Source organism: Mesocricetus auratus, unplaced genomic scaffold, assembly GCF_017639785.1.
Source record: "Mesocricetus auratus isolate SY011 unplaced genomic scaffold, BCM_Maur_2.0 Super-Scaffold_100007, whole genome shotgun sequence".
NCBI lineage: Eukaryota > Metazoa > Chordata > Mammalia > Rodentia > Cricetidae > Mesocricetus > Mesocricetus auratus.
The window spans coordinates 41,942,311-42,013,478 of NW_024429191.1; the positions used below are offsets into that span (position 1 = coordinate 41,942,311).

Here is a 71,168-nt window from a genome sequence, read left to right on the forward strand (position 1 = left end):
GGAACAGAGTTTTGTTCTAAGCCAGGCTGACTCGAACTTATGACTTTCTCACCTCAGGGTTACCACAAAGCCAGAGATTAAGCTGTGCACCACCAAACCTGATTGCTCTTAAGAAAAAAAAAAATCGCCGGGCAGTGGTGGCACACGCCTTTAATCCCAGCACTCAGGAGGCAGAGGCAGGCGGATGTCTGTGAGCTCGAGGCCAGGCTGGACCTACAGCCTCCAAAACAATACAGAGAAACCTTGTCTCATAAAACAAAAACAAAAAAAGAAAAAAAAGAAAAAAAAATCAAACTGTCCTCACCTCTACCATTCTCTCAAGTTTCTCAAAGATTCAGTGTCCTGAAGTGCAATTTGATTACCAAGCTCGTATAAAAAGAGCCATTTAGCTATCTCTTTACCTGGCTTGAGCTTTTGTTTTTCTTACAGCTTTTTGCCCATTAGTTTTCAGGTTTAAGACTCCTTTTGATATAACAGATCAAAGTTTGAGAATCTCACATATTTGCTTGCTTTCTGTCATTGCCTCAAGTGATGGACATATCGCTTTTCAGTTTCTTTGAAAACTAAAAATTAGCTATAACACACAAATAAAAACTAAGCAAAGGAAAAAAAAGAGAGTGAACAAAAGACTATTTTTTTGTATTTCTAACAAGTTGTGGACTTTCCCCAAGCTTGTGGAACTGTGTGACAACTGCTTGTAGTCTACTGTTCTCTGCCCCCCCCACTACGTTGCCTACCTACAAAACAAAGCAAAACGCAAGGCAGACCTCAGAAGGAACTCACTTTGATACAGTTAGATGCAATTTAGGCACTGCCTGATTTATTTATTTGTTTGTTTATTTATTTAGTTTTTTGAGACAGGGTTTCTCTGTGTAGCTTTCGAGGCTGTCCTGGAACTAGCTCTTGTAGACCAGGCTGGTCTGGAACTCACAGAGATCCACCTGCCTCTGCCTCCCGAGTGCTAGGATAAAAGGTATGCGCCACCACTGCCTGACTATGCCACCACTGACCGTCTGACTAGTCTTTTCCAGTAAGAATATGTTCTCAAGAAGTTAACATAAAGATAGGTAGTGGTAGAACTAGAGGCAGGCAAATCTCTGTGACTTTGAGACCAGTCTACTTTACGGAGCTAGTTCTAGGGTAGCCAGGAATACACAAAGAAACCACGGCGGGGGGGCGGTGAGGGAGGAGGAATGTAAAACTGTTATCATCCTTCCTTCAGACCCACCCTTCCATTCCTTCTTTTCCCCATCTCCCATTCAATCAAAAGTTTAAGTTTGATGGGAAGCTTTATTTTCCAATGGGATGACCTGGGCTTAGTGCTGGTCTTGCGGGTGATGCCACTGGTGTGGTGTAATTAAATGCTACCGTGGACACTCTAATCCTGTGTTGAAAATGTGGGCCTGGATGCTGGCAGATGAAGTAGTAGACAGGGATTGGCTTAGGGGCCCCTTGCGTAGAGAGATAGATGTTCATTCAGAGGCAGGGTCCTCATCTCTTTTGTCTGGCTTCCTGGGCGTTAGTTTATCCAGAAACTAGCGGGTGCATTAATGGACTCCCCACAAGAGGATAGATCTCTCAACAGTCAATCAGCTCCACAGTACATGTTATACTGAGCAGAACACTAGGGCTCTAAACAGCACCACCAGCAGCTTCTTGACCTCTGGTCACCCCTCAAGTACGAGTGGGAACTGTCAGTAAATTCAGTTGGTCTAACACTCAGGCTCAGGGTCCCTAACTATTTTCAAATACACCTTTGTTGAGGTTCTGATGAGGTCTTTACATGTCCTCCCAAACAATCAGATTGGTTTGAAAATTAATGCAAAGTAGAAAGGAGTTTGACTTGTGTGTGTGTGTGTGTGTGCGCGCGCGCGCTGTCTTAGTTTAGTGTTGTCTTGGTTAGCTTGCTATGAAGAGACACCATGACCATGGCAACTCTTATAAAGGAAAACGTTTAATTGGTATGGCCTACAGTTTCAGAGGTTTATTAGTCCATTATCATCATGGTGCAGGCAGACGTGGTGCTGGAGAAGGAGCTGAGAATTCTACATCTTTGATCCACAGGCAACAGAAAATGAACTGTCCCACTGGGCATGATTTGAAAATATATGAGACCTCAAAACCTGCCTCCACAGTGACACACTTCCTCCAGTAAGTCTACACCTACTCCAACAAGGCCACACCCCCTAATAGTGCCACTCCCTTTGGGGGCTATTTTTGAACACTGTTTCTCATTTCTTCTCTCGCCCAACCCTGGCATGACTGAGACATAGATATTGCTTTCTCTGTTACACGGATGGAAGATGAAATGTCTCCAAGGTCAGAGAGGTTAAGTAATTTGCCCCAGGTCATTCAGCAAGAAATCATGATGGAATTAAGCAATGGATGCTTATATCTAAACTGGAGTGACTCTAAATGCGTCTGGATGTAGGTCAATCTAACAGATTAGAATTCTAATGTCAAATGTTTAAAAACAAGGTGCTTTTAGCCGTGGCACTTGTGAGGCTAATCCACCAGCTCTCGGGTATTCAGACAGTGTGCTTTGGGCCTCCCTCTTCCTGTCTACCTCCTCTATTGTGAGTCAGAGCTCAGTGCCCTTTGCCTGCTCCCCAGTTCTCTCTACACAGAAGAGGGTGAGCTTTTAGAACTAACCTCATTTGTCACCGACCCGGCCCCAGTATGTGATCACCAATGCCAGCAACCGCAGGTGATGATTTCCACTGCCTTCCTCCATCTGTCCTAAGGGCACTGGAAATCATCTAGTGTTATATACCAGAGCAGTAATGAAAATAATAGCATCAATTGAGCCCAGAATTTTATCTAGACCTATGCATCAGCTGTAATACATCTACTTTGCTCCCTTCAGTTCTAAGTAGAGAAAGTGAAGTCAGCTCAGAGGAGCTGTGTACATGTACATGTGTTTGGCACTAATAGTCCAAGTCACTGCTTCTGGGGGTATCATGAGTCAGGGCTAAAGGAAAACTATCCCAGATAGCAGGTATTACATACATTTCATGCTTTTTTGTTTGTTTGTTTAAAAGCTACACACACACACACACACACACAGTATTTCTTTGCATGCATCTGAGTTTAGTATCTATACACATATACACAGACATTGTAGTGCTCTTGTTCAATGGGAAACTTGGTCCAGGGGTTTCAATTACCCTTTAACACCATTCTGAACCATTGGTGATATCACAAGACAGGAGGGCCTGTGATCTCAGCAGTTGGGAGGCAGAGGCAAAAGGAACACACACTTCAGGCTAGTTTGGCCTACAGAGCAAGACCCTATCTTCAAAATAATAACTTTTTAAAAAGAAGAAAGTATACTCCCATACAACGTAAATGTTCTGAAAAAGAGGCCAGCCACATTCACACACTTTTATCATATCTTATGAAAAAAATTTTCTGTTTCATGCTTGGCTGTTGTGCTGGCTAGTTTTATATCAATTTGATACAAGCTAAAGTCATCTGGAAAGAGGGACTCTCAACTCAGAAAATGCTCCCAATAGACTGGCCTGTACTGGGGTACTTTTTGATTGATGATTGATGGGGGAGGGGACAACTCACTGTGGGCGGTGCATTCCCTGGGCAGCTTGTCCTAGATTGTATAATAAGCAGGCTGAGCAAGTCATAAGAGCAAGCCAGTTAGCAGTGTCCCTCCATGTTAACCTGACTCCAGGTTCCTGCCCCCAACTTCCTTTAATGCTAAACTGCGGTGTGGAAGTGTAAGCAAAATAGGCTCTTGCTTTTCTTATGGTGTTTTAGCACAGCAATAGAAGCCCTAACTAAGACAATTATTGTTGCACTTTTCTTATTCAGCCGTATTAATTAAATTTTATCACTGGTGTGTGTGTGTGTAGGAAAACACATTATTCAGGGTCTGATGCTATCTTGTGGCTTTTGCTATCCGCCGGGGTCTCAGACTGTATCTCCTATGGATAAACGGAGACTCCTGCAATGATGACAATGACAATAGGGCGATAGTGTGTACTGAGGGCGGTGTTAATTGCTGTGCCGTCTTTTAAGTGCTGTGTGTATGGTATCTCACTCAATCCTCGTCACACCTCTGTGAAGTAGAAACCACCACTGTCTCCACTCTCAGATGTGGAAACAACCTAGAGGTGTCCACAGAGCAAGGAGCAGCTGGGCTGGGGCCCCGACTTCACAACCTTCATTACCAGACTTCACAACCTTCATTACCAAGACACGCTACCTCCCAACTACACGGGTGGCATGTGACTGAGGCTAAACATCAACTCCCGACATGTCCTTGGGATAAGTGAAACCTCTGGACCAGACAGTGCTTCCCTGAAGATTTCTGTCTAGCACTGAGAAGTAATTAAACAACATCTATGTTAAACATTTGTGCTTTTACTGTGGTCAAAACTTGCAGGATACTGGAGCAGCCCGTCTAAAGGCTACAAATATTACATCTAAGTTTATATTTATGAATATTTAAGAGTCCTTAATAACAACAACTGAAAGCTCCAGACATTTTTATTTTTAAAAGGAGCTGTGTATATTTTACATTAGGTTAAGGGCATACCTGCTCTAGAAATGAGATGACCAGCTCTTCCAGAATATACAGCAACTGTCTCTACTTCTCCAGTGACAGGCTTAGAAGATTTACGGTAAAGCCATGTTTCCAAGGAGGTCAGTACAAAAAGCCAGGCTTCTACAGGCAGTTTCTGGGTCAGACCAGTTTACCATCCATCGCAGTGGCTTCCGTTTTCTCCAGATGTTTATCACGAAGAGGCTCCCAAAAGGCTATTTTTTCTGCTTACCCTCTCCCTCTGGTGTTTGGTGGTGGTGCTAACGGGCAAGGTTAAAATGAACTGGTCATCTGAGAGTTATGGAAAACATGGAACCAAGACTTAAGCAGGCTCCCTTTTTTCGTTGTGAAAGTGGTCTTGATTGGGTTCCTGTGTGCCAGAAGTGTGAAACCTGTGTCTTAGCGTGGAAGATCTTTGCTACCAAAGAGTGGTTCCGGAGGGTCAGTGACATATCCCAGAGGAGGTTTCTAGTCAGCATCCTGGGGCAGTTAAATAGTCTATATTTGTTACACTACTTCCAGAATATCCTACAGACCACCCAGGGGAAGGATTTCATCTATAACAGGTCCAGGGTCAAACACAGCAGGAAGGAGGGGAAGGAGGAGAAGATGGTGAAGTCCTCCTTGAACCAGACGTTGGATGAAACAGTGGAGCATAAGATGAAAGAAATCCTGTACTGGTTCAGCAACAGCACCCATCGGACTAAGGCGAATTACACTCTCTTGCTGCTGCAGATGTGCGACACAAACTTACTGCTTACTGCTGCCGATGTGATCAGAGTCCTGTTTGTGAAAGAGTGGAACAGCATCGCAGGTGAGAGCAGAGGCCAGGATGCAGGCTTGGAAGGGGCACAGGTGCAGGCTGACAGTGACTGCCCACGGTGCAGGACACGGTCCTGGGAACCTTGTCCTGACACCCACTCGTTTACCAAGGAGACTGTGGAGTGCAACCTCCCTCTAGAAAACTATCAGCTGAAACACAGAAGGAAGGACAGATCTTTCAACCCTGGGGACTGAGCAGAGCTGTTTTGGGGCCGGGAATGGCTGGTCCCAGGCTCTGACCCCTGCAAGTTGGTGTCATTTCTTCTTGCACTAGGATTCTACTGGGTGTAGGAGGGATGCGATAGGGAAACCATGATTTGCTTCTTATCTGCGATGTGCAGAAAGCCAAGCCAAGTGACATAACTTGCAGCTTAAAAAAGTTTCTCCTTACCATGTTTCTTTTTTTTTTTTTCGAGGCAGGGTTTCTCTGTATTGTTTTAGAGGCTGTCCTGGAACTCGCTCTATAGACCAGGCTGGCCTGGAAATCACAGAGACCCTCCTGCCTCTGCCTCCCGAGTGCTGGGATTAAAGGCGTGCGCCACCAACACCCGGCTTACCATGTTTCTTGCTTAAGCATGATACCAAATCTTAGTAAGATGTTTTAGAGGTCGAACTGTGGCTAAAAGTCCAAAATTGCCCAGGGCACTAGTTCATAAGCAGTGGTTTGCATTTGAGTCTCCAACAGGGTTTGATAAAATACAGACTGTGGGCCTCTGCCAGAGCCTGGCCTAGCAGCTGTTCTGAGATGGTGTCCGGTGGGCCTGAGGGGCATGGTATCTGTATCTGGTTGATACAGGCATTGCTGGACCTTGCTGAGAACCTTCTTGGCCCTGAGTATTGACAGAAAAGCCTTGGAAGCCAAAGAAGCCAGAAGAAAGGAGGGAGTCTACCAATTAGGAAGGGTCCTAGAGTAGAGAGGTTTAGGGAGATTAGGGAATGGAGAAGAGGGGCGGGGAGCAGAGCAGGAGGTGTAGTCTCACAGAGGAATTTTGGAATTTGAGCTCTTGAAGGTGGGTAATTCCTGTCCCCAAAGGATATTTGGTGTTGTGATCCTATCTGTAGACTAATGGAACAACCTTGCCCCGCTTTAGAGACAAGGCCTGCTTTTCTTGGCTGGCCTAGAAACTCAAGAGTATTTCTCTCAGTCTCCCAAGAGCTGGGGTTAATTTACAGGAATGCACCACCATTCATGACTTACAAAGACATTTTACTAGGATACAATTAGATCCTTACATATGTCAACTGGCTGCTGCTCTCTCTCTCTCTGTCTCTGTCTCTCTGTCTCTCTCTGTCTCTCTGTCTCTGTCTCTGTCTCTCTGTCTCTCTCTGTCTCTCCTGCCCCCCAGTACATTGTTCTCTACTGTGCAATGTCCATGTATGTCGGTAGTTCTCTTTCTACGGCTCCATCCCATGCTGTAAGACTTGGCTATTGGAGTTGTTTAAGCCTAGTTATAAATGAAGGCAAAATTTTTTTTTGCCTAGGAGAGCATCTCTCTTAAAAGTTAGAAGTTCTGGGTCTGGAGAGATGTTTTGGCAGTTAAGGGAAGGCCCTGTTTTGCAGAGGTCGCACACTGGACAGTTCAAACCTCCTGGTTCAGGGGACGCCACAGCCTCCTCTGAACTCCAAGGCATCTGCACTTTAGTGTGCAGTATCAACAACAAGACTCATAGTTAAAATAATAAAAATAAGTACTTCTCAAAAGTTAAGCTTTCTATTACACAAAGAAACCCTGCTTTGAACAACTAAAACCAAAACCAAACAAAAGTTAAGATTCCTAATCTACTAGAAGGCAGTTATGCGTTGAAGGAAACCAGGGAGAGCTTCAGAGAACCATCTTTCCTGCAGCTCCTCCTATGGCTCCACCACTCTCTCTTCAAGAACAGAATGCTAACAAAATCTGCAGCCTCGTTTGCCGGCAGAGCCCTGGTGGAGGTTTCCCCAGATTTTTACATGGGAACTCAGGTCTTGAGTAAAACCACTAGGCCTCTGGTTTATTCTGTATGTATGCTTCTCTCTGTGTGTATGTGTGCGTGTGTGTGGGGGCGTCTATTCCATGACCTGAATATCCATAGCTGCTCACGTTTTTTTAAAAATATGAAATAATCTAATACTTGTACTGATCCTATGTAAGCCTCCCAGAATGGTTAAATTGTCTCTAGTTCATTTATAAAACTGACTACGGACCAAATGCTGTGGGTAGTTGCTATGTTGTACTGTTCAGAGACTAATGACAAAAGCTCTGTGCCTGTCTGCAACAGATATGGCTTTCTTACTTTTATCTTATTTTTTAATTTTCAGTTAGCAGTTGACTGAATCTGAGAGGCTCAGGAAACTGACTATATTTAAACCAAATGAGGAAAAACCAGGCCTTTTCTCTCTACTTCATTTCCCTCTATGCACCTACTTTAGAGCAAACTTGTTTTGGGTTCTGTTCATTCGTCAGGCCTCCGTCAAGACTCCAGTGATGTATTGTTTTACCCTGAGAAAAACTACAACCCTGTATCTGACACATCATATATCTACTGGACAGCTAAACTCAAACCCATGTCATTCCCGATGTCCAGAGTTTTTCGAAATAAAGTCGGGACTGAAAATGTGGAGAGAGAAGCAACTATTACAGGTGAGTCAGGTCTACCAAGAAATCCAGTATAGCATCAGGTGAGTTAGATGGCTCAGCCTACAGGTTTGCTTTTGTTGTTGTTGTTTTTAACTTTTGGTGTGTCTTTTGTAACTTGATGGCATCCTGTGTCAGAGAATATCTGCACTTACATAGTTTGACTTAAGATTTCTTTTTTTCTTTTCTAATGGTTATGGGGTAGTAAAAATTTTTGTTGTGGCTTTTTGGGTCAGTTTTATTATGTATTCTGGCTGGCCTTGAACCCATGATCCTCTCTATCACAATTATAGGCATATGGTGGTGTGACATTTTTTTTCTTATGATGACTTTTCTAGAATGTGACCTCATGTGACATCAAAGAGCTTCTGTATATGAGGTTGGGAAATCTCAGTGGAGTTGGAGGTACTGGCAAGGCCATAGAAGCTAGGGACATCAGTTGTTAAGACTAACCTTCACTTAGCATTATGTGTTGGGCTCTTGGATTTTTTTTCTTATTTAGTTCTCACAGCTGGTAAGGGTAGAAGGATAAGATGGGGTCAGTATTACCACTAATGCCCATGCTTTCACTTCCATGGGCGAAGATACTCTTGAGTACAGAGACCAGAAAGGAGCTTTCTAGAACGTACCTTGATCTTTCCCTCTATCCTAGGCCACAGTGTGCTCTCTGTCTCCTGAGCTCTGATATGGTACATAGTGGCCCTCTAGAGTTTAGCTCACCAGCAGCTGTGTTTGAAGCATTGACTTCAGTTTTGTGAGGGAAAATAATATAGTGGGGAATGGGGCTGCAGACCTGAAGACCTTCCAAGTTGGTCTTTGAAGTGAGGCACACAAACTCATGGGTCATTAGTTCTAGTTGGCCTGGAACTTGCTATGTAGATGACTCTGGGCTTGAACTGAGCTTTCAGGTGGTGGAGTTACAGGTGTTAGCACCACACCCAGCTAGGGAAATGTATTGTGAAATGTATTGCCAGCTGGTTCTGCCATTGTATGAACATCATGGAGTGTACTTTCATATATCTGCAAGGTATAGCCTAGTATATACCACGGCTAGGTCATACATGCTGTCCATCATTGTCTGAAACATTGTGTGATTCATGGCAGTCCATGAAATAAGCATGATAAATACAAAACACCTTTTAAATGAAAATTTCAAAATTTAAAGGTACACAGAACAGTATAATAGCTAGTCATATGGCCAATATCTAGTCATACTGACTAAAGATGATCAATGTTTTAGCAATCTTAGAAATCTTAGTGTTTTTGCGATGCTGGTAACTGAACCTCAGATCTCATCCTTGCTAGTAAGTGCTTTACCACTCAGCTACACCTCTAATCTGGCAATTTTAATTCATCATCTTGCCCTCTTTTTAAATTATTTCAATTTTTCTTCACTAGAGCAGTGTGTGTGTGTGTGTGTGTGTGTGTGTGTGTGTGTGTGTGTGTGGTGTGTAGATATTGGGTGGGTGTACATGAGAGTCAGAGGTTGACATCAGGTGTTCTTAATTGTTCTGCCTTTTGTTTTTTGAGGCAGGATCTCTCACTGAACTGGGAACTCACTAATAGCTAGACTGTGAGCCCCAGGGATCTTTCTGTCCTCCCTCTGGGACTACAGGTGTGGGCCACTGCACCTGGCTTTTAAGTTGGTGCTTGGGATCAAGACCTACATTTGTGCAGCAAGCACTTTCTGGACTGATCCCTCCCCAAGCCCTCATTGGAATATTTCATAGGAAATTCCAGATAAGGTGCCATTTCATTCTTCACTACTAGAAACATCTGGAGTTGAGAAGCACTTGGATGTTTAAGTCGGGGGGTTCTATTTCAATGGACAAAGAGATTGATGAGAAGATCTGGTGGCCCAGGGGTAGACACAAATTTATTTGGGGGCAAGCTTTGCAGTGAATTTGTTTGGGGACTAGAGTTACTACAGACTCAACTCAAGCATCTACCTTTCTCATGCTTTGCTCTAGAGGAAAAAGGGAAGAGTTCACTCCAGTGTATTTCTGAGTTGAATAGACAGCTTTCTGGAAAACCGAGCATATTCAAGCTGGAAGACGATCCGTGCAGCCTGCTGCTGAGCCTGGACGATGTCCAAGTCCTGTCTTCCGGGTCCAGCAAATATCGGGACTTTATCCGCTACCTGCCCCTCCACCTCTCCAAGTACATTCTAAGTATGCTGGGTGGCTGCTGGGGCTTGGCAGAGACTTCCCATCTGGGCCCAGCTCTGGGGGTTTCTGGGTCCATCTTCTTTCTTCTTCTCCCAGGAATGCTGGATAAGAACAGCCTGAGCAGGTGTGCCTTTGTGAGCCAGCACTGGGCTGCTCTGACCCAGCAGGTCAAGGTGGACCTGTCCATGCACTCCTTCATTCAGAACCAGATTTCTCTCCTGCAGGTACTTTGGGTCTGAAAGGGGTGTGTCTAGAGACCAGCTCTGTTTCCATAGTAAGATTGAACATTGGTGTCTCCCTGCCAGACCCCCAAATGGCTTCCTATCCACATATACAGCCACTCCCTGGTGCTCTGGCCTCCCTGTGGGTCAACACCTGTCTTCCCAAAGTCATTGTACTCAGCAGGGACATACAGAACCTTTCAGGTGGGCCTGAGACATGGATCAGTGGATGAAGGAACCTGCTACTAAGCCTGATGACCTGATTTCGATCTCCTGAACATGTGATGAAAAGAGAGAACAAATTTCTGCGAGTTGTCCTCTGGTCACACGTGTGCTGTGGTACATGTGCCCACCCAACCCCTATACACACATACACACAAATGTAGGAAATAATCCTTTTTAAACAGAAATCTTCGAGGAGCCCAGGGGCTGCCTAACCTTCAGGGGGTTGGGGCTCCAGCCCAAAGGTGGTATGCTAGTCTAGCATCGCAGAGCTCTGGGAGCTTTACCTTGTGACATGATTTAATGTCATTAACTAATGACTTTATATAGTGGAGAGAACATAGAACATACTATTTTGCATTTTCAAGAATATAATCTACTGTCATTATCTATTGGGAACTTATCATACAGTAGACCTCTTGAATTACCATCTCTAGAGCCACAAGATCCCAAACCAAATCAAACATAGTGAGGCAGAAAATTTTCCCTCTGCGCAGAGAGTTGTAGTGGCTTCTACAGCCAGAAAGCCACAGGTGAACTTCTGAATCTGCTTTGAGATATCCACATAGTTCCAAGGCACAAATGCACAGGGCTTAGGTTAATAGACATTTTCTCCAACAGTAAGTAGCTCTAGCATTTCTACTTGTTTCTTACCTGAAATCTAACCCGAACCATTAGTTCAGGTGGTGACAAAGGAAGAGAGGCAGGCACAGGTAGTAGGCCACTGTCAGGAGCCACGCCCTCTAAGGTTGGCTTCCTTCCATCTTTCTTGATATGTTCACACACAATCTCCCTTTAACTGACCAGGCCCGGGCCTTCACGGCTTGATCATCTTCAGATTTCACCAAGAACTAGCTTTCCTTCTTTCTCCTGGAGGGTAGAAATGAAGAGGAGTCATTCCGTGTGTGTGTGTGTGTGTGTGTGTGTGTGTGTGTGTGTGTGTGTGTGGTGCATGTTTTGAATATGTATTTAAGGCTGGGGATTTATCTCAGTAGTAGAGTGGTTGCTTCAAACCCTAACACCACAAAATATTTGTCTTGAGATGATAGGTAACATTGTATGTATTTATCATATATGATATAATGTTTTGAAGTATATGTACATCGTGGAATGGTTAAATGACACTAATGAATGCATCGCTTCACTTAGAGAGAGACCACTCAGCTTTGCACTTTTAAGAATACAATAATCTTCACTAGCTATTGTGAACTTACCATACAATAGACCTCTCGAACCTCCTCCTGTCTAACTCTAACTATGTGTCCTTTGACCAAAACCTCTGCCCCCTACTCTCCTGGAACCATAAGTGAGATCATGCATTTGTCTCTATGTGCCTGGCTTATTTCACTTAACATAATGTCCTCTACCTCCATGCACATTTTTCCAAATACTTTGTTGTATTCCGTTGTGGGTGCACACACGTGTACATACACACATGCATTTTTCTTTATTCTTCTTTAATGGATATTTACTTAGTTCTATATTTTAGTTATTGTGGATAGTATGATAATAAACATGAGTGAACAGATGTGCAAGTGTAGCCTTTATTTTTTTTAACCACACAGGGGTCCTACACAAGGGGAATAGATCCTAACTATGCCAGTAAAGTCTCTGTCCCAGTCCCTAAAATCGTAGATGAAGGGAAGCGTACACGGTCAAAAAGTCAGAAGTGGAAACTGAGAACAAAGGTGGGTTTCACTGATTATTGGGGTAAGTAGCTAAAAGTGTCGGTGTTCCTCTTGGCCATTGAAGGTTGACATCCACAGACAAGGACATAGGCTCGTGGGAGGTACTACTCTCTGAAGGAGACAAAAGTTCTGTGTGGCTACCCACACACAAGTCACTCCTTCTACATAAGCCATGATGTCATTGTCTGCTGGATGAGTGGAATTCATTGGGTTGTCCTCTTAGTGGTCTATGTCAAAAGTGTTAAGTCATCTAAGTGGGAGCAGTGTCAGCCACACCTTAGATTCCCCTTTGTCTTAGGAGATCACACATCTCAAGGCTACTTGAGAATGCTAAGGATGTTAAAAGTGGGCTAAGGCTTGTTTAGAATGCCAGATTCCTCACTTCACTAACAGGTTCATTCTGCTGCTTGATGGAGGGGAGAATCAGTTACCTATAGCTCTCCTCATCATATCTTAGGCAATAATATAGACCAAGGGGAAGAAATTTGAAGCACTATGCATTTAGATTGCAAGTCCTGCCGCTCTGTTGACGTTCCATTTATTCTGAAATCTATTCAGTTGGTATTAAAAGGATATTAATGAGGGGTGATTTGACTCGGTTGCCCATAGGGAACCGGTGGAGTATAATTTAGGTGGCTGATCAAAAGCAGTTGTAATGTGCTGTATGACCGTGCCCATGTGAGCATACCTGTGTGAGCATGTCCATGTGATCTAGCCTTTGTGAGCATGCCTGTGTGAGCATATTCATACGAGCTTGCTCATGTGAGTTCATTTTCAGTAAAGCTATGCTCCAGGCAGCTCTTGGAATTCAGCTAGGAAAGTGCATAGAGCTGAGCTGTGGAAAATTCAGAGGTGAAACATGAATTAGTGTTTTCTCTCATAGGTAACTAGTGTCTGTTTATCTCCCCATCAACCCTGAACAGCAGCTGCACCATTGAAGGGAAGAGTCTGTGGGAAACTGGGGGTGGGGGCAGTGCATCTAGGACTCCGGGTAAAGTCCATGCTGCCTTTGACACCAACTGTGTCTTCTTTAGAATGATTACAACTTGTGGAATGCATACCAGAACCAGGAAACTCAGATGGTGCAGATGGAGGAGAGGAATGTTTTCTGTGGCACATACAACATCCGCATTCTCTCTGACACGTAAGCACTGGCTCCAGAAGTTAGGTCTTTAGGCTTCACTGGACCTTCACTGACGTGGGAAGGCAGAGCTCCTCCCCTTAGGCTCCAGGTCTGAACTAGCATAAGACCCTGTTTGAACAACACAGGCTTAATCTGCATCCTTCTCTGCAACACGGAACACCTTCATTAGTTTTAGGTATTCTGACCAAAAAACTTTTTCACGGGTTACACACAGACATCTTTGTTCTTTGAAATTTCACTGTTGTCTTTCTCCAACTTGAGAACTAATACATGGAGAAAAGTCCTATAAATCCCAGCCAGTGTACGAAGAAATATGTCTCTTGCAACTGTGTCACTAAGAGACAGCCACCACTAATATTTGTCTTAGGTAGGGTTACTATTGGTGTGAAGAAACACCATGACCATAAGCAACTTGGGGAAGAAAGGGTTTATTTAGTTATGTATCCTGAATCACAGTCCTTTGAGGGAAGCCAAGGCAGGAACTCAAACTGGGCAGGAACCTGAAGGCAGGAGCTGATGCAGAGGCCTTGGAGGGGAGCTGCTTTCTTGCTTGCTCCTCATGGCTTGCTCAGCCTGCTTCCTTATAGAACCCAGGACCACCACAATGGGTTGGGCCTTTTCATATCAATCACTAGTTAAGAAAATAACCTACCGGTTTTCCGTTGAAGTTCCCTCCTCTCATGCGACTCCAGCTAGTTTCAACCTGACATAAAGTTAGTAAACACAATATTGACCTCTAACCTCCAGAATAGTGTCTTTGAACACATAGCACATGCTTGAAGGAAATGTGGATTATATTATACATTTCTGTAACACATTACAGCAAAGCACTCTGGTATCTATTCTAAATATGAAAATTTATAATAATTGCACCATGTGACATCATTTGGATATGCCACAAGAAGGCTTGCTTATGTATGTATGTATGTATGTATGGCTGGGAATGGACCATGGGACCTCACACATGCTAGGCCTGTATGTACCTGCCACTGAGTCATAATCCCAGCCTCAAGAAAATATATTAGAGGTTTATGTTTTGCCATATTTTTGGCCTGGGTCCTTTCTCTTTATTCACAAGGTTTTGCGGAGGCTGCCCATATTTTATTTTCAGTCCATGTGGGATAGTTTTACAAATTGTTTGGTGACAGCTGCTCTTCAAATGTGTGTGTGTGTGTGTGTGTGTGTGTGTGTGTGTGTGTGTGTGTGTGTTACACTACAGATAAGACAGAAGGAGTCAGGAGATAAATAGCAAGACTTTCTCCTGTTCAAAATGATTTTGCCTTCCTGTTTGCTGCAACATTGCCTCCTTACTCTGCAGCCATGGTGCACTTAATAACAGTGTTCTCCTTCACAATGAAGGATGGCTCTACTTGGACAAATTATTTGGTCATCTTGTTAATAATACCCAGTTTTATAATAGTTTTCTGATTGGGACATCGATTCATGTCACCTGGCAGTGGTGGACTGACTATAAAACTCACTGTGAGCGAGGGCCGTATCGCATTCTCGTTTACTGTCTGCGCAGAATTCCAATCCTAAGAACTGCTCCTTGGATACTGGCTAGTGGGCAAAGACAGAAAGAGGAAATTCAGTGCACATGGGACTTCCCAACTATATTCCTCTGAGGTTTTCTATGAGAAACAGACTTCTAAGTTTGGGAACTGTCAGTCAGTTTAGTCTTATCTTTGGGGGATTTAGCATACGTAAGCAGAACACACACACACACACACACACACACACACACACACACACACACACACACACTTTAACCAGTGTCTGCTGTAGACTTCTGCAGTGTGAGGCAGGGATCATCAGGTCCCATTATCACTTGGCCTTGTCTCTGGAAGGCTCTACATTTCCTGTTATTCCACCAGTGTAGGCAAAAGTCAGGCGCTGTGGAAGCCAGGAAGGCCACTAACTCCTCTTTCCTACAATCCATCCCCTCCACATCCTGAAACCCAGGAAGGACCAAAACAGGATCATCCACTATAATGGGGGAGATCTGATGGCTGTATCATCCAATCGGAAGATCCAACTTCTGAACATCATGCAGGCTAGGGAGATACCCACCGAGTTCCGAGGACATGCCGGCAGCATCAGGGCTCTCTTCCTGTCTGAGGAGGAGAACATTCTCTTCAGCGGGAGTTATGACCTGAGCATCAGGTAAGAGAGATGTACAAGGTCATGATCATTGTCCTGCCTAGGGCCAACACTAGGCTTTTGTGAGAAGCATGCCTGACATACCTTTTCCATTTTGTATTTATTTATAGGTATCTTGAATTATATTAGTTCTAGAATATTTATAAAAGTAGTTTTTTTTTTGCAGGATAAAAGCCAAGATACAATTTGCTGTTTAAACTTTGAAATAGATTTGTAAGTTATTAGATATTGGCATTGAAAATCAGAAAATTTCTTTCTTTTTTTCTTGTCTTTTTAAAACATTCTTTTTTTTTTTTCACGACAGGGTTTCTCTTTGGTTTTGGAGGCTGTCCTAGAATTAGCTCTTGTAGACCAGGCTGGTTTCGAACTCACAGAGATCTGCCTGTCTCTGCCTCCTGAGTGCTGGGATTAAAGGCGTGTGCCACCACCACCCAATCTTAAAATATTCTTAAAGATGTAATTTATATTAAAAAAATAAATTCCTTCAAAGGAAATTAGTCTTTTTATGGGTGTGAAATATAATGTGGAAGCAAACTCATGTTTAAACTGTACATATTCATATATTTTAGTTTTAGAGATTTATTTTAAAAATTTAAAAATTATGTATACATGTGTGTGTCTGTGGATGGGTATATGGATATGAGCACAGTTGGCCTTGGAGGCTAGAAAAGGGTGTGAGTTGCTCCAGAGCTAGAGTTATAGACCATTGGGAGCTGTCTGGGATGGGTTCAGGAAACGGAACTTGGGTTAATGGCTGAGCCATCCCTTCATCCACTTCTACCTGAAAGAATGTACTGCACACTCATGTGCCCATTGCTCAGACTAGGAAAGAGCCCTTCCCTGACCTCTGAGTGATTTTCAACTTTCTTAAGATTGGATAATGTTGCCCAAAGTTTTATATCTATTATTCTCTTGTATTTCTTTATAGATTTTTCTTCTTGTTTATATAATTCCAAAAATATTAACTATTTATTTAGAGGCATGTTTCAAGTTGAAATAAATGGAATTGTACTTTGAAAACAACTTGGTTCTTGCCCTGGACTCAATTTAAGATTCACCATATGATGTGCACAGCAGTCATAGCTTATTTGTGTGTGGGCACAGTGTTTTAGTGGGTGAATATTTGTGCAGATGAATATTTGTGTCATTTCTGGTGTTTAGCTCTAGAGTGAGGATACAGATGATCTGGTGCTGATTTGGCTTTCCAGTGAGGATGATCTTACTAATGCTAACACTAACTAGGCTCTGTTGCCTGCTGACTACACCTACCTATCTAAAGGAACCCTATAAAGTAGGATCCTTTGGACCTTCAGAAAAATATCTACTCCCTTTCCCGTTCCTGCAGATACTGGGATGTGACAACTGGGACTTGCATACGAATCTTCTATGGCCACCAGGGGACAATCACTTGCCTGGATTTACATAAGAACAGGCTTGTATCTGGAGCAAAAGATGGACAGGTGAAAGGTGAGAAATCTGCCTTAATTTTCTTGTTTTCCTCCCTCCCCTCCCCTCCTCTCTCCCCCTTCCCTTCCCTCTTTCTTTCCCTCCTCTCCACCTTAGACAGGGTCTCCTGTATAGCCTGGGCTGCTTTGAATTCATGATCCTCCTATCTCAGTCTCCTGGGTTCTGGAATTTCAGGCACATTAGACCTCACTCAGCTTGTGCTTTTCTTATTTCTATACCTAGTCCTTATTCTCTTACTTGTGCATCTATTTATACATCTGTCAATCTATCCATCCAATAATATTTCAGAATCCCCTGCCTAGGGAATGGCACCACCCACAGTGGGTGAATCATGCCGCCTTAATTAATGTAATTAAGATAATCTCCAAAAGACATGTTCTGAGACCCATCACCCAGGTGATTCTAGATTTTGTCAAGCTGATAATTAAGATCACAATCACAACCCCTGAGACAGAAATGTAGCCATGAACAGAGCTACAAAGATTACAAAGATAAGAAGTAGGGATTTGAATTGAATACTGTATGGCCCTCAGTCATATGCTTCTAGCTGCATGCAGTGGGTGAAGGGAACACAGAAAAAAGTAAATTAGGAAAAGCTCCACCAGCAGGATGCCACTTGAGGGTGATCTTAAGGATGAGTAGTTTCATAAACAGACAGTGGAAAATAACCCAAGCAGAGTGAACAAGGATAGACAGATGTGTAGGAGAATGAAGACTGTAGTGAGTACTTCATTTTGTTCATTGTGGCTGGACTGCTGTGTGTGGTATTGGATATTCTTCTAAGCTTATTTGGGGACCAGTTATAGAGAGCTTTCTGTATCATGATGCAAAACTGAACCTTAATGCCACAGGTGTGTTTTCACCTGTGGACCTGACACAATCCAATTCGAACTTTTATTCAAATGAGAGTTTAGAATAACTTGGAAGAAGGTGACTGTGGAGATGGGGAACAAACTAGCACACCTTGCACCCTAGAAAACTGCCACAGTGTCTTAAAAATACTTGAGAACAAACAAGCATGAGAAAACTCAGATGGATGTAGCTTCATATTTAATGGTCCAGGTGAGAGATTTCCAGAGGGGAAATTGCCAGGACTCTCTCATCAACTGCATATAAAAAGAAGGCTATAAAAGCAAGAAATAGGCTGATTGGAGTATAAAAATATAATTCATGGAATTAGTAAAGACTATAGAGGGAGAACAAAGTATGGAGAAAATAGAGAAGAGGTCATGGGTACAGTTTTGAACATGCCAAGTATGGCAGGCAGAGCAATGCCCAAGCCAAAATGTTTCACCCTAACCCTTGGAATTAGTGACTATCTTATCTTGTGCTAGGTTGTGTTTTCCTAAAGGCTCATGTGCTGGAGGATAGAAGTGACACAGGGCTTGGTAGGGAAATTTTTGAACCAACTTGGGACACTGTTCACAGAAAGGATTACGGAGATCCAGTTGCTCTCCGGTATCCAGTTTAGCAATGTTCTACACAGACACACAGACACACAGACACAAACACAGACACAGACACAGACACAGACACAGACACAGACACAGACACAGACACACACACGTGCATTTCTACAATGCAGTGATAGAATCAAGAGATCCCTCTACAGAGCTGAGTACCATGCCCTGGGACTTTCAAGTCTTTGAGCTGAATAAGCCTTCTCTTATATATAGGGCAGGTATTTTGTTAAGGCAATGGCATGTAGACTAAAGCATCTTGGGAAGCAAAAAAGGATTTTTTCAGATATGATTAAGTTAATGACCTTAGAATGTGGGGATTATTCTGGATTATCGATGGCAGGCTAATGTATTCATGTGGCCCAATAAAAAGAAGTGTTTTTAACTGTGATCCGATCGTGCTATGACTGTGAAAGAGCGTTGGAGAGACGGGATGTTGCTAACTTTGAAGATGGAAGAATGAACCATGAATCAAGGGGTAGGGTGGTTTACAGAAGGCCACAGAGAAGGACAATGAAATGGATTTCTTCTGGTCCCCTGCCGAGGAACATATTCATGTTGACTCCTTGACTTTAGCCATATGGTATCATATCTCACGCCTGTAAGAGACAATACAGCCAGAAACCTGTGTCAGTATGTAGCAGTCTTAGGGAGCAAATGCAATGAAGGTGAGATTCATGAGGACACTCAAGTGAGAATTTCCTGGAAGCACATGCCCTGGGCGAGGGGTCTAGATAGGTGGAATTTGACAGTTTCCAATTTCAGTTGTTCCCATGTATCCATAGGAGACGATACCAGGAACTTCTCCCATGGATACCAACCACATCTGGGGAGGCATGTGCTCCTTATGTGAAAGAGCATGCCACTTGTATTGAACTTCTATACATCCTCCTGTATGCTTTAAACTACTAGATAGCATATAACGCATAGCAAAATGCAAATGCCATATGAATAGTTGTTCATTATTGTTTAGGTAACAATGACAAGAAGTCTATGGGTACATATATGTACACATTGTCTAGTACAGATGCCATTTGAACTATCAGATATTTGGATTTGTGTTTGGTTAGATCTCAGGATGTGGCACCTGTGAATGTGGGGGGATGAACTCACAATGAAAGATGCAAGACCTAAATGTGGGTCAACTCTCTCCAGGAGAGTAGGAGGCAGGAGAGAAAGCAGAGATCTGGGGAGTCACGCCTGTCAGGGATAGGCAGACAGAAAGGACAGAGGTAACAACAGCACTCACACCCATCGAAGGAATCACACTCCCGACTGTCATGTCCTTAGCTATCTGAATGAATGCCATTGCCATCATGGTTTTGTGAAGCACAAAAACCATGGTGAAAACTGTCTAGATGAGGATTTGAGATAGAAAGGCAGTCACAGCCTCCAAGGCATCTGAGGGCATTCAGTGGGGGGTATTCTGACAAAGTGCAGGGTCAGGGGCTCAGGTCCCAGCATTCTGACCCATGTGGTGGGGCTGGTGTGGAAGACTGCATCCTGAATCAACAGAACACCACTGGTGGGGTTGGGACTGGGGACAGGGGAATTAGGCCCTTACCTCATCAAGATACGTATTTGAGCCCAGCATTTTAAAAGGCCAAATTAAGGCTCCAAATCCACAATTAGCAAAATATCATTTGCATCACTCTGACCTGGGCTGTGGCCCCCATCTCTGCCACCTGCCTGGGCTACCAAATAGAATGGACTAGGACACCATTGCAGCATCGAAAAGTAAGCTCCTGGTTTTAAAGTTCTTTAAAGCAAAACACTTCACCAACAATTTTTTTTTACCGACAAATCTTTTAACTTAATCCATGATGATGGTATAAGTGGGACGAGATGTACACGTGGGAAAAACAGGCAAAGCTTACATATAGTGTGAGGGCTCACCTCACACAAATCGCTGATGGAACCAGAGGCCCCGGATGCTTTGGTTTTAGTTCTCAGCTCTCCTGCTCAGTCCTTTTCTAACCTGAGGAAGTCCCTGAACTCTAGGCCTCAGTTTCCTCCTCTGCACAGTGTGGGATAGAGCCAGTGTTTGCTCCGTGCGTGAGAGCACGAGGCAGACACTTCAGTTCCTTGCTCACTGTTACTGCTTTGCAAGTCTCAGATATGGCCATTTTCCTCTTAGGTTATTTGTTCTGTTGCTTCGGGTCAAAAGTTCCTCTGGGGGCTGGTGAAGTAGGGCTGTCAGCATTCATCCTGGAGGTTGTGGTCCCCACTGAAGCATCTTGTAGCTCTATTTGCTCACGTATCTACCCCTCCCTTTCCCACCTAACCCTGGGAACTCCATAGTGCAGTTGCTCTAACGCAGTCTGCGGAGTGAAAATGATGCCACAAAATCCAAGGTCAGAGTCAGAAATACCTAGAGAGGATGACAACTCTCCTCCTGTTGATGGAAGGTGTGGGCCAGGAAGAGAGTACTTGGGAAGGGTCATGACACTAGATATGCCTTGATTTTCATGAACTGTATTCAACAGCAAGCATAATTCAGGCTTATTGCACATCGGTTGTCCAGCACGACAGCTCCAAGCAGAGTTCCAGGGCGAAGGCCCTCTGCATTGCCGGTTTTCCCAAGGGTCTGTTGTCAGGGGACTCTGTGTCATTGCTGGTGAGGGTGAAGGGATACTAGCCAGGTGACGGTTTCTGGGGAAGATTCAGTAAGCTCAGCTCTGTGAGAAGAAGCAGAGCTTCGCTGTAACCTTCTCTGCATCTCCTTCCCTCTCCTGTCTCCCTCTCCCCTTCAGAATGGGACATAGAGACAGGGAAGTGCCTGAAGACATTTAAACACAAAGACGCTGCTGTCTTGGCTGTCAAGATCAGTGAGACTTACATCGTGAGCAGCTGTGAGAAAGGCATGGTCAAGGTGTGGCATGTTGCCGCAGCTCAGCTGCTAAAGGTGAGTAGTCAGTGAGTAGGAACGTTGGTGAATGATTAAAAGGACACAGCGGTCTGTCACTCCATCAGCTCCCTACACCACCCTCAAGCAAGCGAGTGACAGCCAGCAGTCAGGAAAACCCAGAATCACTCAAGGAAGGGTCTCCAAAGACATTCAGGATAGGTCAGTATCATAGGTCCCGACCACACTTCCTGTCCCACATTACCAAACAGTGGGTGAGTAGTCTATGAGTCCCAGGGCCTCGTAACAAGGGCAGAGGTAAAGTACCTTTGCTCTACTGAAATACCTTCCCTGGCCTGAGTGGTGGTCAGGGGATGAACACATGTTTTGTTTTGTGTTTTTTCTTTTCAGTAAATCATTTTCTCTTTTTCTAAGGAAGCCCTGTCACCAATTATTTTAGTGAGGCAAAAAAGAAAAAAAAAGTGAGTGTTGGAAACATAATTTTTGTCCTCACTAATGATAAGAGAACACGTGGCATCTTGAAAGTCATTAGAAGCTGTCTTAGGGCATGTTTTGTTATTCTAACATAGAGGTTTGTTTAGCTCATAGTTCTGGAGGCTGAGGAGTCCAAGGACAGTGCTGGCATCTAGTAAAGGCCTTCATGTCAGGTTATGCTATAGTGGAGCGCATCAGATGGTGACACAGAGAAAGCCTAGCCGAGACCACCGCTCTTATAACACAGTCTTTCCCGAGACAAGCTACAAGTCCTTGACCAGGCCAATACATTCCCCGAGAGCAGAGCATTACAGTACTAACCCTCTCAGAGGCCCAACATTGGCTTGTGAATTTGAGGGTTCAACTTCTAACACCTGGATTCTGTGGGGTGCACCCAAACCACAGCATGTGTCCACAAGTACTCTTGCTGGATTTGGACTCCTGGCTTTAATGGGTATTAGCAAGATCTTTCTTGCACCGGGGCCACAGGACCACAGAAGAGGGACTTCAGGCCTCTCTGGGCTCCAGGGATGATGGCGGGTTAAAGGAAGTCCACAAATGCCCGAATAAAGAATTAACAGATATTTATTTGGGGAGCACTCACACAATAATGGTAAATAACCGCATGGTCTTCTGCTCCTGGAGATGCAATGTCTGTCCTGCAGGATGCTTCTGATCACAACCCAAGAGAACGCTTGAGTGAGTCCCTCCTCTTCTCTATAAGGGGTCACATCCACACACTGAAGCCACACCCTAAGGTGTGGCCTTTATGTTAAGTCTATTGGCAGAACAAGATGACACTACACAGGGAGACAGTGCCTGTCCCAGCCACTGACCCAGCAGAACAAGAACTTTCCTTAGTCACATTCCTCCTGAGTGGGGAAGAGCCTTCTGCCATGAGGAAGGTATGGGGCTTTTTAGAGGAGAAGTTAAGTCATCTGAGGGATATGCTAAGTGAGGGACAATCACGAAGGAGTGGAATATAGCTTGGGATTGAGCTGAAGAAGCCTCTAGCTCTGGCCAGTGGAGGATTACCAGTCTGAACTGAGAGGGTCTGAAAGCAGGGGCATCTTTTCTTGCAGACTCTCACGGGGCACGAGGGAGCCGTGAAGTGCCTATTCTTTAACCAATGGCATCTCATCTCTGGAGGTGTTGATGGCCTGGTCATGGCCTGGAGCATGGTGGGAAAATATGAGCGGTGCCTGATGGCCTTCAAGCATCCTAAGTAGGTGCTGGGGAGTGGGGTGGTGAATGTGGCGTTCCCTCCTTTCCCTAGCCCTGTGGGGACCACAGTCTTCAGCGGATGGGCCACTCTGTGTACTGCTGCTCTCCCGACTCTTCTTTTCTCACTCCTTTCTGCTTTCTTCCCACCTACCCATTTCTACCACCATCCTCCCTTCTGGACATTCTTTCCTACCCTAACTTGTTTATCCCTAGAAATAATAGCACTAGACACAAATTTTGAGAAGTTGCTGGGGAAAATGGGGTGGAGAGAGAGTAGGTCTCCCTATGTAGTCCAGGCCAGCTTTGAACTTGTGATCTTGCTTTGGTCTACTGACTGCTGAGGTTACAGAAAACATGTGACACATGATAAACTCACATCTGCTAGCTATTTGGCACACCGACAGATTGTCCCAAATAATGCCAACTCTAAACTTAGAAAGCTTAAAATGATCCATGTGTCGAAGTTTTAAAAATAATGAAAGGCATTTTAAAAGCTTATACTTCAAAGACTATGGACTAAGTTTTTTTTCCAGGATTGCAAATGGGTTCATTTTCCATTCCAGCTCAAACTTAGTGCTCATGGCTGCTTGGTGCCTATTAAGAAGTTTTCTGAGGTCACAGTTGGGCTCACTTGGAAAGGCTATTGTGGCCAATTAATGATTCTGCTGTGTCTATGGTTTTATAGACTACACAGATAATGCTTTTTACCCTCGGTGCATTAAAGTGCCAAGAAACACAACGCTATATTACTTGATTAAAAGAGTAAGTGGATTCCCTAGGGAAATACATCTGAGGATAGCTGTTTAATGAGTCAGGCTTTATATTTCCTGATACTCCTTATACAGCAGCCTTGCGAGAGGCGTATGGGTAGAAGATATGTGTACACATGGATATGCTCTGTGTGGTACACGATGACTACATTATTAGCAGCTGGGTTCTGGGAAATACCTATACTCAGTGAATTGATGGAATTCTCAGGCAACTCTGAGCGAGCCTTGGGAGGCAGAGGCAGGCAGATCTTTGTGAGTTCGAAGTCAGTCTGGGTACCCTTCTAAACTGTATCTAGTAAGACTTGGTGACTGGAAAACAATGGTTTTAACAAACCTGACAGTTTGGTTGTCATCTTGTTAACCCATGGGCCTTCTGTCTGCTAGCAGAGAACTTCTGATATTGCCACTCTTGCTGGATGTCATCATCAACATACCATTCATTTTGTTGTCTAAAATTTTTAAATTAGATTTACTCACTTTATTTTATGTGTGAGTGTTTTGCCTGCATATAAGTATGTGCATCATGTGAACTTGGTACTCGTGGAGATCAGAAAAGTGTGCTGGATCCCCTAGAACTGGAGTTATAGGTAAATTATTATGTGTGTGTTGGGAACTAAGGCCAGTTCTCTGCAAGAACAAGTCCTCTTACTCACTGAACCATCTCTCCAGCTTCATATTGGTTCTTGATACCTGGCATGGATGTGGAGAAATCACAGCTACTCAGAGAATGTGGCTAATGCTTTTGTTTGTAGCCCCCTAAAGCCCTCTGTAATGGTTTTAGCTAGATACAAATGCTCAAAAATATTTGATTGGTCACAAGCATTCACTTGTAGATTGCTTTTCTGGAGAGTTCTAGTGACTGGAATGATGTTCATTTTTTGAATGTGGTAGACAGTTACTATCTGGAAGAGGAACCAGAGAAAGACAACTCCTTTTTAAAAATTCAGTTATGTTTTCAACTAAAATTATGAGTTTTCATTACAGTGTGGATAATAATATGAGAGAAGAAATCTGAGCATGGAGGGAAGGCTGATTTGATAGTTGGTGATCTTATACCCTGTTCGTTTTTAATGATCCTAAATGTCTTCCACAACTCATACCATAATTAACTTTTTGCAGTTTGTAATTGAGACATATTTTCATGATATAAAATTCACCAGATTAATATATAGCAGGTATAGTATAGTCACAACGTTGTATAGCTGTTACCATTATCTACCTGTAGAACATTCCATCCATTAGCAGGAATATCCCCCAGTTCCTTCCTGACATTAGTTTCTTGACCCTTCCCTCTTGTTCCATTTCTTTTTCAGTTCTAGGAGTTGAGAAGGTCCTCACAGTCAAGGCAACCACCCCAAGCCACATGCATGACCTTTCTTCTCTTATTTTCTTGGTCAGTTGTAGTAAAGACTCATTGTTGACTATCAAGGCTTGTTTATCTTTTTAAAGGATTAGCCTTTGTTTCATGATTTGCTTTATTTCTTTAATTCTCAACCCAATTATGCTATTTGTTTTCATTATTCCTGGCCTTCTGCTTGATTTTGATTTCTTTTCCTTCTTCTAGTTTTAAGGTAAAAGGCTCGGTTACTGACTGGAGAAATGTGCACATTTGTGGTATAACATTTTTCCAACATTGTTTTAGCTGTTTTGATTTTAAGACAGGGTCTCCTTATGTAGCTCAGGCTGCTCCCAAACTCCCAGTCTCCTGCTTCAGCCTCCTGAGTGCTGGGATCACAGGTATGTTTTGACATGCTGTATTTTCATCTTCATTCACTTGCAAAATGTTTACTCATTTCCCTTCTGATCTCTACTTTGACATGTCTGAGCACTCTCTTCTGTCAGCACAGAACATTAAGGGTAGCTGGGGATGAGAGTTCAAGACTCTTGAACCTTTCCTAAGCATGAGTTGGACAGCATGGATGTTAGATTCTGGGGAAATGCTGGATATTTTTAAGGCTCCTGGACCTCTTATTCCCTGCTTTTTTAGTTAATGTATGATTTGCCCCAGGTAGCAAGAACCCAGCTATTTACCTGAGATTGTTTCCAGCAAACGCCCCCTGGTGGCAGATCAGCACTGAAAGAATTCTTAGGTTACAAAGACAAACCTTTTGAGACAGTCTTCCAAGACACCATTTAGACAGTCCAAGTAACTCATCATGAACACAACCTGTCTGGTTCTTTCTTGTACCAAGAATGCGGCTATTTTTTCATAGCAACACAACTGAAGTGAAGAATGGACTATGGTCAGTGAACAATCAACTCTAAGACCATTTTTTCATGTCTTAATGCTCCTTAGGCTGCTGCAAACTTGTAATTTTCCAGGACCCTGAAAAAGTGGATTCTGACAGTTTTTTTCAGTTTTTATTGCTGTTACAGAAGGGCGGAATTTTGTAGTTTGCATCTCCACCGTCTTCACTGATGTCACTCTCTGAGTAAATGTCAGAAAGAAAGAGCAAAGCAGGAGACACCTACAGGGCAGATAAGACCTGAAAGGAGTCTGAGCTTGCCTAAAACCAGTACCCACCACCGTGTCAGGTACTGGGCAAACTTAAAACCCATCCGCTGATTGAACTGTCACAGAAATCATGAGGTAGAAGTTATGATCCCTTTCCATGGGGTGTGAGGCGTGTATAGGAGGATGTGAGGAAGCCTGGGAGGCTGAGGTGCTTCCTCAGTGATGTACAGAGAGTATGTGGTGGTGTCAGTTTCATAGTGGGCATCTACTCTGAAGCCTCTGCTCTAACCATGGGCTTTACTGGTATAGGTTGAACCACCAGATGTCACAGGGACCTGGGGCAAGTGTAGGTCCAGCTCAGCAAAGTCAAGAGTGAGGCAAGCCCTTTTGTATAGTACATCTCTGTCCCAGGGATGGAGTACTGCATGGGAAGACTAAGAGGTGCTTAAGGTATGGAAGCACTAGAACTTTGTTGGATGCTTAAATGTTTGGATAAAAGCTTAGTTTGATATCTCCACCACCACCTAAGGAGCAACACATGCCACACTGGCCTCCTTGCTGTTTTTAGATATCCTGAGCATGCATTTCCAAGGTCTTTGCTGTTTTTCTTGATAGGCAGGGCATTGAAGAATCTTCATCTGGCCCTGAGATGAACCAAGGTTAAGGCCGAATATGGTAGACTTCATTCTTTTAATATTTCTGTAGCAATGACCATACTCTGAAAATGTAAGTCACTTTTAGAATAAATAAATATTTAAGACCTGCTACAGGCTAGCTATGGTGCTATGTGTTGAGTACTCAGTGATAAGTATGACATGAGTTATTCCCAAGAGTATCTGTCAGTGTATGTGAAGTTTGTATACATACGGTAGTGGAGGAAGAAATGGAGATCTGTTTTGTTTTTGTCTTCTTGTTGTTTTTATTGAACAAAGTGGTGGATGGATTAGGCCTTGGCTGGAGATTTCTGGTTGCTGGAGTGAACTACCCAAAGCTGGATGGATTATAGAGAAAAGAGTCTTATTTAGCTCGCAGTTTTGGATGCTGAAAACCAAGTAGCCCTGTCTGTCCAGCTTGTGGTGAGGGTCACATTGGTGGCATCTCAACATAGCGGAGATTCAGAAAGAACTGAGTGCTTTCGAACAATGCCTTCCTCAGCTACTGACTGGAGATATGTACAAACTGCGAACTGGGTCATCCCTGCTGAGGGCAGGGCCTCCAGTGATTTAACCAGCTTCTGCTAGGCCCTGCCTCTTAAACACTTTCCTTAACATTGCTACCCCAGAGACCAATATTCTAGAATACAAACCATCTGGGGACACACACAATCCATGCATAAGCCGTAGCAGATCCAGGTGGGTAGATCATAACCAACAGGTTTGCTTTGCATGCAAGATCTATCAAGTTGATGTGATTACATTCAGCTTTTCATCACCAACAATAAAAAAGGCATTGCATTTGTCAGAACTGGATAAAGCAACCTGAACCCCGTAGTTGGAGAAAGACTGTCTTGAAGGCATCTATCTGGGTTTTCCCTTGGCTCCCTCCTTGTCTATTGGCCATCACAAAAAGACACAAGTCTCATCCCAAGGTATAATTTTTGTTAAGGATGTTCATTGCTGGAAGGAATGAAAGTCACTCATTTAAGATGTCTGTTCATATAAAACAGATCCTTAGCCTTCTATTATTTTTTTCTCACACTGTTCTAAAAGGAATCAACAAACAATTTTCAGTATAAATAAGTAGCTATGAATCAAATTGCACAAAAAAATAAATGGCCATCTGATGTATTAGACCTCTCTCCTCAAGTCCCCTTCAAAGCCTGAAGCAGCGCCCTTTCTCCTTTGCCTACTTGCGGCCTGTGACTAAATTGCAAATAAGTGCAGAATGGGAATGTTATGGCTGATGGTTAATGCTTTAAATCTAGAAAAATGAAAGATGGAAATGCTACCTCAAGGATATATATGGTTCCTACCTCCCAACCACACACAGACACTACACACCACAAGCAAATCCAAGAGTCTTCCAGAAGGCGGGTGCTGCCTGTTGTTCTGTTCCCTTCCAGGGAGGTGCTGCAGGTATCTCTTCTCTACCTCCGGGTCATCAGTGCTTGTGGAGATGGCAAGATCCGCATTTATAATTTTCTCAACGGGAACTGTCTGAAGGTGATAAAAGTCGATGCCAGAGGTGACCCTGTGCTATCCTTCTTTTATCAGGGCAACAGGTGGGTGGTAGGTAGTTGTGGGGGGCAGAACTATGAGCAATTCTTTGTGTTTTTTTTTCTTCCTCCTTTGGGACTCTGGATTTATTGGCAGGGCAGAATAGGCCATGCTTCCCTCCAGTTTGGCTGAGGGAAGTATCTCTGATGGGATTAGCTGGCCTTTGCCCCGGACTTAGTGATGGGGCACAATTAGAGCTGTGTTTTCTCTTAAGGGTGTCACCATGCCCAGCTTGGATGATTCCTTTGGGTTTGAGTAAACAGAAACCTGACGGAGACTTCTGAATGGATCCTGATCCTCAAAGTCCATTTCAGCATTTCCAGCCTAAACAAGACATTTTCCTAGAGTTTACACTACAAGTTAGAGTCTTAAAACTACAAACTACAGTATTTACGGAGGAAACACACGCACGCAGGCACGCACACAGGCACTCACGCACAAGCATGCGCGAACATGCATGTACGTATTTCAGTTTCTTATAGTTTCAAGAGATCTAGACACACAGAGAGGAAAGCAGCTTGCTTTGTGCAAATGAAAAAAAATAAAAGCAAAATATATGAGTGAGAGATGGGAAGTGTGCTGGGGGAGGGTGGAAAATGTGAGTTCCAAACCTTTGTCCACTGGGGAGTGACAGTGGGAATTAGAGGCAGCAGAAATCACCATGCTGTATAAAATGTCCCTACTATGTCCAGAGATCCTAGAGGATGCTGTGAAGCTGTGTGGGGCTTTGCGTGGGAGCTCAGCAGAGGAAGGGAGACTTACCCATTAATAGTTTTTATTCCAAGGGTAAAAATAGAAACACTGAATCTAGGCACTGAGCTTAAGAAGAAGAAAGGAGTGAATTTCCAGATATCTGTGTGTGGAGTACCTAAGCTTTGGGCATCTTAGGTACTTGGCACTCCAGAATTGGAAGTTCACTGAAAAGGTATTCCAACTTGAGCAGTGATGCAATCGGAATACATGTGTTCCTTTCATAATTAACTTACAAAGAACACAGTTACAAAACTACCATCCCTGTCCAATGCTCTACTGCTTTCTCCCGGCAACACCCTAAACCACCCATTCCTACAGTTATTGCCTCGCCCCAGCTCCCAGGCCTAGGGATCGGAAAGATACAACTGCAATGTATGTTTTGGTGGCCTTCACGCTCCTGCTGTGGGCACTCTCATTTTGTTTCCAGGATGGTGGTTCAGACGGACAGCAATATTCTGATGTTCCAGTTTGAAAACGTAAAGTGGCAGTACACCGCGGACAGAGGCAAAGCAAAGAAGAGTAAGGATAAGGAAGAGGAAAGGGAGGAAATCAGCGTTGGAGATGTGCATTCCAAGTCTAGCACTCAGGTTCACAGCCTGAGAGATTCCGTGTCTAGTAAACAGACTATGACCCAGGAACCGCCACTAAGTAAAGTTCAGAAATCCCGAGTTCATCTGAAGTCAAACAACAGGCTATCTTCAGGTATAACAGCAAGATCATGTAATTTTAGAGAGAACCAGTGGGGATGGGCAGTGTGTGTGCACGCACTTGTGTGTATGTTGACAAAAACAGACGGGGTAGGGGGTAACTATTATGGACATTTAATTAAGCTATTACTCCTGAGGAGAGACATGCAGGAAATTGTTCTATACAGAATGTGTTTTCATTAGACTTCTGAGAGAGAATCTGTATATCTGAAGATGCTAGTCATAAGGCAGGTGTGTGTGTATGTGTAGGTGGGGTATGTACCTGGTTTCCTGCTATTTATGACATCTAAAGAGTGAGTCATATGTGAGTTAGAGTAGCAAGACTCCTTCATGCTACCTGTCCTCTGAAGCATGAAGTTGGACCCAGGATCTACAGAGAACACTAACAGGTCACCTTCAAGCATAGCACACTGCAAGTGACCAGTTAATTCTGAAGAAACTGAGTGTCAGATGCTGAAAGTTTTATATTCTGTAGGAAGGGGAACCATGATAGAACCCAGATCTTGGAGTCAGGCTTAGTGCCAGAGACAAGGATCTTACAGTGGTATCTTAAGTAAAAACCAGTTGAATTACTGTTGTATCCCCACTACTCAGGTCTAATCAAATACATAATGACTGTGGTTTCTTTTTCCATCTTAACCTAATCATGTTAATAGAGGCATCTGAAGAAGAAAAACTAAATGCACCCCAGAGGGATGTCAGGAAGAAAGTTGGTGGTGGCTTGGAAGATGGGCTAGAGAATCTGGAAGCAAAACCTGAAGCCGAAGAGAAGATGAATGGTGATATTTTACTTTGAATAAGATCTAAGCCCTAACTTTTCTTTCTTTTTTTTTCAGCCTAAACTTCTGCTTCTTTGGGAGTGGTGCAGCTAGGCTTTCTTGAAAGAAGGACTGGTTTACCACTGGTTCCTCCTAAGAGGGACCAGTTTTGTGTCTCATTACCAACTCAAGGCTAATAACTAAGCCTTTGTAAGCCCCTTATCCATTTCTTATTTCTGCCTCCCAGCTGGCTCCCTCTTGCATTGCGCTATTTGGAGTAACGGGCACATCAGAAGAAGGAAGAGGGGGTCAGGCTGGTCGGAGGGGATTTCTTGAGAGAGGAGAGAGATCTGAGTGTGTGTGTGTGTGTGTGTGTGTGTGTGTGTGGTGTATGTGTGACATATGTGAGATAAGCAGAAGAGGGAGAGGGTGACAGGAATGAGATTTTAAGAAGTACTGTTAGATACCATGGCTAGGAAGCCTCTCTGATGTTTTTGAAAAGCATTGGCAAACATTTCTAATGCTTTTTGACTAGTAATAATTTTCCTTTGAAACAAATTCCCCGTGTAGACTGGTTTCCAAGTGAGCCAAACAATTAAGATTTAATGGTCTACCCTAACCATGGGTATCCTACATTTGTACACACATACAGGTGTAGCTATAGAGTGAAGTCCTAGGAAGAAAACTGCTGTGCCAAAGGACAAATACAATATAAAAAAACTAGATAGTTATTGTCATGGTTGAACTTAAAAAAAAAAACCACCATGTGCAAGCCAGCTCTGGGAACTTCCTATCTCATCATCCTGCTTATGTGACGAATAAAAATGGTATTTACATTTTCTTAAGGTTGCTCATTAACAAATAAAATGTCATTCAGAGTGGGCAATGGTAAACAGTAACCCACCACTGTCAATATTACATAACAACCAAGATTCATACCATGAAGATCTGTATGAGTATTGACTTGTAGATCTAAGATATATTATCATACAAAAGAAAACAAAAAAGAAAAACCCTCAACAACAATGATTAAAAAGGAAAACAAATCCATGTTTTCTAGATTTGGAAGGAGAGGGGAGGATTCTGACAACCTATCTATCCCAGTTTTTTTTAAATAAAACATTGTTTAATTGACAAAGTAAAGATCAGGAACACTTGGAGTTTCACCATACCCTCACCTGTCCCATACCAAAGGAAATTATATGCACAATTCTTGGTTGCTGTTCCTTTGTTGGCAGAATTCTGGGTTCAAATTGTTGTTAGGTTTCAGACTAGGCAATTGAGTTCTCCTTTTCTTGGCCCAGTTTTATTTTGAAAACAAGGGCCTTGTTTTCATGGAGAGAGGGAAAAAAAGGCAAAATGGGAATGCTGTAAGAGATGGATTATCCACGAAGACATCTTTGTTAACTTAATGGTCTTAGATACTGTAAGGATTCAGGTATCATGCTGGCCTGCCCTTGCCTCCTAGCAGAATGTACTCAGGCAGTACTCTGGTCAGCATGTAGGTACAAAGGACCCCTTTAAAAGAAAGAACCCCACCCACTTATGCTCTTTCCCACTCTCTTTCCTGCTGTTCCCCTGGGGCAGACAGGACTTTTCCTGTCTCCTCCCTCTTCTCTTCTTTCCTCTCCCTGCCTCTGTGTCTCTTTACCTCTTTTCCCTTTCCTCGATTTATCATAACAGATACCTCGACTGTAAAGTTGTAGAAAGGATTCTGTTTTTCTTGTGAATATTTTGGATTCATAACTATTGGTCAAAGCATTCTGGGGACTCCTCTATAGGAATCTAGCTTTAGCCATGCTAGGATAGATTGCATTAGGCAGGAGTGACATTCTTAGAATCCAGGCCTGATTCTGGGAAACATGAACAAAAACTGGTTAGTTAAATGAGGTTTGATCTTTGTAGTAGGATTATCGATGACAATGTAGGCATACTATAAATCTGCAAGACCTGTTTTAAGTGAGTCATGAATGAGATGTGAGAGTCATTCTCACAGGAATTTTTGAGCATGTGTAGAACATTAGAATTACATAGGCTGCCTTGAAAAATAAGACACCTTACATGAATATTTGTACCATCATTAAAAACAAGCCCTTTCTGCCATTATCATTTCTGATGTCATCTGGGATGTTTGATGGCATGCCTTTTGGGCAACAAAACCTCAGTGTGCCTAGCAGTTAGAATGACTCCAGCTTTTATGTATAGGTGGTCCTATTTTCTATGGGATGCTGATCTGCTTTTGTTTTCTTTCTGAAGAAGCAGATGATATGGAAAGTCCTGGAGAGGAAATCAGTCGTCCAAGGAAAAAGTTCTGGAAAGTCCCTATGACACCTGACCGATTCCTTCTGACTGTCAATGCTTTGCAACAAGTCCACAATTCTGAATTTGGCTATCCCCACAGGCCCCAAACTCCAGTCATTGATGCCTGGAGACCTTCAATTCCATATCCAAGGAAAGTCTTAAGTTTCAAAGGAAAATCAGTTCAACATGCAGTTGACCAGCTGCGATACAGCAATTTTCCTACTGATGTGAAGCAAACCAATATTCCCCTTGAAATCCAAAAACTACAGCCCAACTTGAAAAAATCCCTGCATAGTCCCAGAGTCCAGTCCACCATACCCCAGCCCATACTTATCCGTTCCAGAGCCTCTGATAGCTTAAAGGGTGATGAGCACTTGACCAGTTCAATTGATGGGGCGATGCGCCGGGTTGGCCCCCTGACCAGCATGCAGGTCATTAAACCAAACCGAATGCTTGCTCCCCGAGGTGGCACAACTACCCTGTCTCTCAGGAAAGAACGGCCACGTTTCTACACAACCCTGGATCCTCTTAGAGTGAACACCGGGTTCATGCTGTTGACTGTCAAAGAGGAGAAAGAATATAGAGAAGCCAAGATGAAGCAATATCAAGCCAGTAAATCCACTAAAGTCGTTGACCCAGGTAAAGCCAGCAAAGCTGCGTGGATTCGTAAGATCAAAGGCCTGCCTATTGATAATTTCATGAAGCAAGGGAAAACAGCGGCCCCCGAACTTGGACAAAATGTGTTTATCTAAACCATGCTTGGGAACTTGACAGCACCATTACAACAAACAGAAAACCAAGTGAGCGTTGGTGTCTGGGTCTTTCTTTTCTTTTTGACATGTCTTTGGCAATTCACATGAACCTTTCTGGGACAGTGTAATAGACAGTATTACACTAAGACAAGAGGAAACAGGGAGAGAGTGCCATCTGCCTTCCACTTAGTGAGATGTAGGCAAGGTCACTGATGGGTGTCCATGTGGTGAGGGCATCATTGGCAGTTAGATGCCAATCATCACTGCCACGTTAGGGTTATCATTGCCTCCAGAATGATTTTAAGTGAATATCAGGAAATATAGAATATATAGATATTTCTTGGCATTTTGGCATAGAATAAAGGTCAGTTCTGGTAAGGGGGGTGGGGAGTGCAAAGGGTTGAGTTGTATTTAGAACACTGTATATGATATCACTGGTCTGAACATACTCCATATGATGAAAATGAAGCACATTCATATTTCATACAGGAGAGCCACTAATACTGAGGCTCCTATTTAAATACTTAGGGGGTGGTGTCAGGGACAAGTTAGGTAATTTTGAAGAGTAGCTCACCAGCAGGGATGTGGCTCACTGAAGGCCTCAGGACCTGTATAAACAGTATAGTCTCTACACAGAGACAGTCAGACCATCCCCTTCATTAAGTCCCAACTCTTGTAAGGTTAAGGTAGGATATCTGAGCATCTGTGTCAGTTGGTACTACAAGGCAACACCATGTTTCAAAAGCAAGCAAACACCCCCCCCCACACCACACCCTCCATAAAGAAAAAAAAAACCCAAACAGGTCAGAAATTCACTTTCCTGTTAAACGTTCCTGTTAAATTTTTAAAAAAATATGGTAACAAATTCCAATGGCATTCATTAAGGTCCAAGCAGTTTAGGACATAGATCATCTGTCCACACCTTCACACACAGGTGTGTGACCTTGCCGACTTTCTCTCCTTTAGGAATAAATTATGTTGATGTTTCTTCACTTTTCTGACAGTAGGTTTGAAATAGTGCTGGCAAAGTGCCAGATAACAATCTGGATATCAGTGAATAGAGTCCCTTCGGTTAAGAAAAGGTGGGCATGGACAGTGCACGAGTCTTCCAACAAGCTGACAGAAGTCGAGCAAACAATATTGCTGTTATCACAATCTCAAAGATGGCTTCAAAGTCTCTGAACTTTAGATCTAGGCAGGATCACACAATCAGGTGACTTAAAACGGCAATGAAAACATTGTACTGCCACCTCCCTGTAAAGTCATCACTATCCTCGTTTTACAACCCAGGAAAGATATACACAGAGATTGGTTATATAATCGACATAGAGGGGGCAGACGCGGAAACTCAAGTGCCGCACGGCTCCAGCCTCTGCCTTTACTGCAGCACATCCACTGCTTATGTTAGTCCTCTTGCCTTTTTCTTAATCATTTTCACTCCTTTCCTAGGACACATTTATTTCTGGTGGTAATGACTCACAGCTTGCGCTTCACAGGTAGAAAAAATTTTTTTCCTTCATAACTCGTGAAGCTTCCCTTTAGGACCTACTATCTTAGCCAATTCATTCCCAGGTGTTTTGCTTCTGCTTTGAGGTGCAAGCTCCTGCCCCGCCCACGCTCGCCCCGCCCACCTCTGCCTCGCCCACTTACTGGCGCATTCGCCATTTGGACCCGCTTTCTCCGCCCCTCCCACTCCATGGCCCTGCCCTCTGTGGCAGGGACCCGCCTACTGCTCTTCCGGTCCAGGGAGTTGCTCCCTCCCAGGAGCCTCATTGAAAAGGAAGTGTTGCCGGCAAGTGGCTTCCGGTTGGCCCTGGACGTTGGCTTCCCGGTCTGTGGTGACCAACCCGCGTCAGTTTCACACCAGACCCGGTAGCAGCTGCGCTGACGTGGATCCCGGAAGTTGGGGGTGGGCTTGGCGCAGGGCCGTCATGTTGTCGCAGGTGAGGGAGGGCGGCCGGGTGTCGGGAGTTGGCGCCATCGCTTGAGTTGGGGCCGGGGGAACTTGCCCAGCCCCCGAGGCTGTTGTGTCCGTGTGCTTGTCCACTGCCTGAGCTGGAGGAAGGGCAGGCTGGGTGGCAGACGTGGAGGGTCCGGGCCAGTTGTCGCTAGAGGGTTCTGTGCGCTCCGAGGGTCGGGTGGACTGGGGACCCAGGAGGAGTGGAGCTGAGGATGCTGTGTAGAGGCGGGTCGTCAGCGGGCGTGGAGCTCTGGCTGCGGGAAGCTCTGGGGGTGATGTCAGGGTAACCCGGTTCTCCGCAGCCCACCCGGATGAGGGGAGCGGCCTGCAGGCGTCGTCAGCTCTCCTGCCCAAACTCTCCAGTGCGGGACGGTCCTTGGTTTCCAGTAGATGTTACCATGCTGTTACATTGATAGTCACGATGGTTATCACATTTGTGCTGCCGAGGGATCGCTGTAGCCAGTTGGCTTTCGGCTAGAGATGAGTAAACGTAATATAGTATTTCCTTCCTTTAAAAATTTACTATGAACTCCCATTTAGATTGTATATGTTTCTTTTTATTTTACAAGTAATTTCCTGCGGGATTACCAGGAATTACAACTGCTCCAGGTCCAGAATAGGAGTGAATAACACAGACAGGTTTCTTGCTCTGAATTGTGAGGTTAGGGATCCACAAAGGGCCTGGGGAGGGGAGAGGTTAGGTTGGGGAACAGCATATTTTCGGAACATAATAGCAAAGACATGGTAGTCACTTGAGTGTCTGAGGATGAGCCAACTAGAATATGTGATCAGAGAAGTCTGCTGTGGGGAAATGTGGCGTGGAGAAAACCCGTTGGTGGTTTTAACTCAGCTCTCTGGAGGTGCACCCAGAACGAAGGGTGCTGGGGAAGACCACCATGCCTTCTGCTCCTAACTGTTCCTACTCTGAAGCCGGTGACTGTGAACCTTGGATAAACTCTTCCACCTGCTAGGCATTTGGCATTTTTATAGTTTCTGCTTCCCCTTCCCCACGCAGCATTTGCATTAAAACTTTTCTGCAACTTTAAATAATTATCCCCTTGTCTTTTTTTTTTTTTTTTTTGGTCTGATAGCCTTGCTGCTTGTTTCACTGAGATGCAGCCCACCAAAGGAATTTTCATACGATTCCCCTTCCTGTCTGCAATCTTTGCTCCTGACCACCCGCTTTTGTGGATTCTGTAGGACTCTTGGGTTGCGGCTCATGCACTGGCTTCCCCCTTGCTTTCTGGGAAGTAAGTGTTCAGCGGTTGTTGCACTGTTGATGGCCTTCCCCCTCCCACCTTTTTTTCTTTTGAAAAGCTTGTTAGCACAAAAACATGCTTTAGTTTCTCTTTTTTTTTCACCTGCTCCAACTGATGATAATCATCTTGATTCAGCCTTCTGAGTGCTAGGATTACAGGCACAAGGGGCCGCACCTGTAATGTCTATGAAAAGGGTCGACTCCCCACGCGACATCTGTGATGTGGCCCCATTCATTGTTCTTGAAACACTTGTGTGTACTTGGATTTTAAGTCAGTCTCATCAGTTCTCGTTAGTTCTCCCCCCTTCCCAGCTGTTCTGTATCTAGGCGTTCACAGAAGAATCTTAGAAGCCCAGTGGTCATTTGTTTTTCCTCTTATGAGCAGCACTCTTCAGTTGTTGGGATCTTTCTGGGAGCACTTCCTTCATCTTCCGGGATCATCACTCTGGTGGGAAGGATTTTATATATTGTTTAGAAAGACGGAGTTGAAAGGAAGAATAGGAAGACAGAGCTGGAACAAGTCCTAGAGGCAAGGCAGGTTTGTTTAATCTCAGATAAGAGGAAGCTTTGTGAGGAGTCAGGGAAACCGGATGCAGTCACGTGGCTTTCTGAGTCTATCCCCAGTAGCTTCCGTTTTCTCTGTGGTTTGGGAGAGAGCAGCTTAGGATAGATGTCAGCTTTTAGGAGCATCATCTGCTCCTCCATGTTCCTTCAGGGCTCAGGCTGACGTTAGCTGGTTATTAGATTGTCATGGGGGAGTTTTTGTTTGTTTTCAGATTGGGGTGGAGGATCTGCAGGTGCCTCATTTCCTAAGCTGTGAGTTCCTGGTAGCCGTAACTCATGATTTCACCTTCAATTTTGAGGATTGTGTAGATGTGTATATAGTAGGCATACACACACTGAATTTCATCTTTATCATAGATCTTTAATTTCCTATAGGACAGCAATGATGACACTGAAGATGTCTCGCTGTTTGATGCAGAAGAGGAGACAACCAATAGACCAAGAAAATCCAAAATCAGGTACAAGGTTGAATTAGATTTGTGTTTCTGTCTGACCTATTGTGTCCACTGTTGGTGTCAGCCGATGGGATTGTGTTGATTTCTTTCCTTTTTTTTTTTTTTTTTTTTGACGTAGTCTCACCATGTAGTCTTGGCTGTGCTCAGAGATCCGCCTGACTCTGCCTCCCTAGTGCTGTGATTAAGGTGTGAGCCACTACACTCAGCTCAGTGTCCCACTTTTTGATGTGAGAAAACATCTGACAAAAACAAAGAAAAAAGATGATGTTAAGTGTATTGGGATGTTAAGTGTATTGGGAGGTTTTAGTGCATGGGCACTGTTTTGTTTGGGTGCTTCTGGGCCCATGGTGATGCAGGACATTTTGACAGAAGGATGTAGTGGAGAAACACTGTTCACCTCATGGTAGACGAGAAACAGAGAGAACCATTCCTACCCTAAGTACCCACTCCATCTGGATAGGCCCACCTCCTAAGGTTTCCAGTACCTCCCACACCAGTACTGCCGTCTCGAGACCTGGTTTTCAAAAGGAGCCCATGCGAATATCCAGGGCAGAGTAGGTTAGTTGTGCAAGTGAATTATATAGTATGAGACAGAGGTAACTTGAGATTTTCTTAGGAGTAGTTGGCATGTAGAATTTTGTTCAACACTGAGCTTTAAATTTAACAAATTTGAAAAATCAGTTATTTGAGCACTGATATTTTGAAGTCTGTGCTGACTGCTATTTTCTGAGGATGTACCATTTCTTTATATAATTTCTATAGGAAGTGTGGTTTAGCTTAGTGGTAAAACTTAAAACCCTAGGTTAAGTTCTTAGTAATAAAAAAAGACAAAAATCACAAAAACCAAGGAAACTATAATTTCTGTAGATACATTTTTATTTCTTTTGTAAGTTTCAGAATTTTATCTTATATAAGTAATAAAATCCAGTGTACTTCTAAATGTATTCTCTCTAAAGAAATTCCCTTAAAGTAAAATTCTACTTGAACCTTGAAAACACTGTGCTAAGTGAAAAGGTGCTGGCTACAGGAGAGAAAATGTTGTGTGATTTTACTTAGACAAGGTGTCTGTCCATAATGGGTAAATCTATAGAGGCCGAAAGATGATTGACAGCTTAGGACTGAAAGGGTTAGGAACAAAAGAGGGATGATTGCCAGTGGGTGTAGACTTGCTTTTTGATATAATAAAATGTTGTGAAATTGATTTTGGTGGTGGTCACACAGCTGACTATATTAAAATGTTAATTTGTAGAAAAATTGTGTGGCATTTGACTCATGCCAACAAAACTGTTTTATAAAAAGTATACATATATACATGTATGATGATGCATGTGTGTAATCTCAGAGGTAAGTACTGGAAGATTATGAATTTGAAGGTGGCCTGAGCTACCTAGTGACACCTTATCTTTAAAAAAGGAGGAGAAAAAAAAAAGGGAGGAGGAGGAGGAGGAGGAGGAGGAGGAGGAGGAGGAAAGGAAGAGACAGTTCCCTATGGTGACTTGGATGTAATGCTGGAAGTGGTTAGATAATCTGAGCTGGTATGATTCTGATTAGGTGCTTTGAAAGTTTATCCTCATTGAGGTGTCAGAGTCAGCTATGTAATATAGTTAAGTGATGGAGACTTAAGAAGTAAGCTTTGTCCTTCCCGGGGCACTGCTTATTTCATGGCTACGGGTCTGTTGGGGTGAGACGTTTATGTCTTGATTTCCAGACACCCAGTGGCATCCTTCTTCCATCTGTTCTTTCGCGTCAGTGCGGTTGTGGTCTACCTCCTCTGCGAGCTGCTCAGCAGCAGCTTTATTGCCTGTATGGTGACGATTATCTTGTTGCTGTCATGTGACTTTTGGGCAGTGAAGGTAGGTTCTATTGTTTTTATTTTAAAGTTTATGCTTAATATGAGTTGAAGTAAAGAATAAATTGAAAGAAACAGGACAGCATTTTGGATTGGTGTTAATTTATGTTACTTTAGGCCTTCCCTTTATTAAAGTGCTGGTGTATTTGATCACATGGACACTGCTCAGTGGTGGTGCCATGTGCCAAGCCACAAAATATCACTAGTAGCCATAGAATCTCCATATTTTATCCAGTGTTGTTTATGAATTTTTGGGTATAATTTCTATGTAAAGTTCCAACATAGTTTGTTTACAAATGTTTAGGAAGTGTCCTTTTTTTTTTTTTTCAAAACCCATATGGTACTTGGGATCAGTCCTTCTCAACCAGGGGCAAGGACAAGTTTGCCTCCATAGGAGGATAGTTTTCTGTTTGTTTTTCCTGTGCAACTCTGGCTCTCCTGGAACTCACTCTGTAGACCAGTTTGGCCTCAACTCAGATTCACCTGCCTCTGCTGGAATTAAAGGCGTTTACCACCACCATCCAAAATTTTTTGTGTGTGTGTGTTGGGTTTTCAGTGTCTGAAGCATCTTCGATGTGTACAGGTGGGGTTGGAAGTAAGAGCACATTTGTTTTAGTAGTAAATATTATACTTTTAAGGAAATAAAATGTTGGTTAAAATCCCATTCTGAAGATAAGATTTATGAGATTGGGTTAAAAAACAAAGTTTGACTGAAAAGATTAAGCTGAAACAGTGACACTAGATAAAATAAAAGTAGCACAGATAACAGCAGGGGCCTTTTACCTTTCTTTCCTTCTCTATGTCCTAATTTCTTGCTTACTCCATGTCTGTCTGTGTGTCTGGCAGCTGCCTGGCTGGCTGGCCACGGGAGTTTCCCTCTCTTTCTCCCTCATCCTCTCTCTCCTACTTATGCTCTGTGTCTTCCAGCCCCACCTATCTCTACTGCCTAGCTTTTGGCTGGTCAGCTTTTTTATTAGACCAATCAGGTGCCTTAGGCTGGCAAAGAAACAAATCTTTATATTGTTAAACAAATACAGCACAAACAAGTGTAGCACATCTTCACATAGTTAAAGTAATATTACACAACAAAGGAACTTGGCAGTATAAGACTAGAAGAAATAGGGGCCCAAGATGGGTATGTATTGCATAGCCGTAGTCTTAGCACTTGGGAGGCAGGAGCAGAATGATCACAAATTCAAGCCACCTTGGTCTACACAGTGAGTTCTAGGTTAGTGAGAGGGCTATGATATGAGACCCCGTACTGGCTAGTTTTGTGTCAACTTGATACAAGATAGGGTTATCAGAGAGGAGGGAGCCCCAGTTGGGAAAATACTTCCAAAATAATTGGGCTGTAGGCAAGCCTATGGCATTTTCTTAGTAATTTTTCAGGGAGGGCCCAGCCCATTTTGGATGATGCCTTTCCTGGTCTAGTGGTCCTGGATTCTATAAGAAATCAGGCTGAGCAAGCCATGAGGCGCAAGCCAGTAAGCAGCACTCCTCCATGGCCTCTGCTTCAGTTCCTGCCTCCAGGTTCCTGCCCTAACTTCTTTTTATGATAAACTATGATGTGGAAATATAAATTGAATAAATCTTTTCCCTCCTAAGTTATTTTGGTCATAATGTTTTATCACAGCAATAGTAACTCTAAGACAAATTCCATCTTAAAAATTAAAAATAGAAGGAAGGGAAGATATAGAAAGGAATTAGAGGTTGAGTGGAAGGACAGTGCTCCATCTTAAGTAGAAGAAAGGATAGTGCTTCTGGGCAGGCCTGTTGCTTATCCTGTGAGCTCCATGCATCCTGGCCTTGGCTTGGCCACTTTGTTTAGTCTTTAGCCAGGACTGGTGCTTAGGGGTCAATTGGCTATTCTGGAGGAGAGATGAAGAATTTTGTGAAATAGTACACTATAGTAGATGGGATTTATAATGCTTTAAATAATGTTTAAACATGTGTGTTCATATTACTCTTTCCCAGAATGTCACTGGTAGACTGTTGGTTGGCCTACGTTGGTGGAATCATATTGATGAGGATGGGAAGAGCCACTGGGTGTTTGAGTCCAGAAAGGTAAACTGATAAAGAGTGTGCAGGTTCCTTTGAGTACTGAAGGAAGAGTCTAAGATTGACAGCACTGTTAGTATTAAGTCAGACAGCCTCCAAAGCACAATGCTTTTGCTGCTTCTGTCTGGCAACAGGCATTCACAGGCCAGAAACCTAAGAGCAGGCCACACTAAACTGCCTGTCTGCCTGCTGATGAAAGTCTTCCCAGTGATCCTGGCTTTGTTGCCTTGCTGGGCATCACCTTGGATCCTTCTGTGTTCAGCAGATACTTCCTCCCATATCTTTGACTTTGCTCCCATTGTCATTTCCTATTTGTACCCATTTGGCTCTGGGTGCAAAGTCAGAATAATCGGTCTAGTCTTTAAACCAGTGCCCTCAGGAACCATGGGAGCCTGTTTGTTTTGGTTCACCCTGCTTCCTAATAGTGAACATTCCATTTCCTTGAGGAAAGTTTTTGGGAGACAGAGGATAGAAATCTTGGCAACAGTTAAATTGCTTGCCCTGTGCTTGGAAGAGCCTTTCCAAGTAGTGCTTCACAGAAAGCGACACTGTGCTCAGTGAGCTTGTGTTCCTGGCATCCAATCTGCCATGCAAACAACTCAGAACCTTCGTCAAGTCCTGGGTTTTGCTGAGATATGAAATCTCCTAGATGACTCTTTGATTTCTGTAACTCTTACCTAGAAAGGCTTCATGCAGCGCTTTCTTATGAGTAAACGGTGCTAGTGCAAGGCCATATCTTCCTGTTCTGCTGCAAACATCCAACGAAGTGCACAAGTTCATTTATCAAGGTTGTTGTGGTCGTAGAGCCACTAGTTTTGTGCTTTTGGTTTCAGCTTGGACATGGATTGTCTCTATTAGTCTTTGAATTTGAGCACAGTGTATTTTCTGTTTAAAAAGAGACTTACTGGAGAACCTGATATTAGTGGTTGTATTGACTTCTGTATTATTTGTTTTTGTAGTCAACTCCTCAAGACAACAAGACTATTTCTGAGGCTGAGTCAAGAATCTTTTGGTTAGGACTCATCGCCTGTCCAATCCTGTGGGTGATCTTTGCCTTTAGTGCGCTCTTCTCCTTCAGAGTGAAGTGGCTGGTGAGTATCAGAGTTTGAGTGTGACCGCAGGTGGTCATCATCTGACCTATGCATCAGGTCCATCCTGACTGGACGGCCTCATTTTGTGTTTCTGGGTTCTAGTCCCCAACTCTGTTTTTCCTTGGGTATCTGGCCACAGCCACTTGGAGTTTTTGTGGTGTCAGTGGTTGTTGTGGTCTTTTATGGGAACAGTGGTTGGTAACCTCTTGTGCTTGCTTAATGCTGAGCTAGTACATCACCCCAGACCTCAAGAGTTTAGAATAACTGTCAACCGTGTTTTGGCCTCACGACCATTGGCTCATGGCAACCCTTGGGGTGGTCCAGCTCACAGGCTCAGTCATCGGTTGAACTCATGGTCACTGTTGCTGCCACTCACCATGATCAAGGCAATGGAGCCTGGGATCTCTTCTGGGGATTAGGAGGATGTGGAAGAGCATATGAAACAGAAATATAGTTGCTGTCCTGTTGGAAAGATACAGTCTGTCACCTGAGCCAAACTGTGAGTCTTGTCTGTGTAACAGTTGAGTTTACTGATTTGACATACACTGGCTTCTTCATGTATTTTGTCCTTCACTAGATCCCTGTTATATCTCCTGACCCTGGTTTGCTGTGAAAACTTGGTTTTGTGTGTGTACACTAATATCTTCCTGTTAGGATGTGGGCGTGCTGCTTGTTTTTACTTTAGTAATCATTTTTATATCATCTTTATGTATTTGTATCATGACCTCCTTTCACAGAATAGGAGATGCATTCAGAGTTTATGGATTTGCTGTTGTGGTAGAGGAGACATCATTTATGGATCTCTCTGATGAATCTTGATCTGTAGTTTTAATTTAGGTATAGTGCTTTTCTTTGTCCCTCTGGATGCTACACTTAGATGTCTTTATTGACTTAAAAGACTTGATGTGGATGAAAAGGAACATTCCTGTGCCCCTGTATTTCCTCCATTTTTATTTGTTCTTGTGTTATTATGTTTGATAGGATTGATAATAATTATCCTTGATTCTTTGTTCTTGATATGCTTGTGGGTATGCATGTGTGTGTGAGAAGGTAGCACATGGCTGTGTGCGCGTGTGCATGTGTTTGTGAGAAGGTAGCACATGGCTGTGTGCACGTGTGCATGTGTGTGTGAGAAGGTAGCACATGGCTGTGTGCACGTGTGCATGTGTGTGTGAGAAGGTAGCACATGGCTGTGTGCGCGTGTGCATGTGTTTGTGAGAAGGTAGCACATGGCTGTGTGTACGTGTGCATGTGTGTGTGAGAAGGTAGAACATGACTGTGTGCTTATGTGCATGTGTTTGTATGAAGATAGCACAGGACTGTTGCACATGTGCATGTGTTTGTATGAAGGTAGCACAGGACTGTTGCACGTGTGCCTGTGTGTGTGAGAAGGTAGCACAGGACTGTTGCATGTGTGCATGTGTGTGTGAGAAGGTAGCACATGGCTGTGTGCACGTGTGCATGTGTGTGTGAGAAGGTAGAACATGGCTGTGTGCACGTGTGCATGTGTGTGTGAGAAGGTAGCACAGGACTGTGTGCATGTGTGCATGTGTTTGTATGAAGATAGCACAGGACTGTTGCACATGTGCATGTGTTTGTATGAAGGTAGCACAGGACTGTTGCACATGTGCCTGTGTGTGTGAGAAGGTAGCACAGGACTGTTGCACGTGTGCATGTGTGTGTGAGAAGGTAGAACATGGCTGTGTGCACGTGTGCATGTGTGTGTGAGAAGGTAGCACATGGCTGTGTGCACGTGTGCATGTGTGTGTGAGAAGGTAGAACATGACTGTGTGCTTATGTGCATGTGTTTGCATGAAGATAGCACAGGACTGTTGCACATGTGCATGTGTTTGTATGAAGGTAGCACAGGACTGTTGCACGTGTGCCTGTGTGTGTGAGAAGGTAGCACAGGACTGTTGCACGTGTGCATGTGTGTGTGAGAAGGTAGCACATGGCTGTGTGCACGTGTGCATGTGTGTGTGAGAAGGTAGAACATGGCTGTGTGCACGTGTGCATGTGTGTGTGAGAAGGTAGCACAGGACTGTGTGCATGTGTGCATGTGTTTGTATGAAGGTAGCACAGGACTGTGTGCTTATGTGCATGTGTGTGTGAGAAGGTAGCACATGGCTGTGTGCACGTGTGCATGTGTGTGTGAGAAGGTAGCACATGGCTGTGTGCACGTGTGCATGTGTGTGTGAGAAGGTAGCACAGGACTGTGTGCATGTGTGTGTGAGAAGGTAGCACATGGCTGTGTGCACGTGTGCATGTGTGTGTGAGAAGGTAGCACATGGCTGTGTGCACGTGTGCATGTGTGTGTGAGAAGGTAGCACAGGACTGTGTGCATGTGTGCATGTGTTTGTATGAAGGTAGCACAGGACTGTGTGCTTATGTGCATGTGTTTGTATGAAGGTAGCACAGGACTGTTGCACGTGTGCATGTGTGTGTGAGAAGGTAGCACAGGACTGTTGCTCGTGTGCATGTGTGTGTGAGAAGATAGCACTTGGCTGTGTGCACGTGTGCATGTGTGTGTGAGAAGGTAGCACATGGTTGTGTGCACGTGTGCATGTGTGTGTGAGAAGGTAGCACAGGACTGTGTGCATGTGTGTGTGAGAAGGTAGCACATGGCTGTGTGCACGTGTGCATGTGTGTGTGAGAAGGTAGCACATGGTTGTGTGCACGTGTGCGTGTGTGTGTGAGAGGGTAGCACAGGACTGTTGCACGTGTGCATGTGTGTGTGAGAAGGTAGCACAGGACTGTTGCTCGTGTGCATGTGTGTGTGAGAAGGTAGCACATGGCTGTGTGCACGTGTGCATGTGTGTGTGAGAAGGTAGCACATGGCTGTGTGCACGTGTGCATGTGTGTGTGAGAAGGTAGCACAGGACTGTGTGCATGTGTGCATGTGTTTGTATGAAGGTAGCACAGGACTGTGTGCATGTGTGCATGTGTTTGTATGAAGGTAGCACAGGACTGTTGCACGTGTGCATGTGTGTGTGAGAAGGTAGCACAGGACTGTTGCTCGTGTGCATGTGTGTGTGAGAAGATAGCACTTGGCTGTGTGCACGTGTGCATGTGTGTGTGAGAAGGTAGCACATGGTTGTGTGCACGTGTGCATGTGTGTGTGAGAAGGTAGCACAGGACTGTGTGCATGTGTGTGTGAGAAGGTAGCACATGGCTGTGTGCACGTGTGCATGTGTGTGTGAGAAGGTAGCACATGGTTGTGTGCACGTGTGCGTGTGTGTGTGAGAGGGTAGCACAGGACTGTTGCACGTGTGCATGTGTGTGTGAGAAGGTAGCACAGGACTGTTGCTCGTGTGCATGTGTGTGTGAGAAGATAGCACTTGGCTGTGTGCACGTGTGCATGTGTGTGTGAGAAGGTAGAACATGACTGTGTGCTTATGTGCATGTGTTTGTATGAAGGTAGCACAGGACTGTTGCATGTGTGCATGTGTTTGTATGAAGATAGCACATGGCTGTGTGCACATGAGCATGTGTGTGTGAGAAGGCAGCTCAGGACTGTGTGCATGTGTGCATGTGTTTGTATGAAGGTAGCACAGGACTGTGTGCATGTGTGCATGTGTTTGTATGAAGGTAGTACAGGACTGTTGCATGTGTGCATGTGTTTGTATGAAGATAGCACATGGCTGTGTGCACATGAGCATGTGTGTGTGAGAAGGTAGCAAAGGACTGCTGTACATGTGCATGTGTTTGTATGAAGGTAGCACAGGACTGTTGCAGGTGTGCATGTGTTTGTATGTAGGTAGCACATGGCTGTGTGCACATGTGCATGTGTTTGTATGAAGATAGCACAGGACTGTTGCATGTGTGCATGTGTGTGTGGAAGGTAGCACAGGACTGTTGCATGTGTGCATGTGTTTGTATGAAGATAGCACATGGCTGTGTGCATGTTTGTATGAAGATAGCACAGGACTGTTGCACATGTGCATGTGTTTGTGTGAATGCAGCACAGGACTGTGTGCATGTGTGCATGTGTGTGTGAGAAGGTAGCACAGGACTGTTGCACGTGTGCATGTGTGTGTGAGAAGGTAGCACAGGACTGTTGCACGTGTACGTGTGGAAGATAGAGCACAACCCCAAGTGGTGCTTTGGTTTTCACTCGGGGTTGCAGCTTGGCGCTCACTCACTGAGTAGGCCTGGCAGTCCAGTGAGCCCCAGGCTCTGCCAGGCTCTGCTCTCAGCACTGGATTGCAGGTGTGTGCCACTACACGGGGGTTTGAACTCAGCTCCCTGTGTGTGCTTGGCCAAACCTTCCCTGACTGCTTTTACATACATCGATTTACATGTCCTTTATTTATTGCAGATTCTTGTGTTACTTGATTGGCCACGTTCTACTGTCGGGTGAAATTTTAAAAGATAACTTGTAGGTTTATTCTCTTTTAACTTTTTATGCCAAATGTGTCTCTTCCTTCTCTTGAAGGATGACTTGATTATGTTACTCCAGTTTATTTGAAGCTAGTGAGTCTTCAAGATAAAAAAAAAAAACCTAACCTCCAAGTAAATATTGAGTCATTTTTTCTCTTTGATGAACCCTCTCTCCCTCCCCCTTCCTCCCTTCCTCCCTCCTTTTCCTCCAGTGTTAAAGCATTACAAGCAGGACAGTCTATATTTATTGTGTGTCAGCCTCTCTGGTACCCTGTGTCCATTCACTGTGCAAGATTATGTTTTACTTTAACAGGAAAATTGGCTTTTGTTTAACCTTAAAATTTAAATTTATTTTCTGTTTTGCCATTGTCTAATTCTGAGATACTACTTGTCTCTGTCTTGGCTCATTTATGTGTGTTTTCATCACTATCTTCTACTTGCTATACTCTTTTATTTGTTTTTTCTGTTTATTTGGTCAGCAGATGTTTTAAGAGTTCTCAGTCTGTCAGCTGCTTGGGGAGCTGGACATAATAACAATTAGCCAAGCAGGACAACTGTTCTGTAGAACTTGTGTTCTAGTGGAGTGATTGACAGGTGCTAAAAAGTAGAGTTGGGGATATTACATGATGATGCCTGGAGTGATGGAAAGTGCAGGAGACGGGCAGCAGATTAGGGGCTGCAGAGGCGTGCTGTGCCTCCTGACTGTCAGCCTCCTCTCTTGTTCTTAGCTTACATCATAGACCTTGACTCTCAGCTTCAGGTCTTCTAGAGGGTAGCTTCTGCCCTTTCCAGCAAGGAGTCTGCCCTGTCGTTGGCTTTGATGTCTTCTGCTGTGGTTCTGTGGAGGGGCTTTCCTTTGTTCCTGTCTGTTTTTCTGCCACTCACACTGGCAGCTCTTGTGTAGGCTGTCTTGTCTGTGCTGCTGTCCTATAAGGAATTGTTCTTGATGTCTTTCCTGCGTTTACTGAGACTTACCGTCATGCCATGAGTCTGAGTTGGAGTGCTGTGATTGGTGGTCTGTCTGCACACACAGATGTGAAGAGGAGCATAGCCAGGCTCCCCTGCCCTTACTAGCTTATGTGGATCTTGCCTCCTCCCAGGGAGTGGCATTTCTGTCTTCTGGTTGGCTGTGAACACTTGTCTGAGCCTCTAATCCTACCATGGTCTCAGCTCTGGGAGAGTCAGTCCAGTCTTGAATTTCTGCATTTTTTCTTTCGGCTATGTGTGCCTTTGGCCTGGTGCTTCTCTGTGAGTTGTGGGGAGCAGCTTTTTGCAGAGTGGCACTAGACTCTCCGTTTCTCTGACCAGCAGCTCTTCTCTGTGCTTGTTGGCTTTTGGGAGACAAGACAGCTCAGGTGGTAAAGTGCCTGCTGCTCAAGCCTGACAACTTGATTCAGACCCCAAGCTTTCCGTAAAAGGCTGGTGTAGCAGTGCACACCTGTAATCTCAGTACTGGGGAGGCAGAGGTAGGCGGACCCCTAGGGCCTATTGCCCAGCCAGTCTAGCCAACTTAGCAAGTTCTGGATTCAGTGAGAGATTCTGTTTAGAATAAGGTGTAGGATGAGTGAGAAAATATCCAATGTTGACATAAGCCTTTATTTACATTGCATGTGTGCCCACACATGCACACAGATATATGAACATGTGCATATATGCACTAGCACACACACACACACACAGAATTATAATAATTTAAAAACCCCGTTTGCTGCTTCTTAAGGGGAGGGAGATCGTGATGTGTGACTTCACTGTTCATCCTCAACTTAGAAATACATTTTAGAATTTATTTTCTTTAATACAGTTGATGCTTCAGTGGGATCCATGCTCTATCTGCAAGTGGATTTGTCCCGTGGCATGCTGGGATGAACACTTACTACCTAGGAGCATCCCAGTATCCACTTGGGAAGTTGCTGAAGGCCACTGAAGTAGACATGAGGTTTTGTGTTTACTTAGGCATCTGGCAATTGTCTCTAATCTTCTGTGCATTTCCATGAAACATAAGATTAAAGCAGAAAGTATAAGCTCTGTATTTTTTCATTTTAATAAATATATTTCAGAACTTTGGTAAAATATTTGTAGTAATAAGGTCATTTTGCAATGTTTCCCAACTTGGTTGATTATTTTCAGGTTTATTTATATATATATATATATATATATATATATATATATATATATATATATACACTGTTTTTTTAATTTTAGTTACTGGCTTTTGTATATTGTATAGTGATAAAATTCATAAAGATATTTTAATTCAAATCTATCTTATACTTTAATAGATCCTCCCCTCATGCCCTCCTCTTGGATGCTTCCCTCCTTCCTTTTACTCCTTTTGTTAGATTTTGAACCAGTTCTTTAGTTAAACATTTAAATCTTTCTTAAAACCAGTTATTCAGTTTGTCATGGGTTAAGGAGAGTGTGAGTTGGAGGTCAGAATCCTGTGTAGCTGTTGCATCTTTTATTGTTTACTGCACATACTTGTTGACAGCAGGATTGTAGAGCAGGGGTTGGCCCACTGGATTTCAGGCCTGCCCAGTCTGTTCTTCATTGCTATTGAAGCACAGCTTGGTCAGTTTGTTTGCATGCTATGTTGCCTGTGAATGCTTTGGAACTAAGGTGGTAGAACTGAGAAATACCTTGATTTATGGTCCATGGGATCTAAACTATCATGTTATTTCCAGAAATTGTTTGCTAACTTTTGCAGTGTTTAATTGTAGGACATCCTCTTGTTAGGTAATTCTTTTGTTAATCATGTTTAATGAGTGGTTGTGAGTCTCCTCTCTCCTCTCAGTTCTAGGTGTCTGGGGTATCTCCAAGCCACTCAGCTTTGCACAGTGCTTTCTTCCTGCTGTGGAAGAGCGGCTTATTCCCCTTCTATAAACCAGCCGACATGTGCTCATCAGGGTGCTGCATAGGTTCCCTGATCTGCTCGACTTGAGAAAGACAGACTATGAGAATGGCTATGGGTAGTGTGGTGGTTTGGATGAGATGTTTCCTCTATAGTCTCAGGCATTTGAATGTTTGGTCTCCAGTGCTGTTTGGCAAGGTTTCAGAGTTGTGACCTTGCTGGAGGAAATATGTTCCTGAGCAGGCTTGGGCCTCACCCTACTCTCAAGTTTGCTCTATGCTTTGTGCTTGTGGCTTAAGATGTGAGTTCTCAGCTGCCGTGCCTGCCTGGGCCCCTGTCCTGCCATTATGAACTCTAACCCACTAGAACCATAAGTGAAAATAAACTCTATTGGTTGTCTTGGTCATGGTGTTTATCACAGCAACAGAAGAGCAACTAAAACAAATATGGATGAAAATGACGACCCCTGATGAATGATGGGGTGCCTTCTACAGAGTAGCATGAGTGAGGTCTTTTCTGCAGGCTAAGGAGTCTCACTGGTTCAACCCCTGACTTTCAGCATCTCCTTTTCTCACCATAGTCTACCTCGTCTTGTTTAGAGGCAGAGGGAAAAGTCAGTTTGGGGCTAGTAACTATGATTGTTTCCCCCTCTCCCAGGCTGTGGTGATCATGGGTGTGGTGCTGCAAGGTGCCAACCTGTATGGGTATATCCGGTGTAAAGTGGGCAGTAAGAAGAACTTAACCAGCATGGCGACCTCATATCTTGGAAAGCAGTTCCTAAGACAAGTAAGTGTGCTTTGGATATGGTCTGTAATTGATACAATAATGTTTGACTCCTATAGACTTGACTTTTTAACATTGGCTTGTTTTTAAATTCCTTAAAATTTTTTTTTTCGTGTGTGAGTGTTTTGCCTGAATGTCTGTACACCACATGTCTGCAGTACCCCAGAGAGGCCAGCAGAGGGCATTGATTGGATCCCTGAACCTGGTTTTAGAGGTGGTTGTGAGTCATGGGTGCTGGGGCGACTAGTGCATTTAACCACTGAGCCATCTCTGCAGTCCACCAAATGCTTTGTAACTCCTTTTAAGTTACAGGGCTATGTAAGCATGAGACAGCGGCATGCTCTTTGAAGGCTTGTAGAACATTTCAGAAACGTATCAGTAGTTCTTAAAATCATTTTAAGACCAAGAGAAATAAATTACTGTTGCCAATCACTCGTATCTCATAGATTATCTCAAGTTCAGTTGCTTTTCATTAATTATGGTCGCTTTAAATGCAAGTTCTTGAAGAGTGTATATTGCATGGTTTCAGGGTTTATAAGCACAAACAAGTTGAAAGGGTTTTATCAATTGTGTTGCTTTAAAGTACTTTGATCCCTTCCCTCAGAACACAGGGTTTATTTATTTGTTTTTGGAGTTATCCTTATTTTATTTTGTATGCATGTGAGCGTGCTGCCTGCATGTGTGTCTGTACCTGCAGAAGTTAGCTGAGGGCCCTGGATCCTGAGACTGGAGCTATAGATGGCTGCGAGCCACCAGTGGTTGCCAGGAATCGAACCTTGGCTCTCTGCATGAGCAGCTAGTGTTCTAAACCACTGAGTCATCTTTCCAGCCCCCTTAGAGTTCTCCAGCATGATGGCTGAAATTGAGGTTTTCAGTGGGATAATGAAGTTGTTATGGTTACAGGTTTGGTTAAATGTCTTGGGAAAGTCCACTAGGTCTCTGAAAGGACAGTGGATCTCAAGCCCCAGCACGTCACAATAGACAGATCAAGATGGTTGGCCTTCCCCTGTGAGGCTTCTTATTCAGCAGCTGTGGGCATGGTGTTATGGTTAGCACTTCTAACAAATTGGTGTCAGAATTATACTGAGTACCTGAATTGAGAGGCACAGTGACTTACTCAAGAGTGGAAAGCCGGAGGGCTGCCTCTGTTCTAGAGATTCATTCTTTACTTCATTTTACTTCACGGTTTCCTGTTCTAGAAGATAAGAAGTAGGGGAAACCAATAGTCTTTTAAAATTACACTTGCTTATTGGTGTGTTTGTACACACACGGGGTGGGGTGGCATGTGTGTGCAAGGGCATGCATGTGGAAGTCAGAGGATAACTTTGGTTCTCTCCTTCCCCCATGTGGGTCATGGAGATCAAACTCAGATCATCCAGTTTGGTAACTAAGCACCTTTACATGCTGGACCATCTCATAGCAACATGACTTTCACTGTTGGATTTTTACATGCTTCCATGCTACAGTCCATTTGTTGTGCATGCTTTAGTATTGTTATATTTCCTGCCTCCCTCCCTCCCTCCCTCCCTCCCTCCCTCCCTCCCTCCCTTCCTTCCTTCCTTCCTTCCTTCCTTAAGACAGTGTCTCACTATGTACCCTTGACTGGCCTGGAACTTGTGTGTAGACCAGGCAGGCCTTGAACTCATAGACTTCGTCTTGAGAGTTGGGATTAGAGGTATGTGTCACTACACCGTCTGTGATGGCTTTTAGTTTTCATATATTAGTCTTTCCCCTTATGGTTTTCAGTGTTTTAAGTTGGGAGGGACTTTGCTATTGAATATTGGGTCTGGTATGGTATTAATGTTATATCTCATAAAATCTGGTGACACCTTGCTTAATATGATGAACTGGGTGTCTGAGTGGATGATGGAATCCACAGGCTTTTCTTCTACATTGTTTTCACATTTTAAGCATGAAAATAATAATAAGGTTTTGAAAGTAATGTAATGTAGGAGCTGGCACTGCTCCAAATGCAGTATTTTCCTAGATCTGGTTCTGTGAGCTCCAAGGTTATGTGAAATGATATAATGCTGATATTAAGGAGTGGTGTTTCTCTGTTGCAGAATACTGCGGATGCTCAGACTTCTTCATGAGTGAAGATGGAGCCTATGTGCCATGGACTCTGGGGACAACAGAAAGGATTCCTGACGTTCAGAGCTCAACCTGTGCTGCAGAGTGGGGTGTTTTGTTAACTTTGTCATTTAAAAGTGTAATTTAAAAGGAGACCTTGTTTCATCTTAAACCAAATGGGGTTAGAAAGTATGGTGTTCCTGAAGACAGTCAGAGTTTGCTGGTGGTGTATGTGTGTATAGACAGTCCTGTGTCTGCAACATGTCTCAAGTTGGTATGTCCTCCACCTGATGGATCTTTTAGATCTAGAGAATGTAGGAAGAGGCTTCCAGTTTGTTTCGTCTCTGTACTTGCAGAATATTTCTCTGAGGTAGGTTTTGACTCAGAGTAAGGGTGAACATGCTTATGTATGACTTAGAAACAGTCATTAATTTTAATGTGCTCTTTATGGCAAACTTTCTTATCTTAGACGTATACAAACAAGTAAAATCTAAATTAAGATGGTTGTGTTAACTGATTTTTAAATTTTGTTTTTACTTGGTAATAAGTCATTTACTTAAGGTCCATTTGACATATGTGGATATTTGCAGTTATGTGTGGACACCCAGGGGTTGCTACTGCTTCTGTGTTTCTTTTGTGGCCATAAGTCACTCTGGAATTGTCTAAAATCTCTTAGTGGTCATTGGGTTAATGAAATATTACCTTTTAGTAAGAATATTATTCTTATGTAATAATGGGAGTAATTGTTTATATACTTGGCATAATAAATGCCTATGAAACATTGTATGATCTATTTTTTTCTTGTTATAATGGGGAATATTATAAATCATACATTTGTATTAGGGATATTTCCTAAGACAAAGCAATATACTATAGACTAAACCAAATGTAAACTATTGTAGGCAGCTGAATTCTTTTGTAGCTACTGTAAATTTTGTTGGAATCTTTAGATTATGTTGTGAATACATTTGTCCATTTTTGACATTTTAAATGTCTTTATTGATTAAGGGTCTTTATTAGAGTGTAGCTTGGCAGGTGTATAACTTTATATTTATATAAAACTACAGTTTACAAAGCATTAGGTGTGTGGTCCCATTTAATCATGGCATTTGTGACACCTTTGAAGAAAATGACCTTTGGCTGTGGTAAGGAGACCTTACTATAGGGCCATCTGTAGACTCTAAAGCCGGACAAAACTGTTTTGGGAAGAAACTTACTCCAAAGGCTGCTTCTTTCTTTGGATGAGTTCATTAAATGCTTGTTGGCCGTCTGGCTTCCCTCTGTCGGTTCTCCACGTGACGAGGCAGGCTGGTACTTATTAAAGATAGGTTTGTACTTGATCAGAAAGATCTAAAGTTTGAGGATTGCGGGGCTAACTGGATCTGTTGGGGTAGCCATGTTGTTTTCTAGCCTGAAATTCTAAACAAATATGGATTTAGTTTTGGACTGTGCAAATGGCAGGATCTACCACTTGGCCCTCTTAGGCTTCCTTCCTGACTGGAGCATGACAACCGATTCCTAAATTTCCTCAGTGAGACTTGATATGGCTGTGGTGGTGTTCTTTTTTTTAAGTTAAAGAGCGCGCTAAATGGAACATGAACCAAGATATATATTAAACGTAGAGTTTATTAAAAGGGGGAGAAGAGAGAGAGAAAGGGGCAAAGGGGGAGAGAGAGAGGAGAGCTAAGAGGAAGGGGGAGAGGGCACGAGAAGAGGGTAAGAGCATAAGTGGGCGGGAGTCTGTTTTTTAAAGGGCCCTTTACACCTGAGTGCAGACTAGTACTCATGGACCCCTGGGCTGACCAGAGTGCTGCCTGAGTGCATTCTGCCAGGTTACAGGGGCAGGCTGGCGTAATGCCTGAGTCCTTTCACATGTGACCAGGTTATGTCCAGTGAATGTAGGACAAAGAGTGAAAAAAGGAAAGGGTGTGGACATCGTCTTCATTTTCATCCTACTGTCTGATGTTTTGAGAATTTCTTCCTTGGGAAGATGGAAGCAGATGCCTACCCCCTCCTTACTAAAGGGTGACTCCACCTGAGTTCAGTGTGGTGACCCAGTGAGTTTATTGGGCTTCCTTAACAAACTGCTGCACTTAATGATTGCCACACAGTTGAAAAATGGCCCGGGAGAGTTTGCGGGTAAGTGGTGTTTTGTGTGCTTCCCATCAGTGCAGGGCCTGCTGAATGAGGTGGATGGTGCTGTAGGGATGGAAGCGTTGCCGTATCCTTAGTCCCCATGTCTGCCGTGTGACTCACATGTGAGTAAAGGGACACGCATGCGCATAGAAGCGCAGGCGCACGGGTTCCACTACAGTCTGTCCTGCAGCCATTTTAACCTTGCATTCTTGGGCAAAGCCTCGGCACCAGTGAGCAGAGAGCGCAGGGGAGTGTTCCAGCTGGGTCACAGAAACTGCCCAGCAGGTAATTAGCAGACTGGGCTTAAACTAAACTATATAAGCAGCAGGTGTCCCTTTCTGGAACCCCAGAAAGCAGTGAGGCTGTGCGAGGTTAGCTCCGGAATTCCAGCCAGCCTCATGGGCTGATCGCGGGAGTCCACCCACATGGGTGCCAATTGAAGGCAGGGTTTAAATGAATTCACCAGACCCGAGATAAATGGTATTAGGTGTTTTATTGGGGAACAACTTACACAGATAATAGTAAGTAACCGCCGTGGCCTTCCTGTTCCTGAAGATGCAGTCTCTGCCTTTTCAGTGTTCTCCGTGACATAAGAGTGCGCCCACCTGCAGCTCCTCTACCTTAAAGGGGTCAGGTCTGCACCTGAAACCATGCCTGAAGGGTGTGGCCACTACTGCAAGTTCACTGGCAAGGCAAGATGCCACTACAAGTGTTGAGTGATATTCTCGAGTGAATTCTTTCACTTGTTTTTCCCTATAACCTCAAGAGGGAGGAAGGACCATTAGGTACCATGGTACATATTCACAACCAAGGTTAAGCAAAGTAAAACAATCCACTGGAGATTACTGTGGTAGAGACACAACACTCACCAAGGTTTCCATTTGTTCTTTCCCAGGCCACTTAATTAGTTGAAGTTAAGTCACTGTGGCCAATGAAATTGGGGGGAAAGTGAGTGCTGGGTGTGATTGATTCTCCAGTCTTTTGTCCCTTATTATGGCACCTGGTAGTACTCAAGCTGGTGGGGCCTCAGGTGACTCTGGAGATGTGGACAACAGAGTCCCTCTGCCTGGTCCAGTTGGGCCAGACTGCAAGAGAGAAATAAACCTGTGGAGAACAAACCCATTGGCTTCCCGGTTACTGGTTAATGCAACATGGCAAACATTGCATGGCAGAGCAGCCTGCTTAACCAGCAACAGTGGCACAACCAATAAGCTGTAGTTAGAAAACTTTAAAAATGCTAATAATTATTCTATTTATTTGGTGTTTGCATGTGCACCTGTGAGGGTCAGAGACCACTCAGAGGAGTTAGTTCTCTCCTTCCACCCTGTGTATCCTGTGGGTCAAATTCAGACCTTCAGACTCGGCAGTAAGCACCTCTACCCATTGAGTCGACTCTCTGGTCCCAGAAAGCATTTTCTAGAAAGTCTCAGCTCAGTGACCTTTTCATTGTTTGATGTTTCCTATTGCTAAGAAAGCTGGAATCCTTGTCCCTTAGTGCAAGGTACTGTTCAGGTGGGGCCACAAAGACTTTCATGGCTCAGGCTGATCCGGTAAGAGCTGTTAAGTCCATGTCCCACCCAAGAGGATAAGAAGCTTTGCATCTCAGCCTCTCGTCACTCATAGGTGTGGGGCCATGCTGCCCTGCCGTTCAGGTTTTTAAGAGAAATGGAGAATGTGTATGAAATCTGACCTCTAAATACATATAAATTAAAATTGAAAGGGAGAAAACCACATATGAAACCTAGTTAAATATACTTGGCAGATCAAATACAGTTGAGCCAGCTTTGGTGGCATAGTGTAATGATTTTCAAACCTTCACATTAGTGAGGCTCCCCCTGTGTCAAAACCTGAGTGGCTCCTGTGAAGGCTGGGCTGGAGGTTGATAAGTGGGACCTGTCGGCTCTCCACAGTTTTCAGACAGCTCTCTGGGGTGTTGAAAGGGGAGGGAAACCGAGTTTATCCTGAACTTCCAGGAAGACACTGATGGTATGCCAAACTGGTCGTTTCAGTGTAAAGCTCAGATTTTAATATTCTGAGATTATTATTAATTATGGGAAACAGGAAACACTCCCTAAAATCATTATTTTGTCCTTAATAAGAAAAAAAAGAGGAGCTAGGTGTTGGAGGCGCACACCTTTAATCCCAGCACTCGGGAGGCCGAGGCAGGCTGATCTCTGAGTTTGAAGCCAGCCTGGTCTACAGAGCAAGTTCCAGGACAGTCTCCAAAACAATACAGAGAAACCCTGTTTCAAAAAACCAAAAAATAAAAAAAAAGGAAGAGGAAACATCTCCCCAGTGCTTTTTAGAGGATGGCATCACACATGTAATTTCTTCCCTCCTAGGGACATTGTCCCCAAACTTTTCTTATAGCCACAAGGTCACTGTTAGAGCTGAAAATAACCTTGATTTTAAGTTTGGAAGGAGGATAGGCATTCCAGTCCTATTGAAAAGAGGGCTCAGAATCACTTCTACTTGATAACATGGTATCTGCCAGCCAGTTCCAAGGCAGTCTGTGAGAACAGTTACTTAGTAGGCACAGCAACACCTTTATTGAGGGGTCTGTTAATAAGGGTGAAATTGGCCAGGATAGCAGCAGCTACATGTGGCCATATTCCTCATGTGGATCTTATATATAGATGTCTGATGCTTGATGGCTCTTAGCATTGTTCCTGTAACAAACCAGAGGCAAAAGAGGCAGCGTCCCTGCAGACACTACTGAACTATATGTACTGTGTACATCTGGATGGAGTGTGGAACATTTACATCTGCCTTGGGGTTAACCTGAGACATAACTAACCTTGTGCTTTCCCCAGCCTGGGTCTCATCGGTTGTCTCCTCCACTCAGCATTCTTAGCAAGCAGGGGCTGTGGTATTAGCAAAATGTAATCCTGAAGACTGGATCCACGTCTCCATCCTAGGTGAGACTCTGAAAGTCATCACTGCTTACAGTGAGGCAGGAGGGTGAGAGTCGTGTGTATTTACTCCTGACAGGGGAATGGTGATTAAGCGAGGATCTCTAAAATGTTCAGTGTGTTCCCAAGCCCATGGGATCACTGTTGGTGGTCATGCAAGCAGAATGGGAAGCCATCCCTTAGATGGTTAAAAGTCAGAGCTCAGGAAATCCAACCTCTAGGCAAGTGCCCCCCCCCCCCCATTCTATTCTAACCCAGAGCAAGGCACAGAGACTCCAAATGGAGCAAAACAATCAGTTATGGGAAAAGATTTGAATCTTAGTTCCTAGTTTGCGTAAAACAAGATAGAGATGGTTATAAAGTGGACAAAACACACAGCACACTGAGCAAATGAATTGGGCAGCCTTCATGGTGAGAAGAGGTCCAGCGTACTCTGCCGCTAACACAGTGCTCACAAAACTTGGTAGAAGAAAACACGAAGGAAAACAGAAAGAAGATTGTAAAGTGAATGTCAGCTTCCCTGGATCCCTTAACTCTCCTGTTTCTCAGAGGGTCACAACTATGTTTAGCTTGGTGTGGAACTTTGAAATGAGGCACTCTTGATTTGATTTTTTTTTTAACGTTTAGTGCAGGGCTCAGTCCAAATTAATGCCCCTGTAAAGATTTTGATAGATCTTAAGATATGATCTAGTAGTTTACAATATTGTTCACTTCTAATTAGTTTTATAGTTGAAACACATCCTGTTCTCTGTTTTGTTCCCGGCAGTAGATGAAACTGTTCTTAGGATGAACCTTTCTCTGGGGGCAGGTTCCTCTTTGTGTAACTTGCATGTGGCCCACTAGATGGCAGTATACCAACATATGTGTGCTTTGCATGGACCTCTGGGGACTGCAGCAACCAATTGCTGGGTTTACGTGGGAAATGGTAGGATTCTAGTCTGCCTTCAAAGGAGGCAGGGCTAAATCCATCCCTCCTGTTCTCCAATTAATTGAAATCATTGCTGGTAGATGAATAGATGCTGAGTGACTAAGTGAGGTGACAAAGTACCTGCATGTGGTATACACCTCTTTAACCCTCTGGCAATGACTCTAGAAGGGAGATAGCTATCTACATTCTACAGGGGAGGAAACTGGCTTGGGCATAGGACTTGATCAAAGGTCATGGAGCAGCTAGAATAGACGGATCTAAGATTCAGATCTGAACAAGTCTGCCCTAGGCTTACTCTGGTCAGCACCACATACAAGATCTCAACCTATAGCACCCAGGACCTGCCTGTGTAACCTCCTCACATTAGTTGAGTTTCCCAGAGAAACACATGTATGAACATAAAGAGGTTTAGATCAAGGGTTTGGCTTTAATGATTATGGAAGTTGGCAATATCAAAACTTGTAGAGCGGGTGATAGACTGGCCTTGGGAACTTGCCTCTTGCAGCCTCAAGGACAGGTCTCCTTCAGGAAAAGAAATCCCTTGCCTTTAAGGCCGTCAGCTGGCCAGGCTTACCTATACCTTACCTTACCTTACCTTACCGGAAAAAGAGACCAAGACTTCCGTTGTTCAGTCTTTTATACCTTCCCCCGTAACATCCCCTAGCCAAAAGTGGGCCTGGCTAGTGACGTAGTTCACCGCCTACATTCGTAAGCGTCTTTACGTCTGTCCGTATATGTCTTTAGTCATGCCTAAAGTGGGTGTGGTTAGCGGTGTGGTAAACTGCTCTTTTATTACCTCATCTGTATGCGCCTCTAGTAAGTCACATGGCTAATGGCTGCACATGGCTTCCTCCTACACAATTGGGTAACTTTAAAGATAGATTTTCATTCTGTAGCCCAAGCTGGCCTTGAATTTGGGCAAGCCTGCCTCAGCCTCCCAAGTTCTAGGATTATAGGTATGAAGTACTATGCCCCATGGGAGTCCTCTTTCTTTCTTGGCCTATTGGCCATTAGCCCAAGAGGGGAAAGAGGCAGAAGGGGTGACAGAAAGCTTTGTATGTGGCCCATGAGCATGAACAGAGACAGCCCTCCAGGAGACAGATTTCAGTGAATTAGCTCAATATTTTTTTTTCTCTTTCTTCATTTTTTAAAATTTAAGTTAGAAACAAGCTTGCTTCACATGTCAATTCCAGCTCCCTCTCCCTCCCATCCTTCCCCGCCCTCCCCACCAGGCCCCCCAGTTCCCCACCCAATCTCCACTCTGATCCCCAGGGAGGTTGAAGCCCTCCATGGAGGACCTCCAGAGTCTGTCATTTCATCCAGGTCAGGGCCTAGGCCCTCCCCCCAAGAGTCCGGGCTGAGAGAGCATCCCTCATTGTGGGATGGGCACCCTAAGTCCATTTGTATGCCAGGGATAAATACTACCCAAGGCCCCATAGATTATCTAGACCTCCACACTGACACCCACATTCAGGGGGTCTGGATCAGTCCCATGATGTCCATCCAGTCATCAGTCTGGGGTCCAAGAGTTCCCCCTTGTTCAGGTCACTTATTTCTGTGGATTAAACCAGCCCAGTCTTAACCCCTTTGCTCATCGGTTCTCCCGTTCTGTCACTGGATTCCAGGAGTTCAGTTCACAGTGTTTAGCTGTGAGTGTCTGCTTCTGCTTCTATCAGTCACTGGATGAAGGTTCTGTTTCCCAGACTCTCTGGCAGTGGGATTGTATGCTGGCACTCCCCTGATTCATGTCTAAAATTCATATATGAGTGAGCTGCAAATTTCAAGATTCCATTTTTTCTGCTGAATAGCACTCCATTGTGTAAATGTACCACATTTTCTCTATCCACTCTTCAGTTGAGGGGCATCTAGGTCACTTCCAGGTTCTGGCTATTACAATTAATGCTGCTGTGAACATAGTGGAACAGACGTCCTTGTTGTATGAATGTGCATCTTTTGGGTATATGCCTAAGAGTGGGATTGCTGGGTCTTGTGGTAGACTGATTCCCATTTTCCTAAGGAATCTCCATACTGATTTCCAAAGTGGCTGTACAAATTGGCACTCCCACAAGCAGTGAAAGAGTGTTCCCCTTTCTCCACATCCTCTCCAGCATAAACTGTCATTGGAGTTTTTGATTTTACCCATTCTGACAGGAGTAAGATGGTATCTCAGAGTTGTTTTGATTTGCATTTCCTGGATGGCTAGGGATGTTGAGCACTTTCTTAAGTGTCTCTCAGCTATTTTAGATTCCTCTACTGAGAATTCTCTATTTAGTTCTGTACCCTACTTTTTAATTGTATCCTTTGGTGTTTTGGAGACTTGCTTCTTGAGTTCTTTGTAAATTTTGGAGATCAGCCCTCTGTTAGTGAATATCTTTTCTACCTTTTTGTCTTGCTGACTGTGTCCTTTGCCTTACAGAAGCTTATCAGTTTCAGGAGGTCCCATTTATTAATTGTCAATCATAGTGTCTGTGCTACTGGAGTTATGTTCAGGAAGCAGTTTCCTGTACCAATTCATTTAATGGTACCTCCCACTTTCTCTTCTAAGGGGTTCAGTGTGGCTAGATTTATGTTGAGTTCTTTGATCCATGTGGACTTAAGTTTTGTGCATGTTGATAGACATGGATCTATCTGCAGTCTTCTACATGTCAGCCTCCAGTTATGCCAGCACCATTTGTTGAAGATGCTTTCTTTTTTTCCATTGTATAATTTTAGCTTCTTTGTCAAAGATCAGGTGTTCATATGTGTATGGGTTAAATGTTAGGGTGTTCAATTTAATTCCATTGGTCTATCTGTCTATTTCTGTGGCAATACCAAGCTGTTTTCAGGACTATAGCTCTGTAATACAGCTTGAAGTCAGAGATGGTGATGCCTCTGGATGCTGCCTTGTCTTGTTTTTCTTGTTTTTCTATATAAAGTCGAGAATTGTTCCTTCAAGGTCTGTGAAGAATTGTGCCAATATTTTGATGGGGATTGCACTAGATTGCTTTTGGTAAGATTGTCATTTTTACTATGTTGATCCTACCTATCCAAGAGCATGGGAGATCTTTCATTTTCTGGTGTAGTCTTTGATTTCTTTCTAAGCCCTTTTGTCTGTATATAGTAGGGCTACTGATTTTCTTGAGTTGATCTTGTATCCTGCCACTTTGCTGAAGGTATTCATCAGCTTCAGGAGTTCCCTGGTAGAGTTTTTTTGGGTCACTTATGTAAACTTTCATATCATCTGCAAATAGTGAAACTTTGACTTCTTCCTTTCCAATTTGTGTCCCCTTGATCTCCTTTTTTGTCTTGTTGCTCTAGCTAGAACTTCAAGTACAATATTGAAGAGGTATGGAGAGAGGGGACAGCCTTGTCTTATTCCTGATTTTAGAGGAATCACATTGAGTTTCTCCCCATTTAGTTTGATGTTGGCTGTTGGTTTGCTGTATATAGCTTTTATTATGTTTAGGTATGTTTCCGTTATTCTGGATCTCTCTAAGACCTTTATCATGAAGAGGTGTTGGATTTTGTCAAAGGCTTTTTTAGTATCTAGTGAGATGATCATGTGATTTTTGTTTCTCAGCTTGTTTATATGGTGGATTACATTAATGAATTTTCATATGTTGAACCATCCCTGCATCCCTGGGATAAAGCCTACTTGATCATGGTGGATGAGTTTTCTCATGTGTTCTTGGATCTGATTTGCCAGTATTTTATTGAGTATTTTTGCATTAATATTCATGAGGGATATTGGTCTGACATTCTCTTTCTTAGTTGTATCTTTGTGTGGCTTGGGTATCAAGGTTATTGAGGCCTCATAAAAAGAGTTTGGCAAAGACCCTTCTGTTTCTATTGTGTGGAAAACTTTGAGGAGAATTGGTATAAGCTGTTCTATGCATTTCTGGTAGAATTTCGCATTGAGGCCATCTGGACCTGGGCTTTTTTTGGTTGGGAGACTTTTGATGACTGCTTCTATTTCATTAGGGGATATAGGTTTATTTAAATTGCTTATCTGTTCTTGATGTAATTTTGACAAGTGATATCTATGTAGAAAATTGTCCATTTTCTTTGAATTTTCAAATTTTGTGGAGTACAGGTTTTCAAAGTATGACCTGATGATTCTCTGGATTTCCTTAGTGTCCCTTGTTATATCCTCCTTTTTATTTCTTTTTTTTTTTTTGTTTTTTTACGAGACAGGATTTCTCTGTTTTGGAGGCTGTCGGTCTAGCCTGGTCTCGAACTCACAGAGATCCGCCTGCCTCTGCCTCCCGAGTGCTGGGATTAAAGGCGTGCACCACCAACGCCTGGCCCCCTTTTCATTTCTGATTTGTTAATTTGCATGTTCATACTCTGTCATTTGGCAAGTTTGGATAAAGGTTTGTCTATCTTGTTGATTTTCTCAAAGAACCAACTCTTTGATTCTTTGCATTGTTTTCCTAGTTTCTCCTTTATTGATTTCAGCCCTCAATTTCATTATTTCCTCGTGTCTACTCCTCCAGGGCGAGTTTGCTTCTTTGTGTTCTAGGGCTTTCAGTTGTGCTGTTAATTCTCTAGTGTGACTATTCTCCAGTTTCTTCATGTGGACACTTAGTGCTATGAACTTTCCTCTCAGCACTGCTTTCAAAATGTCCCATAAGTTTGGATAAGTTGTGTCTTCATTTTCATTGAACTCCATAAGTCTTTAATTTCTTTTTTTATTTCTTGTTTGACTCAGGAATGGTGCAATTATGCATTATTCAATTTCCATGAGTTTCTGAAATTTGTGTTGTTGTTGAATTCTAACTGTAACGCATGGTGGTCTGATAAGGTACATGGAGGCATTCCAATTTTTTTGTAACTATTGAGGTTTGATATGTTGCTGAGTATGTGGTCTATTTTTGAGAAGGTTCCATGTGGCACTGAGAAGAAGATATATTCTTTTGTGTTTGGATGGAATGTTCTGTAGATGTCTGTTAAACCCAATTGGATCATAACTTCTATTAGTTCCTTTGCTTCTTTGTTAAATTTCTGTCTGGTGGTCCTGTCTAGTGGTGAGAGTGGAGTGTTGAAGTGTCCCACTGTAGGTGTGTGAGGTTTTATGTGTGATTTTTTAGTAATGTTTCTTTTACAAACATGGATGCCTTTGTATTTCATTTGTAGATGTTCAGAATTGATACTTCATCTTGGTGGATTTCTCCTGTGTTGAGTATGAAATGACCTCCTTCATCTCTTTTGATTGATTTTAGTTTAAAGTTTAATTTGTTAGATATTAGGATTGCTACCCTAATATCTTGGGTCCATTTGATTGGAAAATCTTTCCCCAACCCTTAACTCTGAGGTAATGTCTGTCTTTGAAGTTGAGGTGTGTTTCTTGTATGCAGCAGAAGGATGGATTCTGTCTTCCAATCCATTTTGTTAGCCTGTGTCTTTTTATGGGCAAATTAAGACCATTAATATTGAGGGATATTAATGACCATTGATTGCTTATTTTTGTTTGTTTTGGAGTTGTTGTTGTTGGTATTGTGTGTGGATTTTCACCCTTTTTTTCTTTTGGTTGTTGATAAAATGGGATTATCGACTGCCTATGTTTTTCTGGTTTTAGTTAACTTCCTTGGATTGGAGTTTTCCTTCCAGAACAACTTTCTGTAGGGCTGGATTAATGGATACATATTGTTTAAATCTGGTTTTGTCATGGAATATCTTGTTTTCTCCATCTATAGTTATTGAAAGCTTTGTTGGTGATATCAGTCTGGGCTGGCATCTGTGGTCTCTTAGTGTTGGTAGAATATCTATCCAGGACCTTCTGACTTTCAGAGTTTCCATGGAGAAGTCAGGTGTAATTCTGATAGGTTTGCTTTTGTATGTTATTTGACCTTTTTCCTTAGCTGCTGTTAATATTCTTTCTTTATTCTGTGTGTTTGGGTCTTGATTATTATGTGGTGAGGGAATTTTCTTTTTTTTTTTGTGGTCTACTCCATTTGGTGTTCTGTAAGCTTCTTGTACCTTCATTGGTGTGTCTTTCTTTAGGTTGGGAAAGTTTTCTTCTATGATTTTGTTTAATATGTTTTCTGCACCTTTGAGGTGGTTTTCTTTACCTTCTTCTGTACCTATTATTCTCAGGTTTGGTCTTTTTATGGTGTCCCATATTTCCTGGATATTTTGCGTTAGGGATTTGTTGGACTTAAGATTTTCTTTGGTCAATGAATCTATTTCCCCTAGTGTACCTTTAACACCTGAGATTCTCTCTTCCATCTCTTGTATTCTGTTGGTTATGCTTGTATCTGTAGTACCTGACCATTTCCCCAGCTTTTCTATTTCCAGCATTCCTTCAGACTGTGTTTTTTTATTGTCTCTATTTCAGCTTTCAACCCTTATGCTGTTTGACTTGTTTCTTGGAATGTTTGGTTTGTCTTTTCCTCTCTTTCTTGAATTTGTTGGATTTTTTTTGGTTTGATTTTTCTTCTATTTCTTGGATTTTTTTTTGCATTTTTTGGTTTTGTTTTTTTCTTCCATTTCTTAAGGGATTTTCTCATATCCTCTTTGAGGGTCTCTATCATTTTCATGAAGTTGTTTTTAAGGCTTTTCTCATCTGCTTTATCTGTATTGGGCTGTTCAGGTCTTGCAGCTGTAAAGTTTCTAGACTCCGGCGTGTCATATTGGTTTTCCTGTTGCTGGGTGTGTGTTTATATTGTCTCCTTCCCATCATTTCTTCCAGTGGGTGCAGAAGGAATCTCTTCCTCTTCTGGTGGGTATGTGACAATGGTTCCTTTCAGGTGGGTGCAAGCAGGTCCAATACTCTGGTGGCTTTCCTCTTGTGTGGATGGAGGCGGTCCTAGTACCAGAGCTTTGGTAATCTTTGGGTAGGCTGGACCCTGTCAGGATGGGATCCTCAGTGTGCAGTCCCCAGGTCTCCGGTGGTTCTGCTCAGGGCACTGGAAGTTAGGTTCTCCTGTCCCGTTGGTGGAGAATGGGACTTGAATGCTGGCAGTCTCTGTGCAGGCTGGCTCCTGCTGTGGTGGGAGCTGCAGTGGGCAGTACCCTGGCCTCAGCTAGCTGTGAGCAGATCACCAGAAGGTGGGCTGTAAACAGGGCCAGGCCTATCTAGCCCAGTGGGTGGAGAAAGGGACTATGGTGCTCGCAGTCTCTGGGCAGGCTGGCTCCTGCTGGGGTGGGAGCTGCAGTGCGCAGTCCCTAGGTCTCCAGTGGTTCTGCTCAGGACACCTGAAGGCAGGCTGGAGACAGTCCCACACTTACTTGGCCTGTCCCGTGGGTGGATAATGTGACTTGGATGCTGGCAGTCTCTGGGTAGGCTGGTTCCTGCTGAGGTGGGAGCTTCAGTGCGCAGTACCCTGACCTCGGCTGAATTAGCTCACTATTATTCTAGAGTATAAGGAATATATATGATTGGGGAGCCTGGGGACAAACTCTAATATGCATTAAGCGGCACATTGCTATCCCAAGGCTTAATATGTGGCCATAGAGTCCTATAACAGCTCCTAGCACAAGTCTTAGCAAGGATTAATGCCAAGGATCAAGTTAAAGACGAATCAGGCATCTGGTTTAGAGACAGCTTTTAGATAAGATCAGTCCTCCAGGCCCAGGGATATTCTCCAGATAAAAGCAGGTAGAGAGCAGGAAGCCTTGCTGGGAGGGAGTTTCCATATTGCTGAGTTTAGAAAAAGCTGCCAGGCTATGGCAGACTTTGATCTCTAACCAGCCAACAATGTATTCCAACAATACCTAGCAGGATATAATCTTCTCAATGATTTTAACTATATACATAATACGTTCACAGTAATGTCCATTGTTGTTTGATTAACAATATACTATAGCAACACTGACACAGAAAGCTAAACCGTACACCCTTCCAGGTGTTTGTAAGCACTGTCAGCAGCGGGTCTCCCTTGTTATCTCTGCATCAATGCATAGCTCACTGCACCTATTGGCATTCAGCAAACAGAAGGTGATTGGCGCCTCATACCAATCTTGGTGAAGGCAAGCATGTTCTCACCTGGTCTAGGCACAGAGTCTCAGTGTTAACTCTGAGTTAACTCAGTGTGTTTCTCTTGGGCCTCATAGCACATCAGGACTTATGTAGAAGCAGGTAGGTGAACATCTTGGACATCCTTGTCTTATGATGAAAGCTTGGAGGTTTCAAACAACAGAGCTAACTGAGGTTAGATCAGCATGTGTAATTATGGACCTGAGAGTACCTGTAGCCATGGTGTGCATCCTTCTGAGGCTGGGCTGTCCTTTCTGAGACAATAGATAGCATTGTGGATAGCACCCACTTGGTACCAATATACTTTGGAGAGTCTTCTGTCTTAGTGTTCTATTGTTATGAAGAGACACAATGGCCAAGGCAACTCTTATAAAAAAATCATTTAATTGGAGGCTTGCTTACAGTTTTAGAGGGTTAATCCATGATCATCACGACAGGAAGTAGACAAGCATGGTGCTGGAGCCATAGCTGAGAGGTTTATAACCTGATCTTCTACAGGGAGAGTGAGAGAGAGAAAGAGAGAGGTGGAGAGAGGGAGAGGGGGGGGGGGGAGGGAGGGAGAGAGGCCAGAGAGTCGACTTAATGGGTAGAGGTGCTGGGATTAAAGACGTGCGCCACCAACTCCTGGCCCTTGTATTACATTTTAATTAATTAACTATGTACGTGGGTGTGTGCGCGCGCGCGCATGCGTGTGTGGAGGCCAGAGGACAACTGCCAGGAGTCAGTTATCTCGTTCCACCATGTGGGTTCCAGGTCTTGAACTCAGGTCTTTAGACTTGATTGGCAAATGCCTTTATCTTGGGTGTCTTAAGGTTTTAGAATGTAGCAAAATTTTGGGACTTTTTCTCCTGACTTGGCTTTTCAGTATTAATTTAAAATACTTTCCAAGATAATTGATATACTACATTTTCTTCCAAATTACAAAATACTGCTTTTTTTTGCCATATCCAACTTTTAAAAATAGTCTAGAATTTATTTACATACAGAGTGAAGCAGGGATCTCTTTCCCCAAATACAGCTGTCAGTATGTTGTATGAATAGTGGACATTACTAATTTGTGAGGCCATTCTGGTAATTTCCCAGTGTGCATGGGTCCATTTTTCTTGTTTATTTATAGGGGTATTTTATATATTCTAAATTTATTCTTTGCTGATGATATATGTTGCAAATGTCTTATCACTTTGAACTACTGATGAACATGGAGATTATCAGTCTCCCATATTTTCTTTTTGTCTCTCATATCTGGGAATCTCTTGCCCTAAGAATATATTTTCCTACATCATTACCAAAAGCTTCAGACTTCTGCCTATAAACCTACCTGAATTGACTTGCTTTGGTTAACAGGATGTGAATAGATACAATGTGTGGTCCACATCAATGGTTATATGATTTATCCTTAGATTCCTTATCTGCAGCATGAGAAGTACCTGCCCCAGGTGGCCGCTGCTCCTTCAGTTTAGTTTGGAATATGAGAGATGCTGGCATGCTGGTGTACACCTCTAATCCCAGCACTAGGGAGGCAAGGACTGCTAGATCTTTGTGAGTTTGAGGTTGGACAGTTCTACTCAGTGGGTTCCAGGTCAGGGCTACCTAGCGAGACCATCTCAATAGATGATGATGATGATGATGATAGAGACATATAGAGTGGACCTGGATCTAGCTTGAAATATGCCAGCTGACATCCTTGAGATTTGGGAGGTCCTTGTTACATAGCATCATGGCAGTAACATGGATGGCTAACACAAGATCTAGTTTCTTTTTATTTTTCATAAGGATAGTCAATAGTCCATTCTTCCCACATCGGTTGCCTACTTTGACTCTGTCGCACATTTCGTGTTTATTCAGGAGACTGTTTCTGGATTAACTCTTTCATTCTGTTTCTCCATTGGAACATCCATTATTAATGTAAATCAGTGTACATGCCTTTTTATTAAAAGTTTTTCAGACTTCTTTTTTTAAGACAGGGTTTCTCTGTGTAGCCCCTAGCTGTCCTGGAACTCACTCTGCAGACCAGGCTGGCCTTGAAATAACAGAGATCCACCTACCTCTGCTGCCTGATTAAAGGCACACGGCGTCATGCCCTGCAGTGATATTTGTTTCTTCACTTCTAGTACTATTATTTATCTATTTATTCTTTGCTACACTAGTTTGGGATTTCAGTATATAACATTGTAAGAACATGTACCCTTGTTTGTTATCAGTATTTGGGAGATTTAAAAAAAATAAGTCCCATTTAATGGTGAAAATTTGAAAGTACTGACTTAACAGTGCTGTTCACTTCCACCATGATGTAGTAAAGGGGTAGCCTAAGCTGGACAAGCTGCATGGCCCTCCATCAAGCATTGGACAAGAGGCTGTGAGAGCCCGCGATCCAGAGGAAAGGGCAAGTTGATGAAGGAGTGCCAGGGAGGAGATGGTGAATGGTCCAAAGATCGAGATCGAGTAGGTTAGGTGATTGGAAACATCGTGTTTTAGTGGTCATGCTGGGCGTGTATCCCGGGAGACAGCTTGGGAATTAGAAGGAAATTTTGGCTGAGCCTCGGGTAATGCTTTCTACTGCCACGGCTGAAGAGGTTGAGGAGGCCTGCTTCCTTGCTCCCTTGGCTGATGAAGGAACTGAATGAGTATGCTGGTTGGTGCTGGTTTAGTTGAGCTCACTGGTAGCCGGGGACCCATTCATACTTAATTTTTTTATGACGTGTTTATAGCTTGGCCTCTGGAACCAAACTCATCATCATATTGTGAACAGTTTCTGTCAGTTTTGCACACCCTGCATTTATAGCTGAACACCTAACCCTTAGTACCTCATAATGGGACTATGTTTAGCAATGCGGTCTTTAAAGAGATAATGAAGGAAAAAAGACATCACTGGGAGGACTCCAGTCTAATGTAACTGGTGTCTTTGTAAGAAGAAGTTTTGATCCAGACACATGGAGAGGAGCTATGGGAAAACACAGGGAGAAGATACACCACTTACAAACCAAGGAGAGCAGCCATGGGGTACCACCCTACTGATACTTGGGTCTCAGACTTGCAGTCCCCATAACTTCAAGGTGGGAATTTATCTTAAGCTCTACAGTTGTGCTGGGTGCTACAATAGCTCTCACACTAATAATCTGAGCATCTTTATTCCAGTTCTCATCCAGTTACTCTTGTGACAGTTGCCAGCATTTTAGCATCTCCCCTTCATTCCTGCCATTGTCTCTTGGGTGTGCACTGTTGCAGCAACCATAACCCGAATAGGGTCTTGAATTCTTACTGTTAAGGCCTTCAGCCCGTCTCAATCAGAGACGTGTGTGTGTGTGTGTGTGTGTGTGTGTGTGTGTGTGTGTGTGTTGGTGAAGTGGTGTGTGAAAGCTGGGTTTAAGGGTAACTGTAGTCCTAGCTCCTTGACCTGGTGTTCAAAGCTTGCAATCTGTTTCCTGGCTCTATAGTTGTAGTTCTTCACAAGCAAAAACAATTAAAAAGACAATGCCGAGCTGGGCGGTGGTGGCGCACGCCTTTAATCCCAGCACTCGGGAGGCAGAGGCAGGCGGATCTCTGTGAGTTCGAGGCCGGGCTGGACCGATAGCCTCCGAAACAATATAGAGAAACCCTGTCTCGTAAAAACCAAAAAAAAAAAAAAATACAATGCCTTTTTTCCACTCCTGCCTGAATCCAAACTACTTTGGTGACATTTTGGCATAAAATATCTTCCCATTGTGTGTCTCGGCCTTCTACCCAGGCCCCTGCTTTCTGAGGAGACTGTCCTGCTCCTGTGGATGGTAAATTCCCCAGTCTGTCACTTGATGCACTGATCTCCTTGCTGGTGACAGGCCCTGGGTGTTATGAATGAATGTAGTGTGCCCTACTGGTGACAGTCTCTGGGTGTTATGGTTTGAACATGATGTGTCCTTCTGGTGATAGGCCTTGGGTGCTATGAATGAATGTGTTGTGTCCTCTTGGTCACAGGCTCTGACTGTTATGATTTGAACATGGTGTGCTCACAGAATCAGGTATTGAAGGCTTGGTCCCCACTTGATGGTGCTAGAAACTTTAGTAGTTATTTAATCCTTGATCCCCACATAGCTGAAGGATATAAGTTACTGGGAAATGGGTCTCTTGCCTGTCTCTCTGTT

The 71,168-nt window shown here is 43.5% G+C and overlaps 2 protein-coding genes across 4 annotated transcripts; both read left to right on the forward strand.

Moving 5' to 3' along the window:
• Window positions 1–4,647: 4,647 nt before the first annotated feature.
• Cdrt1 (CMT1A duplicated region transcript 1) lies at window positions 4,648–33,849 on the forward strand. Of its 3 annotated transcripts, none has more exons than XM_040748854.1 (14): window positions 4,648–5,372; window positions 7,825–8,001; window positions 9,966–10,166; window positions 10,260–10,387; window positions 12,172–12,294; window positions 13,329–13,438; window positions 15,401–15,601; window positions 16,944–17,065; window positions 21,279–21,430; window positions 22,948–23,090; window positions 28,377–28,535; window positions 29,711–29,985; window positions 30,647–30,769; window positions 33,005–33,849. In XM_040748854.1, the coding sequence occupies exons 1-14, from the start codon at window positions 4,859–4,861 to the stop codon at window positions 33,799–33,801; spliced, it is 3,225 nt and encodes a 1,074-aa protein (XP_040604788.1). In that variant the 5' UTR covers window positions 4,648–4,858; the 3' UTR covers window positions 33,802–33,849. The 3 variants fall into 3 exon arrangements, with proteins under 3 accessions (XP_040604788.1, XP_040604789.1, XP_040604790.1); XM_040748855.1 differs by having other exon boundaries at window positions 33,008–33,849; XM_040748856.1 differs by having other exon boundaries at window positions 33,011–33,849.
• A 1,736-nt stretch (window positions 33,850–35,585) lies between these two features.
• Tvp23b (trans-golgi network vesicle protein 23 homolog B) lies at window positions 35,586–53,901 on the forward strand. The gene is made up of 7 exons (XM_005067857.4): window positions 35,586–35,744; window positions 37,959–38,041; window positions 39,747–39,891; window positions 41,862–41,951; window positions 42,905–43,036; window positions 50,922–51,050; window positions 53,111–53,901. Exons 1-7 carry the CDS (start codon window positions 35,733–35,735, stop codon window positions 53,138–53,140), a joined length of 621 nt encoding a protein of 206 aa, XP_005067914.2. The 5' UTR covers window positions 35,586–35,732; the 3' UTR covers window positions 53,141–53,901.
• The last annotated feature ends 17,267 nt before the right edge of the window (window positions 53,902–71,168 follow it).

What these genes read in the sequence shown, in the direction of transcription:
- Cdrt1 (XM_040748854.1), top strand. Translation starts at nt 4,859, where the DNA reads ATGGAAAACATGGAACCAAGACTTAAGCAGGCTCCCTTTTTTCGTTGT. An exon ending in GAGAGAAGCAACTATTACAG is followed by an intron (nt 8,002 to 9,965) that starts GTGAGTCAGGTC and finishes GCTTTGCTCTAG; the next exon opens with AGGAAAAAGGGAAGAGTTCA. An exon ending in AGTGGAAACTGAGAACAAAG is followed by an intron (nt 12,295 to 13,328) that starts GTGGGTTTCACT and finishes TGTCTTCTTTAG; the next exon opens with AATGATTACAACTTGTGGAA.
- Tvp23b (XM_005067857.4), top strand. An exon ending in CCAAGAAAATCCAAAATCAG is followed by an intron (nt 38,042 to 39,746) that starts GTACAAGGTTGA and finishes CTTGATTTCCAG; the next exon opens with ACACCCAGTGGCATCCTTCT. An exon ending in GTGACTTTTGGGCAGTGAAG is followed by an intron (nt 39,892 to 41,861) that starts GTAGGTTCTATT and finishes ACTCTTTCCCAG; the next exon opens with AATGTCACTGGTAGACTGTT.